The sequence below is a fragment of the Protomyctophum parallelum genome, assembly GCF_964188405.1.
Source record: "Protomyctophum parallelum genome assembly, chromosome: 8".
In the NCBI taxonomy this organism is placed as follows: domain Eukaryota; kingdom Metazoa; phylum Chordata; class Actinopteri; order Myctophiformes; family Myctophidae; genus Protomyctophum; species Protomyctophum parallelum.
The window spans coordinates 48,576,688-48,648,776 of NC_139703.1; the positions used below are offsets into that span (position 1 = coordinate 48,576,688).

At 42.4% G+C, this 72,089-nt stretch overlaps 4 protein-coding genes across 5 annotated transcripts; 2 read left to right on the forward strand and 2 right to left on the reverse strand.

The window, feature by feature from the left end:
- Nucleotides 1-1,673: 1,673 nt before the first annotated feature.
- Nucleotides 1,674-13,139, reverse strand: LOC310863595 (RNA-binding protein 38-like). The gene is made up of 4 exons (XM_083772051.1): nt 12,709-13,139; nt 10,234-10,357; nt 9,533-9,587; nt 1,674-3,691 (listed from the first exon to the last, which is right to left on the reverse strand). The coding sequence occupies exons 1-4, from the start codon at nt 12,922-12,924 to the stop codon at nt 3,367-3,369; spliced, it is 720 nt and encodes a 239-aa protein (XP_083628177.1). The 5' UTR covers nt 12,925-13,139; the 3' UTR covers nt 1,674-3,366.
- Nucleotides 13,140-15,176: 2,037 nt separating this feature from the next.
- rae1 (ribonucleic acid export 1) lies at nt 15,177-24,387 on the reverse strand (the record flags this gene model as incomplete). 2 transcript variants are annotated; one of them, XM_083772042.1, is made up of 13 exons in its annotated part: nt 24,275-24,387; nt 23,240-23,347; nt 22,520-22,624; nt 21,379-21,471; nt 21,179-21,265; nt 20,999-21,085; nt 20,154-20,225; nt 19,901-20,008; nt 19,344-19,450; nt 18,959-19,034; nt 17,356-17,550; nt 17,152-17,237; nt 15,177-15,991 (listed from the first exon to the last, which is right to left on the reverse strand). In XM_083772042.1, coding segments are annotated over exons 2-13 (1,107 nt in total). In that variant the 5' UTR covers nt 23,330-23,347; nt 24,275-24,387. The 2 variants fall into 2 exon arrangements, with proteins under 2 accessions (XP_083628168.1, XP_083628167.1); XM_083772041.1 differs by lacking the exon at nt 15,177-15,991 and having other exon boundaries at nt 17,148-17,237.
- Nucleotides 24,388-40,826: 16,439 nt separating this feature from the next.
- cidec (cell death inducing DFFA like effector c) lies at nt 40,827-46,089 on the forward strand. Its single transcript, XM_083772052.1, has 6 exons — nt 40,827-40,951; nt 41,304-41,378; nt 41,513-41,642; nt 42,554-42,703; nt 43,258-43,448; nt 45,454-46,089. The coding sequence occupies exons 2-6, from the start codon at nt 41,326-41,328 to the stop codon at nt 45,638-45,640; spliced, it is 711 nt and encodes a 236-aa protein (XP_083628178.1). The 5' UTR covers nt 40,827-40,951; nt 41,304-41,325; the 3' UTR covers nt 45,641-46,089.
- A 15,189-nt stretch (nt 46,090-61,278) lies between these two features.
- LOC310863587 (G-protein coupled receptor 22-like) lies at nt 61,279-62,990 on the forward strand (the record flags this gene model as incomplete). The annotated part of the gene is made up of 2 exons (XM_083772038.1): nt 61,279-62,405; nt 62,550-62,990. The coding sequence occupies exons 1-2, from the start codon at nt 61,329-61,331 to the stop codon at nt 62,988-62,990; spliced, it is 1,518 nt and encodes a 505-aa protein (XP_083628164.1). The 5' UTR covers nt 61,279-61,328.
- Nucleotides 62,991-72,089: the final 9,099 nt, after the last annotated feature.

Consider the following 72,089-nt stretch of genomic DNA (forward strand, 5'->3'; position numbering starts at 1 on the left):
AAAGGAGAGATAGATAAATGATACATAGTCCAGAGCTGACTGAGACCTTGTAACGTCCAGTAAACATAGCAAAACACTGCAGGACATCAATTCTCTCAGCACAAGTGTGTTATAAAAACCGTTGACACAAGCCAGTAATGCAAGCTAAAAACGGTTCCATTCTATTAGCCTCCGTCTGCTTCATTTTAACACAGGAACACATGCCAAGCTATCTTAACTATAACAACATTCTATGTTATGCTACATAGCACTTAGAGTACACACATCTATGCACGCACGTACACATACTGTACCTACCACTAACATCTCCTGACATGAAAGAGACACTTTATCTACACACAAACCAATATAGTCTGTTGTACACTATCCCACCCATAGTCCACTGATCAATGCCATCCCGGGGACGTTGAATGCAGGGTTGATGACCCTCCATGACTAGCACCATTAAAAAAACAACTTCTAAGTAGGCTAATTAAATTGTGTTGAATTAAGTTTCATAGAAAACTCAAACACAAAGCATATTAAACTCAAGGTCATAGATGGAAATGTTCTGAGGGAGTAACAGTTACAGCAACATAAGAAGCACTCTAGCAACTAGAGTTGCTACAGAACGTTATGTGACACATTTTATAAACTGGTTGATGTCAAGTGCAAACGTGTGAAGCCGCTACCAGGAATCAAGCTAGCTCAGCTCGTTTGTTACAGTTAGAGCATAAAAATGAAGTGTTGCTTGCTTGCTGGCAGCTCTGGCTGACTGAGCTTTAAGCCACATACTAACAAACGGGTCCCTCCTCTTCTTCCACAACGTTCTCCCCTGCAACAGCGTGTCGGGCTGAGGGAACACCCTGTGCCCCTGGCAGGTGGTGGTGTTGTGGGCTGATAAAGCATGGGCCTCTCGCACCCCTGACTCCCCCCCTCCCCCCTCCCCCCTCAGCCGGCTGAACACAGGCAGGCGGCTTGATAACAAGCATGGAACACACACACACACACACACACACACACACAGCCATGTAGTCCCGCCTGAACCCTCTCACCCTGCAGCGTTTTCCAGAGTCAGAGTCATGGTGGAAAGATTGGTTGTGTTGTAAATATAAAGCCATGTGAGACATAATACACATTATGCAGTAAATAAATGCATTTTCTGTGAAAAGGTTTTGGTTTTAAAGGGGCTAAGGATTTAGGAGAAAAGCTGCACAGACCTGTGAGACACAATACACACAACATGCAATAAACAAATGCACCATTGTGTTTTTTAAAGATAAATGAAAAGCTGAGAAGGGTACCTTTTCTAAAGATGTATTATTTTGTTTGCATTTACCGTCTAATTGAGATAGAGTATATAGACAGCAGGAATCCAAGGGCAGACATGCGAGACAAGACAGGAATCGGACTTTGTTTTTTGTTTGTTTTCTAACTCAGGTCCTCGCGAGTCGCAACTCATGCACGCATGTGTTCAGTAACTACTGGTTGAGCAAGGACCACAATGTGAAAGGAATCAACTAGGAGTTAGATGTAACACTTTCTGCATTATAACCTTTAGCATAACCTTTGACTGTACCGTTAAAAGTATTCAATCAAAGCGATCAGGCACCACAGAATGTTCCCTTCTTTAAATGACCTGATTGCATTACATCACCTCCACAGACTACATCAAGGAACAAGTCTTAACTACATTTCTTTTTAAATACAAATTCTTTATTTACTTTTTTGGTATGGCTTCCTTTTAAGGGACCGAAAAATACATTTCACTGGAGCAGTCCAAAGAACATTTCTACTCCAGCCACTCATACTAGAGGCCTACAAATGAGCATCTAGATACCGAGCACACAGGCAGATCCACAGATACCTATGGTGACATGGTAAAAAAAAAATGAAAATAAACTATACGCAGCTCATGAAATGAATAAGAAACCATGCTCGCAGATCTGTCAAGTATGCCTCTTGCAAGTTATGTGGCTTCAATTCCACAGCTATAAAACATACAGTAAAATCCAGAGTGTTAACTCATAAAAGTGTAAAAAGAATGACCCGTAAGAGTCTCACAACTCTGCGTTAAATTAACACTCTAGATTTAACCAAAAAAAAAAAACTTTTTCTTTTTAACTTAGTATCTCCTATAAATACCTAGACATAAATATTGTAAATGTACTTTTAACTGAAATATTTTAAAAATGCTGTACATGAATGTCCTTTTCAGAGCAATAGTTTGTGACAAATTCTGATTAACAGTTAGAAAAGAGGAAAGAATAGCAAAATAAAAATGGAAAACCTACACTGCCGTTTTTAGCTCAGTGTCCGCTACCTTCCACCATCAATAACCAGCGAACCTGGCCCCATTCGCTCACATACTACACAATGATTATCTATACATCCATTCGGAATCAGATATGGTGTCTCATCTGATTATTATTTTTTTTTATCTGAAACAGTAAGCATCTAAAGCAAGTCCTGTGGGAGTTGGGGTGAGAGGAGCACTGATAAAAATAAGAAAATAAAAAGGTTTTATTAAGGCCTCTTCAATTACAAAAAGAAAAAGAAATATAAAAAAGAAAAAAAGTAGTGCTGACATCACAGTCTCAAAATGTTAACTGTGTGGGGAGGGGTTGTCTTGGGAAGTCTTCCACTGAAACGCTCAATGTTGTCCTTTTATTTGGAATATCAACGATATCCCAATGCGAGTTGTCATTATCATCCCACTGTGTGGAGTTGGATAATGGGGATGAGGAGTAGTTCTCCGTTCCTTCAGTAGATGGGATCCTACATATTACATAGTGTAGATGATGTGAGCAGCGGGCAGAGGCTACCAACTCACCGTCCGGTTCTCCTGCACACCTCTGTCTGTTTTTCAAAGTCCTAAAAGCAGCAGTGCCTTTCGTGTCACCCCCATGCTGGAACGCTTCCGGGGTCATATCCCAAAAAGCTCTCTAATCCCTCTAAACGCAAGTAACAAAAATAAGAAACATAACATTGGTAATAATAGGGTACTTACAAACATTGACAGCAACATTAATACAATAATAATAATAATAATAATAATAATAATAAAATAACAATAAAGTGTCAGCTTCTGGAAGCCCTTGGAAGTAACCACATTATTTTAGGCTGTTTAGCTTCCCAACCTGAAACCCCTGACACAGTCCTCAAAAACCCTTCCCATCCTGCCCTCCAACCAACGGGGAAGGGGCTCATCCTGATGGTATAGTGCAATAGTCCAACCCTTTTCCTGAAAGCCCCTGCTGATGGCAGCAGGTTCAACTTGTAGGGCCTTTTTCACCCCATCCTGGGTGCAAGGCTCAATCACCACCACTACTACTACTACTTTTCCCTCCCCATCACTACCAGCACCCTCCCTCCTGCCTCGCTCCCTCACTGCATGCGGTCTGGCTGGACGTGCTGCTGAGGGGCGTAATGGAGGAAGGCTTGGGCCGGGCCAGGCGCAGAGGGGTGAACGGCCGCCGCGGCAGTGGCTGCTGGGCCCGTGGCGGCAGTTGGGCTGGCAGCATAGCTATAGCCCAGGAAGCTGGCTGGGGAGGCGGCGTACGGGTACTGCTGCTCGAAGGCGGCCTGCGCGTACTGGCTGTAGGCCGCGCTGTAGTCCAGGTATGGGCTGCTGGATACGGAGGAGGAGACCTGAGGCATCACCAGGCTGGGCTGGACAAAGGCTTGGGGGTAGACATACTGCTGGGCCAACCTACACACACACACACACACACACACACAAACAAACACACACAAAGATAACAGGTTTTTAGTTTTTGAAATTGCAGAACAAGAGAAAACCTGGATTCCATCTCTTTGACGACGTTCTCACAGGACCAGCATTAATCTTTCTTTGTCTTTGTCGTGAATCTACCGTGTCATAATCACACCCTGCAATACTAAAGTGTAAATAAAAAAAAGAACGGGTTAGGAAGAGAAGTGACTCAACTCTCTCTTGTCAGTTAGAAAAACCTACAAAACCTGTTTGGTACGGCCCCTAGAGAGCAGGGAAGGGGGGGTGATAGAGGCAGCCGTTACTGACAGGTTTTCAAGCTCAGGCACCATCCAAGTGTTTTAACAGCTGCTACTCTTCAGTCGCTGAGCTCAAGCACACACACGAGAAAAGGGAAGTGTGTGGCTGTGTGCTAAAGGCGGCCGAGAATGTTTAGAATTGTAGTTCACATTTGGTGAATTAAATCTCATACGTACTATAGCCGTCAAAGCCTAATGATGATGATGGAGCCAGCAGTGATGAGGGGAGCTTATCGGGGCGAGGTGTCGGTCTCTGCTGGGCCTCACGGCCAGCCTCTCAGATTAGAGCTATGGGGGTCTGGGGACTGTAATTTCTCTCCTCCCTTCTGTCTTCACTTTGTCCACTCCATCCATGGAGTTAAGTGTGTGTGTGTGTGTGTGTGTGTGTGTGTGTGGGGGTCTATTTTTACCCAGGACGTCGAGTACCTCTCCTGGGATTGTTGCTCTGAGGGAGGGATGGTGGTGGCAGAGAGCAGGGGACCCAATTCCATATAAAGGATGATGTAAGTTTTATTGCTTTGAGCGGCTTTACCCTTGGTACTACAGCTGGGGGAAAACACCCACAGAGACAGAATCCTGTTCACTGCAAACAACAACAGCAGCAGTAGTAGTAGTACACACACACACACACACACAGAGAAATCATCACAAATGTCACCCTGAATCACGCTATAGAGCTGCATCTCAGTACAGAGGGAAAACAATATAACATTGCTCTCTCAGGGTAGGTTTTCACCATTATATCACCAGTCTGTCATATTAGTGGGCAGGAAAGCAAAGGAGGATATTTGTAATTGACATGTAATGAGAGGCAGTTATTAAAGGGAAACTTTTTTTACCTGAATCACATTGTTCTATTGCAAGCAGGGTGACATGTGAAAATATGAGGGTATACTTCCCAGTGCATTCTGTGTCTCAAGAACTTAAAGGACCACTTCACCACTTTTCAACCTATCTTCATATAATAGGTCCTCACTAATAATCATGATAAAATGGCACGATTTCTTTCTACTCAGTCTGTGTCTCATAGGAGGGCTGTGGGCAGTTTAGAAACCGTCTTCCAGTGACATCATCATTAGTCAGATTATTTTTTAAACAATATTTCTTTTACAAAAATGTTTATATTTTCATTATCGTGAGAACGATGGCTTCCTTTTTCGCATTGCAACTTTTCAGGACTAGAAAGCCTTTTTATTAGCTTGTATTCTCCATCGATGATGTCACTGGAAGACGGTTTCTGAACTGCCCACAGCCCTCCTATGAGACACAGACCGAGTAGAAAAGAATTGCGCCATTTTTTCATGATTATTAGTGAGGACTTATTATATGAAGATAGTTTGAAAAGTGGTCCTTTAATCCCAAAAGTAACCGGAAGAATTAAGACATTATAGGACGATGGGATTCAGGTTAAAAATAAGCAATGTTGCCCTTTAAGTCAACACAGCAAAAGGTGGAAGCATGCAAGGACAGGGATGCCAGCACAAAAATACTCCCGTCCACCCCACCCTGACACACTTCAACTTCAGCCAGCAGCACCCACAGTCACCACTGCAAACCCAAAACCATGCCATAATAGGGAAGAGTTACCACCACAATCAGTATAAGCTCTTCCCTTCATATCACACACGAAAGATAAAAGTCACTTCAATCCATCACAGCACACTGCACTCTCAAGCCATGACTAGCACCTTGGAGAGGGGGGGGGGGGGCACACAAATTCTGCAAACCCTCCTCTGGGTCTGGACTAAGCACCAAACATGTCCTGCACTGCGGGCATCTTCCATCCCCCGTGGACGGTGGACTGGTCAGCTGGTAGCACAGAGTAACCAAGACAGGAAGGAGTTGATAGGAGAATAGTGATTATTACTAGTTAGCAATGACACAAAAGGTCACTGGTATCAATCAGTCAATACAGGGGTGTGATGCAAGACACAGGAATAAGATTAGAATAATAACTAAAAAGACTGAATGGTTAGACAAAAAAAAAAAAAAAAAAAAAATCTCCCATTAGTGATTGCAAGGGAGTCGCATTAAACATCCAGGGGAAATAAATTATGACAAGTGCATACACACACTTTTTGTAGCAGTTCAGAATAAAATAATGATGCAGAGTGAATCCCAGACAAAACAGTCCGGTTTTTCAGCATGGAGTGGAATATTTAAATCATACATATTTCACTCAAAACAAGGGGGCATACAGCCGTGTTAAAGAGGCCTTCTGTAGTTTGCAGAGATAGGAAATATACATATACAGTACATATGATTGAAAGGAACAGCACTACAGTCTACATACTACTACTCTGACTCCAACTAGTAAGCAAATTAACGCAACCCCCACCCACATACACAATCTACACTTTGGCCTTGCACTGCTACCAAGCTACTAACAAAGAAGCATTCACTCTCACACACAGCTTTCAAAGATGACCATACATGAGTGCTGTGAGGCACATCTAGCCTACATTCACATACATGTATAATGAGCTGGCTTTCTCTGTGCTGTTAGCAGTGTGTGTGTGTGTGTGTGTGTGTGTGTGTGTGTGTGTGTGTGTGTGTGTGTGTGTGTGTGTGCGCGCGCGCGTGCGCGTGTGTGTGCGCGCGCGTGTGTGTCCGTGTCCACAGGCAGCTTTACTTGACCTCGGCTTTAGATGAAGTGACCCAACATGCAATAGAGAAGTGCATGGCACAAAATCAGACCAACAGAACAGAAATAGAATGGATAGAAGATATCATGCTACTATTTTAAATACAGACAAAATGGATGTATGTACTGTCAAATACATCAAAACGAGAAATGGCTCCTAGCTAGAAAAGAGAATGGGGAACGACATTGACAAGGGTGACTTGCTGGGTCAACTAAGGATCTCTGACAGTGCAGTGGTAGCGCTGGACTGTGCGACAGTGGCGGTGGGGAGAATGTTGTGGAGGATGACCAAAAGATCAAGAGTGTTGGCTGTCAACATGTCAAAAGACTGCCATTCCAGCTGGACTCAAACCACAGACATTATGATGATGTGGTCAACACAGTCTGATCTGGTTAGCTACCAGCACATACTTATGCATCATCAATGTTGATGTGCATTTGTGGCTGTGACATTTGTGGTTGTATGATGAGCTAATCCGAGGAATCTGCACGGTTATCGCACCCTGAAGGCAAATATTGCTAGAAGATCATATAAATACCTCTCAGTGCGCTACGTCTCACTGAAACACAAAAGCAAAGCGTGATAGAGAGGTGCTAGCAAAGAGCCAAGAGATTAGGAAAAGAACAATGCTTGCACAAGAGCTCAATATTCTCTACTTCCGCTGCAGGAATTTTTACATTTGTGGAGATTGTTTGAAAAACCTCTCCTTTGCTAGGATTGTTATAATGAACACTTTATTTGACACCTGTATGTCTCCTGAGAACCATTGCTTCATTAAGCACGTTAATGCTTCTACAGGAGCTGCCCCCCCCACCTGAATCCACCCTCCTCCTCCTTGTGTCACAGAGGTGTCAGTTTTCAGTGGCTCTGTCTAAATCTCTCTCTGACACCCCGGTTAGAACAAAACACTGCTGGGAGAGGACTTAAAGAAAACACAGCTCCTTCCTCCATCGGCTCCAGGAAAAAAAAGAACAGTGTCCTGTGCTGCGGATCCTTCCTCCTCTATGCCCCAAGTTTCCCTGTCTGCCTGCCGACAGCTGCTGTGACAGCTGCTGTATTGAGAAAAGTGTTGAAGAGACTGAAAGATGAATGCTAATTTTAAGAGACATAGGCGTTCTACATTCTCCTCTATCAACACAAGTGCCACCTAGCATTGGTGACGCCTTCAAGCCCTCACGGTTCACAACTTCTACGGACCATAGCTATGCTTTCCCCTCGCTCTCTCTCACCATTGAGCACAGAGCAGAACAAACTAGACAGGACACATTGCTCCATCACTGATCGACACCCCACTGTACAAAACCTCCCCCCTCTCCCCCTTACGTACACCACATGTCGCAGGGGTTTCTGGCGGGAGTGGGGTTTGATAGAAAGGCCATTTGTGTGCTTTATGTCTTCGTGAGGGCTGTGTCTGTCAACCAGCATAGAGGAACCTCAGAGGCAGGCAGACAGGTGCTGTGTCTCTCTCTGGGGCGGTGGTCATGGGAGATTAAGGGGTGTAAAAGGCTGTAATAAGAGCCAGCACCTGTCAGACACATGCCACCGAGCGGCACACTGCTGCTGCAGCCTTCAAACCCTCGGGGCTCTGGCGCCATCCCTTGTTACTATGGCAACGAGAGCATGGGCACGGAGGGACTTCCTGGTGCCCTCTTAAACTCTTGGAACATAAATGGATAAGCCCCCCAGCAGGTCTGGAGAGAGATGAACCATGTATCCTTTCTTTTTTTTTTTTTTTTAAGATATTTTTTTGCGGCTTACGCCTTTATTGGTTTTTTAAGGGATAGAAAGTAGGCTGACAGGAAACGGGAGAGAGATGGGGGGATGACATGCGGTAAAGGCCGTGTCGGGTCCGGGAGTCGAACCCGCGGCACACCGCGACTGGATCACCAGTCCGGTGCCCAGACCGTTACGCTACGGCCTGGGCCCATGTATCCTTTCTTGTTGCATATTTTTGATAGATGGCTTGTTGTATTCGATGATGCAGATGTTGAAACTTTTTCCACATACACATACTTTATGCCATTTAAGATATTAAATTGGTTTCTTGAACACAAATGCTAAAAAGATGTTATTTAGATAGCATGACATTTAGACAGATTCTAGGTTTGACAATTACATGGTATCGTAATTCTTTGAAGCACTAAATTGTTTTTCTTTTCCACTACTCACATGACTGGTTTGCCAGTTCATGCCGCTGACTCTGATCTTGCCATCTTCCAAATGCCCAAATTGTGAATGTCATGATTCATCCGACTCTATGGTCTCCCCAAATACGCATTTATAATTTGTTACCGAGGACCAGGTCCACAGGAACAAAATTATAAATGATTATCCTGAACCTCTCATCCCAACCCCCGCCCACCCCACTGAGGTTGATCTGAGTTTGTTTTGCTTTGGACCTTTACCATAAGGGGATGACGTCAGAGAATACGGGTAGACTGTAGCCTAGTTTATAGTACTGCTGCTTGCCAAAGCATAAATTAGACTCCTCTCTCTCCTGTGGTGACATGGCCATTAACTGCTCAGCAGACCATGTAAGTCTGAGACACATCTCCATCCAAGCAACTTCTACAATACTTCCATTTGTGGGCAGCCCTTTTGCCAGTACAGCACAGGTAAAAAACAAAAGTCTGTATACTCATTCACCTCAGGAATGTCCTATCTAACTTATCTTATTACCGCAGATATGTTAACAATTGCCCAACCCCTGCAATGCTCAAATGTGTTAATAGAGTACTTGTGGAGTTTCACATAGATGTGAAATTGACGTGCACTTTCCAACGGCCTTGTTTGTCAAGAGAAAAGACAGCCCAGTGGCTCTACAGAGGGTAGTACAACTGAACACAACAAGGGAGTGCCTACTCCCACTCGCTTACCCATACTGCCTCTGGATGAGTGCTGGGTGAATGGGCTGTACTCCGATAGATATGCCTGGAAGACAGAGGAAGCCAGCAGTCAGACACACATTTGCATTTACAGAGGAGGATTGCAGAACAATGCACAGAGGCCACGAACAGAGACTCAACAGAGACCAGGGCTCGTTTCAAACATGACAAAATTACAAGAATGATTATTTTCCTGTGGATTAATTTAAAAAAAATGCACACTAAACAATTGTTTAAAAATGCATAATGAGAGATGGTAATATTTAACTCATTCAGGACAGGAATCCCTTTTGGTGTTTTAAGCATTATGTTATACTTTAGCTATTGAAAAATAGCAGATCTACAAGCTCCCATTCAGGACGGGAATCCCTTTGTGTTTTAAGCATTATGTTATACTTTAGCTATTGAAATATAGCAGATCTACAAGCTCATAGCGCTGCTGTGAGCTTGTGCCGTGCTACGAGCTTGGAGACACTTTTGAATATATATTCTAACGATTTGAACTCAAATCTTTGCTTCTGAGGGGTCCTTGGAACAACATATTTTCAGATGGGGCCTGTTACATATACTTTTTGGGGTCCTTGACATGAAATATTGAGCACCACTGATATAGAAACATAGGTATTTCAGAAAACGGTCATGATTTAAAAGACATTTTTTAAATTCAGGCCTGAATATGTTTTTTTCCACACCTGTTTGCATGCTGCGAGGCTTGGCGCCGAGGTAGGCCAGGTTGACATTGGCTTTCCTCCCATCGATGATGGGGTTGGGGTCCTTGCAGGCCCTCTCCGCTGCCCCTCGGTCTGTCATTGTCACCTGGAAGAAAGCGAGACGTGCTCATCAGCATATATAAGAAAATAAACATTTCCTCTCAAATCAAGACTGGCTGAGGAAGAAGCGCCAACAAGAGAATAGCACCATGCTGTGGCTAGGGTCACCTTGACCCCCTAGGCACAAGAACAAAACGCTTTGAAAATGACAACAGCCTCCATTTGTATGTCATCATAAAAGACCCCCCCCCCCCGCCTAGAGGTTTTCCTCTCCGTTTTTTCATAAAAGAGGAAACTACAAACAAAGAACAATGATTAGCCGTTGGAAATGACCCAAGCTCAAATCAGTCAGACAGCCACTTGACAGCTCAGCAATGGACATACAGACCTGCTGAAATATGGATCTGAGAAGAATAACTGGGGGCTTATCCAATTAGGGAAAAGATATTAAGAAGAGTGTTAGGTTAGGTCACCCACCCCCACTTCTCTCTCCTCCTGGCATTAGATAATCCCTTGCCCTATTCTGCCAACTCAGTGGGTTCAGACACCTTCATATGTGTAACGTCAGTTACGTCACTAACGTGCAAAGCTGGCAGCCATGTCTTGCATTGTTTCCGAGGCAGCTTACCACTTCATGTTGGGAGGAATGAGACCACAATGTGTTGTGTGAACAACACGGAAGAAAAGGATACCAAGGGAGGTCAAGAACTGTGTTGACTGCCGAGGGGGTGGTTTACTAATCCATACTGTCTTCTTTTTTATAAGCAACCACCCTGGCTCTGGAGCACCCCCCATTCAATCAACCACTTCCACTGCCTGAAGGGAGCACTCCGGCAACAGGATTAACAGGTTGCCCTGTGGGTTATTTAGCAATGGAAAAAAGTGGTACTATCTGCTTCTAGACAGGCTGTACTGCACACGTTGCAGAGCACCTCAGTATGAGTATGTGAATTAGTCTCTCCAGGCCCACATTGCTGCAAGCCTGTCCAACCTGAAACGCCAGGCCCACTCAGCAGCCGTTGACACCAACTAGATTCACGAGACAGTTTTTCTTGGGAGTTGGGGAGCTTATGTGTAAACACAGAGGGCAATTGTCTTTCATTTCTCTAGTTGGGATGTAAACACATAACAATTTTCCATTCCATCTTTGGCCTGCCCCCGGGCTGATCTGATGCATCTCTCCAACGTTCTAGTAAATATTTGCATTTCTTGTTACGCTTCTGTTCTTTGTGTCAGAGAGTATGACAGTTCTTTATCTGTCTCAAAGAAATGTCATCTCTCAGTGGAGAGAGAGTATACAAGACATCAAGCAGTTCCTTCATCAATTAGGAGCAGCCATGGCCAAGAATCAAGTTATGGTCAATGCTGTGACCTCCACAGCATTGCCTCTAGATCAGATGACAACATGTAGGTCACAGACGTGCTCCTCTCAATTATCATTTTCTATCCAACCACTTAACCAGACCTTCCAAAGACACTACTCTGTTTGCCCTGTTGAGTCTGGGACAGTCCTCACTATTGAGAGAAACTGAGTCAAAGGGAAACTGTCTGACCATCTGACGGGGTGGTGTGGTGAGGTGTTACCAGCAGGCAGGGTGCAAAATAAACTACTGCTCTAATAGCACGTGTAGCCAATTACATGTTTTAGGACTAGGTAGAACCGACGTCATTCAAAAAATCAGTTATTTGTTGCTTGGAATGGCAGACTGAAAGTGAGCAAGGTCGACCGACCACCGTTTAAAAAAAAAAAAAAATCACCATCACAACCATATAAAGCAGTGGACTGAGGTCTACATGCACGCGCGCACACCTCCAAAATGATAAGCCGTATAGGCCTACTGTTCAGTCACAGGCCAGTGTGGATGGAGCGCTTTAGGGGGTTTGGGGGGGGGGGACTGGAGGGGGGGCATAGACATATGTCGAGATATAATCTTCTTAGTCTTAGTTGTCCATCAACCCGTGATCCCTCATCCTCATCCTCATTAAGCTAAAATAACAGCCAGTACGGCAAAAGACCGTGCGGCTGTGAGTTTACTGCAATATTAGACTAGAGTCTAGACCTCGATGGAGGATTTATTTAAATTCTACAAGTATCTGAATGATGATTAGCACAAAATCGCAACTTGTAGGTGTAGTGTCCACACATGCTGCCCCCCCCCCCCCCCCCACCCCACCAAAAAAATCGCCACATTTTGATACAAACTGATATTTTGATACATTACTGCGCCTTCAAGACAAGTTGACAAACATACAGGCGACACCAAAGTTGTGACAGAGGGACAGAGGAGAGGAGCAGAGAGCACGCGCCCCGCTCCGTCTCAATCTTATGACAGACATTAGTGGGAATCATGGTGACTTCTTTTTTTTCCTTCTCTTTCTCCCCCTGCTGCTACTTACAAAGCCATATCCTCTGGATTTCCCGGTCTGTCTGTCCGTTATCACCACAGCCTCGTCTATGTCCCCGAAGGCTTCGAAGTATTTTCTCAAGGAGGCGTCGTTCGTGTGGTAAGGCAAGCCACCCACGAATATCTTGGTGTAGGTGGTGTCTTTTTGAATGCCCGTAGTAGGATGCATGACTTCTAGGGCTCCGTTCATGAACTGGTGTAGAAGCATTGGTCACCCCGGGGAACGCAACACAAAACCAGTTGCTTTTTTTTTTTTTTTAAGAAATTAACCCACTCAACTTCCCCAGCATCAATAAATAAGGCACCAAGATAGCGCAGTACAGTACGGCGTGCGTTCTTGTTTCGTGTCGTTTTGTCCTTCTTCTGCGTTGCAGTCCTTAAAAGTTGTGGCAACCTGATGACATCTCTAGCTACGCATCACCGCTGCTCTTCAAATAGCACTGTCACGTCAAAACCAGTTGCCTCTGTGAGAAATGTTCCGGGAAGTTTTTATACTCCAGCACTTTGACCACGCCCACTGCCGACTCTTGGCCAATCAACACGGGATCTGGGTGACAACTGGGAGCTTAAGCCCCTCCCCTGCCCCCGCCTACCAGCCGTTCTCGTGCACCTGCTTTTGTCCTTTACGACACAAAGAAAAGCTTCTGCTGTTGTATCATAGAAAGCGCGCCTCAGCTCAGGCACGTTACATTGCACTGCAATAAAGAAGTTATTGTCTCACCAGTTAGTCTGCTACGGTGACTAATTAATCAATAGGAAAATAATTACGGTAAACCATTTAAAAAAGTATATATTTCCGTCACTGCATATGAACCGTTTTGGCTGGATAAACCAGCTAAAATATTACTGCGAGTCTGCGAGGCAAACATGGATTTGAGTCTTATTAAAAAAAAATATATATATATATATATATATATATATCTGTCAATCTGTGGCCCCTTTTCCACTGGTTGGTTCCAAATGGGAACCGGTTCAGTTCTTTTTGGTTAGTCACATGAGCCAGAGCTCCAAAATTGGAACATTAATTATGAATTGAGTGGGCAAAACCATACCTATATTAGATTGTTAATAACAATCTAATATAACATATTACATTTTTAAATACGCAAATGAGGCATTATGTAGGAAAATATGCAAAATAGAAAATATGAAAAAGCTACTATACTGTGGAAGGGTTATCATGTATTAATTTACTTAAACAATTGAATATAGGTGTACTTTTTCCCACCAATTTTGGAGCTCTGCCTCATGGACTAAGAACCAAAAAGAACTGAACCGGTTCCCATTGGGAACCAACCGGTGGAAAGGGGGTCTGTAAGTGTGATGGTGACTTGAACAGAATTAAAGCACGGACTATTCGATATAACTTTTACGTATTGTTGCTTATAGGCCGCCTTCAACTGTGATCATGTCATAAAAAAATACTATTATTTGCTTTAGCATTCATGAACCGCAGAGAAGGCAAATAACTCAAACACGACATGATCCTCCTTAGCAACATATTGCCCTAACAGTAAAGTTTCACAACATTGTCAAATAACATCAGTCTCTCAGGACCCAAAGCATAGAACATTCTAGTCCAAATAAATTAAGTGATTTAAAGATTGTGTCAACCTTGCTTCTAACCAGATACATCAAGCCAGAGTCATTTATGTTCTGTTGGAACCAGGACACTAGTATATTTTGGTACAGCACTTGAACTTAACTCTATTTTCATCAATGATTAAAAGGGTTAAAGCAGAATCTTACCAAAAAATATTGATACATGCCCTGGTTGTAAAGTAAAAGAACCCACACTGTCTGGGTTGCTAGCTCCAACAGAGAACTAACCACACCTTCCCACCCAGTTCTCACCCTCAGTTCCTTGGAGTTCCACTGCTAAGTACCCATGGGGCCAGGCTAACAGTGAGGTGACACCCTAATGACCTCAATAAAAAAGGGTTTTAATTCTCACTTTCCTCTGTATGAGCTGGTTCACTTCTCACAGTGACTTATTCATACCCTCCTGATAAACTCTCCAATCCCAAACTCTTTCCCTGTCACCCATACCTGCATGAAGAATTCAACTGCCCTGCTTTGATCCTGTCTGTCTACCCCCTGACCACCTCTAACAGGTTGCTAGCACTAGTAGCAGGCCCAGGGTCACTACTCCTGAGAAAATGCGCCATCTGCTGGGGACTAGGCTGAAAACACACAAAAGAACAGGGTCATCATCATGGTTGCTGTTCAAGGTTTATCCATTTCATCCCATGATGAATTTAATGTACAGGAGAGGCCCACATGACTGAAGAAATGTACAGCAGTGATATGAGACCCTGGTCCATTAAACATAAGGGCATGCACAACACAGGTTCCCCAAGTAAATTCCCAATGAACACTGAAAGTACATATAACCACAAAGCTTTCCTTATTATTAACCCACAGACTCCCTCAAGTTGGAACCAACGTGTAAAGACCTAAGAGATTATGTTATTATTTATTTCACATATCCATTTTAGTATTGGAACCACAGAGTAACAGCAATCAGAGAATGTAAAGTCTTTGGAAAGCTGTAGAAAAAAAGAGCTGAACACGATAAAAAAATCAAAATAAAACATCCATATTCATGACAAAATAAGCACCCCACACCCCTTTACACGATGACGTCTGAGACAAATGTGACCAGATTTGACTGAGAGACTGCCATCACGCACATTCCAGCTTTTCACCAGAGGAGAAAAACTTATAATTTTTTATTTTTTTCCAAAATGAGTTAATAGCACAGGCAGACTCTTCACATACTAGAGCATGTCTTAAATAAGTGTCAAAACTGAAATTGACATGTAAATATGAAAAACATGCTTAAATATGTATAGCTATTGTAATGTTAGAGACCACAGAAGTGAACCTTTCAAGCCTGTTTTCTCAACTCGCTGTTTTCTGCAAGACATTACTCTATAAGCCATATCTCCAAAACTGGTGGGTCAAACTGAACAACCAATATGTCAATTTGAAGCGATGATTCCCTGCTTTGATATGAAATGAAAAAACAAAAATTCAAAAAAATCCAATGGCAGTCTCCCAGTCAAATTTGGTCACAAATGGTCATGCAGCCGTCATCAACGCGGGGTTGGGTAGGCCCCTCTGATTGGTCAATGCATGGAACACAGCGTCACGGCATTGGTCCAGGTGTTTGACAAAAGGAGGGAGTCTCTGTCTTGAGCATTTTTTACACACACTAAAGCAGCAGGTCTTCCATGTTTCCCTCACAGGAGATGCAACTCGGCATGGTGAATCTAGAAGACAGGAGGGAGCAGTCGGTCACAAAGAGCAGCTTCAAAGTTGTTTTGTTAAAAATAGCAGATCTACAAGCTCATATCGCGCCACCGAGTGGCGCGATACGAGCTTGTAGGTCTGCTATTTTTTAAAAATCGAAGAACGACTGACATAGAAACACGGCTTTATCAGAAAACTGTCAGGATGTTGGAGACGTTTATAGAATCTGATCTCAGGTCAGAATGGGTTAATAAAACAAAATAGTGTTCCTTCAATTATAGCCTAATATTTGCTCTAGTCTACCGTGTATTCATTCTCCATGAAATTGATCACGAAGCCAATGTGTAAAGTGCAACGTGGAGAAGGGTACATTATTCCACGGTTTATGGCAATGCCCAGAGATCATGAAGTTTTGGAAAGAAGTACTTGGTATATTACTGTGTATCTTGGGTATATTTCCTAATTAACTAAGTTAATTGTAAAAAGAAGAGTATGATTACTTACTCTCTTCTACAGGATAAACATTACAATTGCACTCTTTTGGAAAAACCCAGACAAACCAGACATCAAGCAATGGTACAAAGAATTGTCAAATTGTCTTGCACAAAATGTTTTACTTTAGCCATTAATTAATCTGATGACTTTCAAGAAATATGGGGACAGTCCATGCGTTTTATGAACAGCGATCCATTAGGTGACCTGTATTAGATAATCCACAGTAATGTGGGGAGGAAAATGGGGACCATAAATCTGTTTTTTTGATTGTTGAGTCTGTTTTTTGTTTTGTTTTTTTCTGGACATTTTATTAACAAGAGAGTTATAACTCTAATGTTTTATATAATTGAAAAATAATGTAAATAAATATATTGTTTAAAAAAAAATGATCAAAGTGCATAAAAGCCTACATGTATTGAGGAATGCACAGCAAATCCACTTCACAAATTCTGTCATGTATTGTCCAAAGCAAACAACCATATTACAGAAAAACCTGTATTCTACAGGCGCACATACAGTACTGTAGTGTAGAGCTTGTAATGTTCACACAGGCAGATGCAAAGATACAGTCTACCATTCATTGTCAAAGGAAGCCAGCGACATGAAGCTATAAAGCTGCTGTAAAAGATACAAAGCTACACATTGAAGTCTCCAGGTTCAGGGACAACAACTGCCCTTCTCTCACCATTTCTTGTTCCGAGGCTTGAGCTCCTCGGCAGCGTTCCGAAGGAATATGTAGTTCTTCTTCTGGGGGTTGTAGTACTCATGCCCCTGGAGAATAGAATAGATCAGAGTAGAATATAGAGTAGACTTCCATCAACTACAACCTAAATATGTAGTGAATAGTGAAATATGAGTCCTTTGTATATCATTATATCATAACTCTTACCTTGGACCAGTCATAGCTGGAGGCATAGGCGAATATGTTTCCGTTGCTGTTGAAACAGCAAGCGGTAATAGGCTGGTCTAGCTGCTCGGATGTCTTCAGCTTGGTGCGGGCGTCTTTGTCCCAAAAGCTGAAGCGTCCGTCAGAGCCCACAGTGGCCAGCGTACCGTGGACAGGGTGGAAGGATATGGCATTTACCTGCCGAAGTGATAAGAATGAGGGCAGAAAATGTTAAAATACAATGAAATAGTAAAGTGCAAGTTGCTTTAACATACTGAATGTTCTGACAAAACAATGTATAATAGGCTCATTCTAGGCTACATGACCACATATAATTTGTATTGTTAATTGTTATATGTGATTCAGAAGCGCGCGCGCACACACACTCCCTACTGACACGTTCCCACTGATTACTGTACATACAAAGTCAATTCAAAGACGCGACTTGGCACAACGTTGCATCAAGTAACGCGAATGAGCCGATGCGAACTTATATTTGCTGCCTCCAGCTGGAAAATCCTGTTTGTTTAGCCCTCACTGACGGAGAACCAGCAACACAGGAAAAGACAACACACAAGTCCAAAATGTGCAGCTTTAAATTGACTTGTAAGACATTAACCAGTTTTCTCTGAGAAAACATCTGTCTCTTCTGAAAATGCAATAAGCATAAAAGTGTGGAATGTTCAAACACCTATGTACGTTTACTGTCCAAGTGTTATGTAGCCTCATTTAATTTCAGCTCATCAGCTAAAAGTACAGTAAAAGTACACATCAACTAAATAACTGCCAAACAATATTCTGCTGAATCATGTAGTTAACATCAACTTTTTGCTTATCTTTAAATTCATATTAGATAAGTAATTGATAAATTATTCTACACTGTTCCTTTCAGTGTAACACACCAACCTTACAGAGATTGATTCCACTACAGTATACACAGTAAATGCACCTGTTAATTCTGATATTCATATTTCAAAAGAACACATAAATTCGATTTAGTAAGTACATAGTAACAAATACAATGATCAAAAATAGGTATGTCAATGATGTAAATATTAAGTTTTAAATCACATCTAATTTCAGTCACTTTTCCTCAAATAAATTTATAACCAGCGGGGTCAGAATAATAATAATAATAATAATAATAAAACTTTATTTGTATAGCACCTTTCATGACATCAAATGCAGCTCAAAGTGCTTTACAGAACAATGGAGAATAAACATTCTAAAACATTAAACATTAAAAAACAAGCAGTAATGCAATACAGTGAGGACATGAATAACAAAAAATATAAGATCACTTAAAGGCAATGTTGTAGAAGTGGGTCTTGAGCTGAGCTTTAAAAATGTCTACAGAGGCTGCCTGACGAAGGTACAGTGGGAGCTTGTTCCATGCCGATGGCCCGTAGAAGCAAAAAGCTGCTTCCCCGTATTTTTTAGTTGCCATTTTTTTAGGCAAAGCGAGCAGGCCAGCAGTGGAAGACCTTAGCGGGCGGTTTGGGACATATTTAGGCAAGCAGTCATGTAGGTAGGAAGGTGCGAGACCATTGAGGGCTTTATAGACAAGTAAAATAAAAAAAATAAAATGAAAGTAAGTGCCACTTACAGCATAGATGTCCTGTGGGGTGGCTGTGTTGGTTCCGTTAGACCTGTGGCACTTGAAGGTGAAGTTGTCCTTGGCTCTGTTAAGAGTTGAAAGACATGTGCATGTGAAAGACATTTGTATCTATACAAATATCATGTGATCAAATGACTACACACTGTAAACAGTAAACAGTTGAACACTGTAAACAGTTGAAAGACATGTGCATGTGAAAGACATTTGTATCTATACAAATATCATGTGATCAAATGACTACACACTGTAAACAGTAAAAATTCTCAGTGATAATTTACCAATGTTAAGAGGACAAATGGAACAGTGTAAACATTAACAAAGAAAAAATCCATTATATATATTTTTTAGAAATGGATCACAAGTCGGCACTTACGGGTTGGGAGGGCTTATATAATGGATGGCCACTCGACCCTCAATGCTTCCCAGGGCAAAGCCTGTGGGCTTGTTCTGCTTGTCCTTGAAGATGGCTACGCATCGGTGCTGCAGGATGGACGCACACAGTACACGGGTCAAAGGCCTTTCATGCATAAACAGCAGCTGTCTTAAGGATTGCCTTTGTGCTTGGCATGGCTTCAAGGACAACGAATGAATCAGGCTTTATACCAATCTGACCTGAGATCAGATTCATACAAGGTTTCCACCGGACACACACTGGTCTGACTAACCCATTCTGACCTGAGATCAGATTCTAAAAATGTCAGTCGCTCTTCGATTTTTAAAAAATAGCAGACCTACAAGCTCGTAGCGCGCCACTCGGTGGCGCGCTATGAGCTTGTAGATCTGATATTTTTAAATAGCTAAAGCATAACATGACGCTGACACCAAAATGGGTGCCCGGTCAGAATGGGTTATACCAATATAAGGATAACAGGCTGGACAACATACAGAGAAACGCAAAGAGTACAAGACAACAAAAAAAATACTGTTCACCTGATGCTTGAGAGGAGAGTCTATTCTGCGAAACTCTGAGGGCTGGTTCTCTAGCTGGTAGACAATCAGTCCTCTCTCGGCTGTAGCCACCACTGCCATGGGGTACACCTAGAAATGAAAAATTAAATGACACTCGACAACTTGCCAGGATCATGTTAAGCTTAATTATACTTTCTAAACCACATCCCTCACCCAAAACAAGTGCATTTTAGCTCAAAATAAAAACATACCACATATTGTATGCATGTCTTACCACATCTGCACAGTAGCTTCTCTCTGGCATTGGCAAAGACATCATGGGGTTGGGAGAGCGGGTGTCCCAGAACTGAACAAGGAAACACAGATCACTCATGACCCTGAAGACCCAATAGGTTTGGTAAAATGATGCATTTATATAGCGCCTTTATCCAAGGCGCTTTACATAGATTAGCATTATGTGCATTACATTCACCCATTCACACACAAATTCATACACCGATGGTGGCGGAAACCATGCAAGGCACCAACCAGCACATCAGGAGCAATTACGGGTGCATCTAAGCAGCAGGACACATCAGCCAAAATATAGGAATGAGCCACTGGAGCATCACAGACAATTAAATCTATTTATTTTATTCATTTATCAATCAATACATCTGGAGGAGTGACGGTCAACCGTTGTAACACTAACGGTTAATGGTGAACCAACCAAATGCTTAGTACACAAGACACTACATTATATTATAGTTAGGTAACGGTTATTGTGGATTTGGATTTACAAAGCCTTTACAGATGCAGAAACACACAGACAGATAATACAGTGTTCCCTCCTTGTATGCAGAGTAATAACTAGCCCATTCTGACCGGGCACCCATTTTGGTGTTGGCATCATGTTATGCTTTATCTATTGAAAAATAGCAGATCTACAAGCTCATATCGCGCCACCGAGTGGCGCGATACGAGCTTGTAGGTCTGCTATTTTTGAAAAATCGAAGAACGACTGACATTTTTTAGAATCTGATCTGAGGTCAGAATGGATTCATCAGACCAGTGTGTGTCCAGTGGAAACCTCGTATGAATCTGATCTCAGGTCAGAATGGGCTAGACAGAAGCTTGTACCTTCAGTGTTTTGTCCCAGCTGCCAGTCATGATACAGCTGTAGTTTGGGGCTTTGATCCAGTGGATTGATTTGATTGGGCCATCATGCTAAAAATGAGAAAGACAGATAAACTGCTTCATAATAATTCAAGTTGAATACTTGCACAGTCACTTATTTTGAGCTTCCAACTAAACTCTAACCTGTGCAATCTGCATGGCCTGGTTGCTGTTCAGGTCCCACATCTTGGCTGTCTTGTCACAGGAAGCTGTGAAAACTTTACTCCCATCCTGCTCAAACAGAACATAACATAACATTGAGACTGCATACAGTGCAATGGATGGCTCATTCGTTTCTTTGATGCTATGATGACAGATGATATTAAACGACAATGAAGTCTCACATCGCTCCAACAGACGTCTAGCACTGGCCCAGTGTGCATCTGCTGTGCCTTGGGGACGGTCTGTCCATTGTCCTGCACCTCCCAGCATCGCACCTAAGGTAAGATGATATACAGTACTAGTAAAAAAAAAAAATCACACTTGGTAAATGGTGCATTTATATAGCGCCTTTATCCAAGGCGCTTTACATAGATTGTGCATTACATTCACCCATTCACACACACACATTCATACACTGATTGCGGCGGAAGCCATGCAAGGTACCAACCAGCACATCGGGAGCAATTTGGGGTTCAGTGTCTTGCACAAGGACACTTCGACATGTGGACAGGAGGAAGCGGGATTCGAACCGCCGACCCATGGATCATTGGACGACCTGCTCTACCTCTTGAGCCACAGTTGCCCCACTTGTGTGAAGTGAGGGGCACCTGGTAATGTTTGTTTAAAGTGCCGTAAACAAACATTAAAAGTCCATAGACTTGGTCAAAAAAGTGGCTTACAAATGTTACACCAACTATAAATGAAATGGATTGATTTAATTTATAGTATATTTATTATGGAGAGAATTACATTCAGCTTCAGAGGTCAAGTTGAAGTCTTCACAGATAACTGGTTTAGATGGATTGATTGATTGATTGAAATATTTATTAACAGTTTGCAGAATTACAGTACATTTCAAGCACACACTCAATACAAAGACTGTTAACTGTGAGTGGACGACCCAAATAAGCATTACTCATGTCTCTACCATAAGACCTGATTTTGTTTAAATTCAGTTAAATCTGTTTAAATCTGTTTAACCTGTAGAAGCAGATGCACCCGTTTGAGGTACTTCTGGAATATGATCATCAATAGAGAAGAGAGGCAGATATCTCCCCTTGTGTGTATTGTACGTATATTGTCTTGTTTTGTTTCGGTTGTATGTATTGTCAATTGTCATAGTCGTTTCGTTTACATGTATGTTTGATTAAAATTTAAAAAAAAAACTAAATTGACTTGGCTCAGTTGGCTGCCACATGACGTCACGTTTAGTTCTCCAACCATACGACGTAATTTCAAAAGCCAGATGTCGGAGGGGCTAGCACCCCTCAAAAATTTGTCTGTCAGCAGTTATCATCAATGTGTTCAGCTCATTGCACTCACATCATTGGCCCATGACCCCCCAATGAGGAAGTTTCCTGGCATGGTGGGAGGGCTGAAAGCCAGGCAGCTGATGCTGTCATCTGGTGGAGAAGTCACTTCAACATCCTGCAGCACAAAACAAAACAAAGTCAGAAACATAAATGAGAACTGCAAGCTAAGCACACTGCTGTTTTGATTGATTGAATACTTTATCCCATTCTGACCTGAGATCAGATTCTAAAAATGTCTATTACATCCTGACAGTTTCATTATTAACCCATTCTGACCTCAGATCAGATTCTAAAAGTGTCTTTGATTTTCCAAAAATAGCAGACCTACAAGCTCGTATCGCGCCACTCGGTGGCGCGATATGAGCTTGTAGATCTGCTATTTTTCAATAGCTTAAAGCATAACATGATGCTAACACCAAAATGGGTGCCCGGTCAGAATGGGTTATTAGATAGACATGCAAATAGCACAAGTACAGTCGTACCCTTGGTCTAATGTACTTTACCTTTTAGACTCTAAAAGGATAACCCAAAAAAGTCCTGACTGAGGACTCCATGTATTCAATTCATCATCATAGCATAAAAATAACGCCAAAATACAATATCAACAACAAATCATGTTGTTTTTGTTCATTTCTACAATGGGTGACTGTGGTGATGGAGGCAGGTCTACATTTTGGTGAAGTGCGAGCCATTTTGGAGTATATCACAAATTCACAATCACATAACTTACCTTCATAGGATTATGGCTGTCTGTCGTCGTGCTTCCAAAGACACCGGTTCCTCCTGTTCCGAACCCAGTACTTGCCCCAAATAAACTCATGTTGGACCAACCAGTAACCTAAAGCAAGGGAAGACACTTATAAAAACCACATCTGCTGGGTAAAAGTGGTGGCCATGATGTACACATTACTAAGTTGAGGTAGACATTGTTTGTTCCATCTGTCTTGTCAGGTTGTTAAAGAAAGGCTCAATACAGAATTTGTTCACATGTTAAAAGTGTTACATTTGATTTGAGGATGTAAAGTTTAAACATTCTAGCCACAATCTGTTGATGAATCGAGCAATCAATTATAGACAATAAAACAAAATCACTGATTCTGGCTATAGCCCCTTTTTCATTAAACTAAAAGCTGATTACTGTCATCTAGGGTAGGGTCAACTCAGTTAGGTAACCTAGCTCAGATATTAGGTCAGGAATCTTAAGATAAAAGCTATAGGGTATGGTTATTAATTGTTGAATGCAGGACTCTCACAATGATTTGCTTAGGTTCTGTCACACCATAATAACTAGCCCCTCTCGGAACCCTACATAAAGCTTTTCTGAAATTTTGATGAGTTTATGGGTCTAACAAATGTCAGAAACTTCAGTAGCATTGGGTTCTGCTTGGAGGGCTACATAATAACATGCTTTCACTGACTGGACTGAGAGTTATGGCCTGTGATTGTGGCTGTCAACAAGCTAGCATTGTTGTAAGCAAATAAAGCCGCAACACTCACTGTACACACTGTACACCAAACTAACGTTGGCTATTTTAACGATGAACTAGTCTGGAATGGCACATGGACCCTCACATCACAATTTCACAACCAGTGCTGCTGGATTTGTGTGCTTATTTGTCTTCTCTACAACCCACGGAATGGCTGCGGTGCTCAGTCACATTCGATTGGTTTACTTGTACAGGCAGGTTATCACAAAACGCTCGTTATTATGCAGCGCTGGACATCATTGTATACACAGCATAATAATTAGATGCGATATACATACCCCAAAATGTGTGCGTAAATCTCAGTAACCTCAATAGTAAACAGATAAATAAATAGCACAATTATCCGGCGCGACAAACCTGCACCTGCAGCGCATGCGTCCTATAATCTGTCGCGGATGGATGACGTTTCGTTGCTCATTTAGATGAAATAATACAAATGACCACAAGGAGGCAGTGCATGCATGACTGAGGACTGCAATCTGTTTTTTTTGTATTGATTGATTGAAATATTTATTAACAGTTTGCAGAATTTACAGTACATTTCAAGCACAAACTCAATACAAAGACTGTTAACTGTGAGTGGACGACCCAATTAAGCATTACACTTGTTTACAACAGGGTCCACATTGTTCAATTCATCAAAACATTTAGAGACATACAAATAGACATTTCTATGTAGCTAAAGAACAGAACAGGAATTCATCATATAGGAAGCAAAAAGGGAAAAGATACATATACAGTGAGGGGAAATATCTGTACCTAGACATATTGCAGATGTAAACAGAGACCTTTCAAACACCGCTTTTAATATTTAAATAGCATTGAGGAAAAAAATGCTGCTATTTGTCCCAAAGTGACTGCGTGTGTGTGTGTGTGTGTGTGTGTGTGTGTGTGTGTGTGTGTGTGTGTGTGTGTGTGTGTGTGTGTGTGTGTGTGTGTGTGTGTGTGTGTGTGGCATTCAAAGCAACCAAAGGTATGGCTCCCCCATATCTTACAAGTATGATTGAACCCTACAAACCCTCCCGCGCACTCAGATCAGCCAACGCAGGGAAGCTGGAAGTACCCTCACTAAAAACGCCGGGACAACGCTCCACACGTCCCAAACTCTTCTCCCTTCTGGCTCCAAAACTGTGGAATGCACTTCCCATTGCAGTCAGAACTGCAGCATCACTCCCAATCTTCCGCCGTAGCCTGAAAACCCACCTTTTCAGACTCCATCATGGCCCTTAGCACTTACCCTAAACCCTTAGATAGCATTTCTGTTGGATTATATAGCATTTGATACAGACTTATAGCATGTTATGTAGACAGCACTGTAATTGTATTGTATGTAGTCATAGCACGCCATAGTACACATATATAGCATAGTAGTAAAGATGTATAGTTTATATGTATAGTGTATGTATAGTTTCACTATATAAATATTCCACTGTTACTTTCTTAGCTTACGCATGTTTCATGATAAATGCTTTTTATGTGATGTATTCCCATGCTTTGTTCTTGCTTAAATGTAAATCGCTCTGGATTAAGAGCGTCTGCTAAATGCCTAAATTGTAATTGTAATTGTAAATTGTAAATTGTAAATTGTGTGTGTGTGTGTGTGTGTGCGCGCGCGCGCGCGCGTGTGTCTATGTGTGTGCGCGAATCTGAATGCGACCTCAATCCGCTGCAGGGATCAATATGGGTCATTGTGTCCTACTCCAAATACTTTAAAGTTAAACAAACAGACAGACATACGCGTGGCCAGTCGTTGGATATGCTCCTGACTGAGGAGGATTCTAAAAACGACTTATAAATACTTCACTGTGCAACGGTCCTATGCTGGAAAATAGCAGATATGCAAACTCACAGCACATCTCATTCAAGACACTGAACTTGCAGATCTGCCATTTTTGCCATCCAAATGCATTATATGGTTAAATGGGCCCTAAGAGATGCAGAAATTAACTAGAAAAAGTGCCCTTCTGGGCACAGGTCTCCACCAGGAGGATAGGAGAGTGTGTGATGTTTGGCAAAATGTTTAGGAGTAATATAAACATGTTGGTTTGGGTGTGTGTGTGTGTGTGTGTGTGTGTGTGTGTGTGTGTGTGTGTGTGTGTGTGTGTGTGTGTGTGTGTGTGTGTGTGTGTGTGTGTGTGTGTGTGTGTGTGTGTGTGTGTGTGTGTGACGTGTGTGTGTGTGTGTGTGTGTGTGTGTGTGTGTGTGTGTGTGTGTGTGTGTGTGTGTGTGTGTGTGTGTGTGTGTGTGTGTGAGACGCAACTTGAGTTGAGTTTGAGTTTGAATCTTTATTTCGGTCATTTTTACAAAAACAGATAAACAAAAATAGGTTTAAGCAATTTAAATTGCTTAATTTATATTACATTAATTAGTCAACACAGTGACTAGTTCTGACCGAAAAGGTATGGGCTGAAGCATAAAGCTTATTTTGCCCACCTTGCCCACCTTGCCCAACTTGGCCTGTTGTAGCGCCACCATGAGGCTGATTTGAAAACTGTCAAGTGGCATTTCTTCCTCAGCCTATAGACCGATTCCGTACCGGTTTCATGGTCGCAGCCTACGTATTTCCTGTAGGCGGACTCGACGTAGCTGCGGGGGTAAAACCCTCACCAGGCGCACCTCTTCCACTACAGTGAACGGCAGAGTGACTGATGTTAGTTTGCCTCAAACTTTACTCCTTTACCTGCTTTTTTACTAACACTAACATTACAAAGATGCCCAGAACATCGAGATGAACCTGTGTAGTTTATGGCTGCTCCAACAGTATAGTGGCAACATAACAAATAAAATAAAACGGAATGTCTAATATCCACCGCGATATGGCTGAGACCAGAGCCATTGAGTAATGGTTGAGACAAAGCAGTGAAGAATCCTGCAAGATACATAATTTCAGTCTTACCCAATACCCAATCTTTCTGTTTTATGAACACAAGGCTGCTGTATTTTATACCTCATACTAAGCATTTAAAGTATGAGGTATAAAGTACAGCAGCCTTGTGTTAATAAAACAGAAATATTTGGTATTGGGTAAGACTGGCGTTATGTATCTTTCACTGCTTTGTCTCAACCATTGCTCAATGGCTCTGGTCTCAGCCATCGCGGTGGATATAGACATTCCGTTTTATTTTATTTGTTATGTTGCCACTACTGTTGGAGCAGCCATAAACTACACAGGTTCATCTCGATGTTCTGGGCATCTTTGTAATGTTAGTGTTAGTAAAAAAGCAGGTACAGGAGTAAAGTTTGAGGCAAACTAACATCAGTCACTCTGCCGTTCACTGTAGTGGAAGATGTGCGCCTGGTGAGGGTTTTACCCCCGCAGCTACGTCGAGTCCGCCTACAGGAAATACGTAGGCTGCGACCATGAAACCGGTACGGAATCGGTCTATAGTGGGAATAGGCAGGGAAGCCGTGGATATGCACGGCTTGGGATACACTGCCACGTCTTCCTTCTCAGAATGCATTTCTTTCATGTGGATTCCAAGGGATTCGATTCCTGGGGGTCAACTAGCCGTCTAGCCACCAGTAAATGGTAGAAGGTATATAACAGGTAAAAGTTAAAACTTCTGCTATTTTTTGGGGTATATATTGACGAAATGTGAAGGGTCCCCTGAACAATTAAATAGCCTATACCAGTCTTATCTATAATTAGATAATAGTGACTTGAAATGGTATTGACTTATGGATAGTATTGAAAACACACTTTACTTCCCCGGCCTGCACCTCCTTTTAATTTTAAAATAATCTTTTGTCAATATGTGTTTAATATAATTTGACTTTTCGATTGCAAAAGGTTAAATCTATTTACATTTAACCTCCACATGACCACACCTTGTGGAAAACTTGCCCTTAGTTGTATCCCTTGAATCCATCCTAAAGCATGACCCCCCCGACCCCCTCCCCATGTGTTGAGAACCCCTCACACAGCCTATCACTCCCTCTGCTCTTGTCCAAAAACGAGTCAGTTGTTCTGCATACTGATGGGTTTATTGTGAAGCACACAAACCAACGTCGAACTGGTAAACAACAACAAAATATACACAAATGCTTAGAATAACATGGCATAAACAATACAGCATAAAAGCATGAATGAAATAAAGAAAATACAGTCAAATAACATGCAAACAGTATTCAACATACCTTACTGGCTGCTCTACAAGCATAAGGGAATGAGAAGATCACTAGTGTCCATGCCATGAACACAGCGACACAAACTTAACTTCTGCATCACACTGTCAAATGACAGGTGTGCAACCATGTCTCCCGTCTACCTGACATCAGAAGGCCATATAAAGGGTTCCGCATTAGCCAAACAATGGCACTTCCGGTCCAACTTGGACATGTATTGAATAAGCAAACATGAGCAGCAAATAACTTAAATGCAAAACAAATTAGGAATAATTGCAGCAGTTACACAGCCTAAAAGACTGCTCCATGTGAGTCAGCCCAGCCTGCATCCTTCACTTCAAAACCATTGGTGTCAAACCACTTTTCACCATTAAGTAAAGAAAAAAAACATCCAGCATTGTATAAAGCACTTATATCTAAAGGACAGACTTTACCATATTGTATAGTTGTAGTGCTTGCATTATATTTTCTCGCTTAACCCATTCTGATCGGGGACCCATTTTGGTGTCAGCATCATGTTATGCTTTAGCTATTTAAAAATAGCAGATCTACAAGCTCATATCGCGCCACCGAGTGGCGCGATATGAGCTTGTAGGTCTGCTATTTTTGAAAAATCGAAGAGCGACTGACATTTTTAGAATCTGATCTCAGGTCAGAATGGGTTCATCAGGACCAGTGTGTGTCCAGCGGAAACCTCGTTATGAATCTGATCTCAGGTCAGAATGGGTTTAAAGGACATGCTCAGCCTCATTTGATACGTAGGCTATAGTTATCCTCTGTATGATTTCCCTGTTACCTTTCACTTTCACACGGTACAACTTGTACCGTACAAGTCTCGGTTTCAAGTGAAATGCCAGGATTATTCACATCTGCACTTCACATTGTATACCTACTAATTGTGTTCACATGCTTTCTTTATACTTTAAAATTATTGGTATAGCTAAATCTGTGACTTGCAATTAAAAACTGCACATTTATACCAGTATACGACATACAAATCATGTTCCACGTGCAGCATTTTTTTTTAAATTTGTTTTAAGAAACTGTATACTAGATAGAATAATATATGTAATAATTATAAGAGATCAATTCTCTCTAATTCAAGCACCAGAAGAGACCTATACAAGATTATTGTTCTCTCAGGACATTTTGTTTGACACATCTTATGTATGAGTAAATACAGTATATTATTAACCCTGGGCACAAAACAGGATATACCCAGTTTGAATCATAATTATGATGTGTGAGATCATCACATCACACATTCTTACAATGTCGTCATTCTGTATTCGTGGCAGTGAAAGTGCTGTTGGGGCTCAGGACAATAACGCAGTTCAACTCAATCTATCATCCTACCAATGCTACCTCTTAGGCTTAGGGCAATACTTAGTTACAATAGTTGCTCAATTACATTGGGCATGAATTACCTTCTGTAGTCTAGTAGTTTCTGCCGATTCCTATCTTAAAGGACCACTTCACCACTTTTCAACCTGTCCTCACTAATAATAATGATAAATTGGCACGATTTTTTTCTACTCAGTCTGTGTCTCATAGGAGGGCTGTGGGCAGTTTAGAAACCGTCTTCCAGTGACATCATCATTAGGCAGATTATTTTTGCAACAATGTTTTTTTACAAAAATGTTTAGATTTTCATTATCGTGAGAATGATGGCTTCCATTTTCGCATTGCAACTTTTCAGGACTAGAAAGCCTGCAGTTTTTATTAGCTTGTATTCCCCATCGATGATGTCACTGGAAGACGGTTTCTGAACTGCCCACAGCCCTCCTATGAGACACAGACCGAGTAGAAAATAATTGCGCCATTTTTTCATGATTATTAGTGAGGACCTATTATACTGTATGAAGATAGGTTGAAAAGTGGTGAAGTGGTCCTTTAAGCCCTATTCCTAGATCTTCTGTTCCCTATTTTCATACATTCTTTAAACCATTAGATTTTTTTAATTGTTTGTTTTGTATATATAGGGAATGCCAGGGAGAGACAGGGTTAATATGGTCAATTGTGTATTTTCTGCACATTACACCCTCTCTCACTCATGCAGGGTGCTGACGTAAAAGGGCTGCATGACGTTCATGTGAACCCAGTCAAATGGTTATTCAGAGGTCACTGTTGAGATGGCTTCTCATCCTCGAGGGCCCCCGGGGGCCCAGTACTCAGGTTTATAGGCTGTTTAAGTCATGTTAAAACAGTGGTTATCATTAGTTAGATGAGCACCGTGACTTGATGGGCCAGAGTATAGAAATGACTCAGGAAATGAGGAAACATTTGTCTTGCTCTTTCTTCCTCCTGGGGTTGACAGCCCCTTCCTCCTTGTCCTCTCGTGCTCCTGCTCAAACACAAGCCTTCAGAAATTGAAATTGATATTCACAGACATAATTCTTCATTTGTTTATGTTTATTTAAAAAAAACAACAGCTAAAATAAATAAATTGCACTATAGTATTTAAAATATTGTCAAAGCAGTATAAGACTACAAACACGACAATAATAAATGATTCAACTTATATACCATTGTAATGTGTATGAATTATGAAACAAACAATCTATTAGAAGCACCATCAAAATTATTGAAGTACAGCTCCTAATCATTATTTTCAAATTACTTAAAGTAGCAGCTCCTTATATTTGTCACATTTTAGAATAAAGTGCATCTTTGTCTCTGCCTCATATTGCTTATCATATACCTAATACATAGTATTATTATTATAAATAATAATAATAAATAAATAAAAAACATTATTTGTATAGCACCTTTCATGACATGAAAGGCATAAAATAACATAAAAATAACATCAACATTAAAATAATAGCAGTAATGCAACACAGTGAGGACATGAATATAGCAACAAGGATTTTAAAAGCTCTACTAAAAGCAAGAGTGTAGACGTAGCTGTGCTTTAAAAATGTCTATTGTTAACCATGACGTGTTATGCCATCCTGTATCTATACTGTACAGTATGTGCCTTTTGTTTGTCAGGCTATTAGTGGTTGACTCATATCTGGGGAATAAAATATCAGAAAATATCTCTGTGATCACACAAAACACATATATATTCATCTTCTGATTTGCTAAATCAAAAAAAAAAAGGCATGTTGGCAGGGCTGTGAAGGACATCAGTGTTATGAAACGACCTCACCTGCCTCACAACGCATTTATCTGCATAAGCATATTGATAACCATGACATGATGATTGTCTACTATTGCATCAGAGGGACTGACTGTATATGTACAATATGATATGAGATGCAAAGATTCTTATCATGGTTTCCATAATCTACTAGGGACGTCAGACATAGATCCACTGTCCTACTGCATTTATCTGTGTGTGTGTAATAAACATTTATGTTTAATGCATCACTGTGTGCATATGTTCTCCGTACCTCTCTTTTCGCACCCCTTCCCTCAGGTGAGAGGGAATGCTGACCCTCTTTTCACTCGCATTTTACAGCGTGAAGCTGCTTTGTAAAACGATGAACTGTGATGAATTTGCTATTTATTTATTCAACATGAATTGTAACGTTTTGCATTCTTCTTATTTATTGATCCCCCTCATATGATGTCTGTACTTTTGTATCGTGTTCTGTCTGATTATGTGATGTGAATATGTGTATGTATCGTATGTATGTTTTTAGTGCACTGAAACAAATTCCAATCAACTCTGTTGACATGGCAATAAAGTCTTGAATCTTGAATCTTGAATTGAATCACCTGCGACTCGATGGATCCCCAAAGGTTTAGATGGAGACTTCGAGATTCATTAGAGATTGTCATCTTAAAATCACTACAATCAGAATAGGTTAAATGTTGTAATTAACATCACGTTATTTTTAGACAAAGAATGGAGAGGAAATGAGATGAAATGGCTGTGGGTGGGGGTAGAGATGTAAAAGGAGTGGAGGGAAAGTGTGACGTGAAGGAGGATGTGGGAGAGTCTTGGTCCACAAACAGAGAGAAGTCCAGTTGAGCATCAGGCTGTTTGATACAGTAGTCACTCAACACATAGCAGGAGACCAAAGCTGGAGGACAGAGAAGATCAGAGGACAGCATCACCAAAGACAAAGCCTTGTCCAGCCTTGCTTCACAGCACAAAGAGCTGGTCAAGTTACCAATTACCATCAATCCATACTGCAGGTGACTTACAGTAAGTTCAATTAGCATTGATTTTGTCTCTTAAATCTTTATCAGATGGTGCATGCACCTAGAAAAATAACTGACAATCACTTGTTAGAGATTCCTAAATGGAAGCAAATATTGTCAGGATCACCTGGGCTATAGACATTTAAAACTAAATGATCAATCTGTTAGACAGTTTATTGATACTTTCTTGAAATTGTGGTGATATAGTAGCAGCATGACCTAACTAACTGACATAATATTAAAACTACCAATTTTATTAAAAGAAAATCCTGCATAATACATATCACTAACTGAAATGTAATATCAATGATATTCCCAAGGAAAGAGATTCTAATGTGTAGTAATGTTAAGGTTGTATGCAGCATAATGCATTTTGTGTATGTTTGAACTCTCCTCTTTGAGCCAATGACTAATGTGTCTCCTCAATTGTCCACACCTTGCAGACAGACATCGGATCATGAGAGGCATGTGTGTATGTTTGTGTCTGGCTCTACTCCTGCCTTGGTCTATCGAGGGCCAGAGGGACAGCTCTGCCAAAGACACCAAGAGAGACATATTGGCTGTTGACGTTCTAAATCGGAGAGGTATCGTGAGCTCCTTGTTCCCTCCAGAATATCACCCTCTTCTTCGTCAAGTGCGAGCGCCACGCTTCCCATCCTCCCAGGTCCCAAAGAGAGCTCAGCAGGGCTCACGCTTTGCCCTGTCCCTGGACGTTCCCACCAGCATCCTCAGTGTTCTCATAGACCTGGCCAAGAACCAGGACATAAGGTCCAAGGCAGCAGCCAATGCAGAACTGATGGCACGCATCGGCAAGAGGAAATAATAACTAGGACCTTGGAGGTCGGGGTCCCATGAGGCGATTCACTTTGGGGTAAACCTTTCACGTTGTGGCATTGATAGCGGTTTAGAAAAGAACGCCACACGAGTTCAGAAATGACAAAAAATACATATAAGTGTATCCTTCCTGTCATTAGACTTCAGCTCTGTTTTGTTCTTCCAATTACATAATTTCATACCTCATTCTATAAAGCACTCCACAGATTGCTTCTTGGGGGAAAAAAAAGAGAATTGATTAGAAAGAATGCTACTTAACAGACAATTCATATCACTGAACAAAATGCTAAATATGAAACTATCAAATTCAAATTCTATTTATTGTGTTTATGTTAGTTTTTCATAGAATTCACATGTTATTTATTAAATATAATAATACAATCCGTTTCCTTCTTCAGAGTGTGATTTATTTCATTCTACAGTACACTGATATCAGCCACGCTTATTCATTACAAGCATCAGTGGCCAATAAAGCACAAATGAATGGGCCCAAGTCTAGTCAATGTGCATCACTCACAAGTCACAACAAGGCATATCTCTGATAACGGGACAAAGGAATGGGGAGGAAATTGACCTAAGACAAGAGCAATGCAATAGCACGGATCTCCTCTTTCAGAAATACTGATAAAACTGAAGAAAATATCTGATTGAATGATTTAAGACTCAAAACTGTGCTTTATTCAAATAAATAATACATTTGCTTAATGGTGTTATTACATGATATAAAATGAGATGGCATGAGTCATCTCTCATGCTCCCTGCAGCCAGCATGAAATGTGGAGTTGGCCAACAAAGCAACATGCACATTGGATTTCCATGAAAATGAGTACATTCTATACATTGGTTGGACTGTGGTATATATGGTAAGATAATTAAGATCCATAAAAAGATATCACACACCTGACACCGGAGGTGTTAACCTATAACACCCCACACTGACAACCTCAGGCTGTGTCTGAGCCTGAGGTTCTGACGCACTACGTTTTCAGTGCCACACAAGCAGACCGAAAGCTTTTTATCTACTAATTACCTAAATATTCTGTATTGTGACTGTGCTTTTACTAAAATATTAACTTAGAACACTTGGATATATTTATTTTTATTCAGATTTTCATTACTTTGCACATATTCAGAAATGCAACTGCATGGCAACCCCTCCAAAAAAATTGGTTACCCCTCTGGGGCTGATCTAAAGATTCTATAAGAAGGCATTTACTTCAAGGATTAATGCATTTATCAAGGGTTACTAATTATGATACCTATTATGATTCCTTGCCACTTTCAAAAGCAATGCTGGTTTATGTTTATAATATTACTCCAAAACATTTTGCCAAACATCACACACACTCCTATCCTCCTGGTGGAGACCTGTGCCTAGAAGGGCACTTTTTCTAGTTTACTATGATCTGGCTGCAAACCAATTTCCTGCAAGGGACAATAAAGCTAACCTTGAGCCTTGATATATGGACAGACCTCATCAAACCCTGTAGACTCAAGACACTGCCCCCGCTGCGACCCTTATATTTCCATATATGGAGCTGACCCGTTCTGACATTCCATCTGTTGATCTGACCTTATGAAACCCTGTACACTCAAGACACGCTCCATATATGGCCAGTACAGAATTTATTCCATATGTTGATCTGACCCCCCATGCCCAGCAATCTGAAATTCCTAATCATTTGGTGCTTCTAAACTGATATGGATCTCTTATTGCTGCTATACAAACTATCCTTACACCTGGGAAAAACTGAATCCATCCTCTTCGGATCAAATAGTAAACTCAGCAAGGCAGATGGCTTCTTGGTTAGAGTGGGTGACAATATTATCACACGAAAAGATCAAATTACCTACCTAGGTTCCATCCTGGAGGCTAATCTTTCCGGTGATAAAATGGCCACCAACGTAATCAAAAAAGTCAATCAAAGAACAAGATTCCTTTACAGGATCTCCTCACTGGTCAGCAAAAACACCTTGAAGACCTTAACAGGAGCCCTCGTACAAGGTTTCTTTGACTATGCATCCACCTCTTGGTACCACAGCACCTCAAAGGCCCTTAAAACAAGGCTCCAGACCTCCCAAAACAAACTGGTCAGGCTCCTACTTGGCCTCACCCCCCGAACCCACCTCACCCCTGCCCACTTTGACAGGCAGGGATGGCTTAGGGTCGTCGACAGAGTACAGCATCTTGCAATGGGTCTGGTCCACAAGATTCGATACACCACCAAGATACCCATGTACCTGTCTAAATACTTCCTTAATGTAAACGAAGTCCACACCCACAACACCAGAGGGAGTGCAACAAACCATGTACAACCCAGATTCGGCACAAACAAGGGACTAAATTATTTTCGCTCCTATGCCACCAAAATGTGGAACGCCCTACCAACAGTCATTAAGACATGTGAATCCCTTGACTCCTTCAAAACCGCTCTCAAAGGGCACCTACGGATGGCTGCAATTCGAAACTGGCCTCTGTAAAATCTGAATCCCCCCCACCCCCCCACCCCATTTCCCTCACTGTATATTGTATATTTTCCCAGTGCTTGTATATTTTCCCTTTTTTGCTTCCCATATGATGAATTCCTGTTCTGTTCTTTAGCTACATAGAAATGTCTATTTGTATGTCTCTAAATGGTTGTATGTCTTTAAATGTTTTGATGAATTGAACAATGTGGACCCTGTTGTAAACAAGTGTAATGCTTAATTGGGTCGTCCACTCACAGTTGACAGTCTTTGTATTGAGTTTGTGCTTAAAATGTACTGTAAATTCTACAATTGTTAATAAATATTTCAATCAATCAATCAATGCTTGTTGCTTTTTACAAACCTGCAGCAATCAGAAGGAAGAGGAGGAAGATGAAGTGAAAAGTGATTGATTATGTGATGATAATGATGAAAATGATGAATACTGAATAATTGATATTGATATGACAGTGATGATTATGATTATGTTCATTGATTTCCCTCTGTGTGACATGTTTTATTAAAAAAACCAGTTAGGCGGTTTTTCATTCTGTGAATCTATAGTTGGTGTCTTTGAAGGCTGATAACTGCAACTAAGCTACTACTTGGGAACTGCTATCATGTTGAAATATTATCTAGGGATATAGACCTTAAATCAGGTGATTATAGGGAGAGAGTCAGTGATCAGATTAGTATGGAGATGTTATCAGATGCTTGGTTGTAGTTAGGGCTAATTAGCTATACATTTGTGACTTAGGGAGAACAATCTACAAAATAAATGCTTACCTTCACAAATGTCATGTGTTCATGAAGGTGTTTACTATCACAATTTGTTCCAACCGTAGCCGTCATCATAAATGTGATGAGTCATCACATTTGGAATAGTGGCTATATGGCCATATTTAAGGGGTGTTTTTCGTGCAAAACAAATGCTTGCAATGCAATGGATTCAATAATCATGAAAAACCCTTTCGTTTGACCTGTCACTTGCTACTTAAAGCAGAAAGAAATGTTTTACTGTACATGTTGCCTGCATCTAGGTCTAGGCTATAGGTTGTTAATGGTATAATAACTTCTTTCAACAGCTGTCACAAAGTTTCCCAAGGGAGTTGGGTTGGAACAATTTCAGAGGTCATAGTATAGTAGATACTATAGACAGCTATGCATTTATTTTGCAGATGGGTGGCTATTGGTCTTCCCTCTTTAACGGTGTTGTTTAAACTCTATAGAGAGGGGAGTTGCACCACTCAGTTCACACGGGTGTGATTTTCTTTGATTGTCCGGCTTGCTTGTCATAGGCTAATATGGAAAGTCACCTGACACTGACCTAGTCCTTCCAGCTAGTGACTAGTCTGTTATAAAATGTAAGTCAAATGATATATAGGCCTAATAAGGAGAGAGAAAAAAAGAAAAGAAACATCCAAACAGAAAAAACAAAACAGCTTTTTCCCCCAAGTTTGCGTAACTGAGCGGTGGACGCAGCCGTGAGCTGTTACTTGGAAGGAGTGAGGACAAACAAGACAACAAAACAAACGTGAGTATAGGCCTATAGCCTATTAGTTTGATGCCCGGATTAAGCCTTTCATGACCGAGGAGAGATAATTTGACCGCGCTTTGCATTTGATAAATGCGGCTGTCTATAGGCATATAGGCTGCATGAAAACGTGGAATATTTTCTTCCCATTTTAAATTTCAGCACACTTTTTGACCAGCTTTTATTAATGTTGCTGCAGACAATGTGATCATGACCTAGAAGCAAACCCAGCCAAACTGATGCTCTGCTTCAATGGATTAAAACTTTAATTCCAGGTCGTAGCCTAGACAGTGCAAAACAGTGTGACAGAGTTTGTACCATTTCCACTTCACTCAAGGATTTATACTAATGATAATTGTCTACACTACAGACCTGAGTACCAGAAGCTTACTTTAGTTGCCTATACTTGAGCCTGATATAACTGTATGGCTCACAGTTGTGGTCTACTCGTAGGCCTATCGTATGGGTATGTCTCACAGTCACATTTGTCGCTGCCAGTGCTAGACTAATTATAGTAGCAAGCCATGCACATATGAACCATAATCCGAGTTCCTAGAAATTCATCATTATATATTCATAGATGAGACATATAGTTCAGGGTAAATACCATGGGTCTTTATGATGAGGGTCTACCTGGGTCTTTATTGATTGGAGTTTATTAACAGTTTGCAAAATTACAGTACATTTCAAGTTAGCCCTCCAAGCAGAACCCAATGCTACTGAAGTTTCTGACATTTGTTCGACCCAGTGCATGGGGTCCTGTTGCATCACTACCATGCCACCTGGTACGCGGCCATTCATAAAACATAAACAACATGGATAACGCCTGTCTGCGCTCTTTGACGATTTTTTTTCGTGTGAGGGTTTCTGAATATGTGAAGTATAAGTACCTATACATTGATTGATTGATTGATTGAAATATTTATTAACAGTTTGTAGAATTTACAGTACATTTTAAGCACAAACTCAATACAAAGACTGTCAACTGTGAGTGGACGACCCAATTAAGCATTACACTTGTTTACAACAGGGTCCACATTGTTCAATTCATCAAAAATGCCGCTGCGAATATCTCCTGTGGCGCGGAAGCCGTTAAGTATTTTTAATCTTTGTTTGACCGATTTGGTCGCTTTGATTATTCTCTTCCTTCCTTGTTTATTGACACCTCATTGTACCGCCTATCTGGCTAGCTAGTGGTGCTATAGCTATGACAGAGCAGATCAGAGGCAGGGACGTAGCCGCACAAGCCAACCGCACACCGGGAGGCGGTACAATAAACGGTAAACAAACAAGAAGAAATAAAGCGACCAAATCGGTCAAACAAAAAATACTTAACGGCTTCCGCGCCACAGGAGATATTCGCAGCGGGATGTATAGGTACTTAAAGTTCCCGAATTCAGAATAACTCAAGCAAAAAAAGGCCGTCACACGCCGCAGATAGGATCTTAGAGAGCATGTTTACGTCCTCGTTCCAGAATTCCCATACGAAAATATAGTCATGAACAGGGACCCTACATAAAACTCATCAAAATTTCAGAAAAGCTTTATGTAGGGTTCCGAGAGGGGCTAATTTCAAGTACAACTCAATACAAAAACTGTCAACTGTGAGTGGACGACAGTCGACACCATAAACTGTATTACACTTGTTTACAAGAGGGTCCACCATTTTCAATTCATCATAACATTTAGAGACGTACAAATATACACTTCTATATAGCCAAAAAACAGGAAAAAACATGGTGTGTTGTGCTTTATTTGTAGGAAAAATGTGAAAACATAATTTAAAGTAATTCTTTAAGAATTACTTTAAATCATATATACGACTAATGGCCTATAAGAGAAATGGTCAAGTAGGTGGTATGCTAAATGCCTAAATTGTAATGCTATCCACCTACAGTAAATGGTGTACAGTGATGCCAATACACAATATTATTCTTTGTATTGGGTATAAGTGAGGGAGATAAGACTATAAAAAAAATATGGTGAGGCAGCTTTTTGCTTCTACGGCCCAACAGCCTGGAATAAACTTCCATTCGAGCTCAGACACGCACCCTCTGTAGACATTTTTAAATCTCAACTCCAGACTCACCTCTTCACCCTTGCTTTTAGTTGAGTTTTACTATGCACGTTCCTACCCTGCCCTGACTGATTTGCTGCATGTGGTGTTTCTATTTGTTTTTATTTATTTTATGTTCTTATATTCAATTTTGTTCTCTGCCATTGTTCTATCATTTTAACTACTTGTGTTTTATTGTATTTTATTTTTGTGTCCTGCCCTGTGAAGCACTTTGAGCTGCATTTATGTATGAAAGGTGCTATACAAATAAAGTTTATTATTATTATTATTATTATTATAAGCAGTGCTACTCGTCGTTAAAACTATCTAGATAGGACTGCCACCTTGTGGTTTCCTTCTGGAATGCATACCTTTTAGTTTACACAGCATTTTCTGTTAAAACAGACATGTAAAACATGTAAAAAAATTGCTGCATCTTTTCTAATTTTGAATGTGACTGAGCTCCAGTTGTTTTAACAATATTGATTGCTTATGTTTATATAGTGATTGTATAGGCTATAGTAGCTACTAGACTAAAGATCCAACTAGCTGTGAAATGGTTACTATTGAGAGTGAGGTTTAAAGGACAACTTTAGTTTTTTTTCAACCAAGGTTCATGTTTTAGGTTGTTATTAGAGAAACTAAAAGATGAGTGTTGTTTTCTTTTCATTTGGTGCTTTCTTTCGTTTTAGGGATTTTAGCTGTTTTTGATAGGGGGCGGGGGCATTCGAGCATGGGGCTAAATATGTATTCTTTTACAAAATATTATGGCGATTTATTTTTTTATTATTTACTATAGTCCTACTAAACCCCAGGAAATTACATCTGGCCACAAAAAAAATCACAGGATCTACAGAATGTGAAGGTAGCCTACTGGGGGGAAGCCACACTGTGTGTCATAGGCTCAATATGTCAGTTTGACACATTCAGTAGAACTCGTGAACTTTTGTGGCCAGATGAAATTTCCTGGGGTTTATTAGGACTATAGTAAATAATTAAATAAATCGCTATAAAATGTTGTAAAAAAATACATATTTAGCCCCATGCTCAAATGCCCCCGCCCCCCTGTCAAATACAGCTAAAATCCCTGAAACGAAAGAAAGCAGCAAATGAAAAAAAAAATAACACTCATCTTTTACTTTCTCTAATAACAACCTAAAACATGAATCTTGGTTGAAAAAAAACTAAAGTTGTCCTTTAAGGTGAAATGGTGGTCCAGGTCCATGTGAAACGAAGACAACCCTTTCCTATATGACTCTCTGTATGAGGATAATGACCTGACCCAGGGCTATATTTGGAATGCGTTGTTTAAACACAACACACACATTTTCTCTCTATCACATGCCTATACCTAATCTACCTGAGAAATTAGATATTTTGTAGCTTTGTACAAACCTGAGAAATACCAAACTTTATGTATTCTTCAGCGAGTGAAAAAACTATAAATATTTCTATCACAAGTTATGTCAAATTTTTATCATATACCTTTTGCTTCCACCATGGGGTGAATTCAGAGCTTTCACAGGGGAGGGACTATGGGAGGGCACAGAGAATTGCTCAATGAAGCTGACCGCACGCAGCTGACAGAATACTCTGCACAAAGGTGAAATAACATGTCATGTGGCGCAAGGCACAGGGAGATAAATAGAGCCAACATTAAGGAGTCTAGAGATTAACAAGGATACACTGTCTGTCACTGTGATCTTTCCATAGCGTGATCAATACCAAATTGGGAACTGTGTTTTCAGAGAAGACCGTATCGTAACATCGGGAGAACAACCTCTGGTATGGTTTCAGGATTCTGTCATTGTAAAATGTGTTTATTTATCAAGATATATTCACATTGCTATCATGACACAAATCACTAAAGAAATGTTTATCTTTTTTTATTTTAGTAAAGTAAGATATTAGGCTTCCAGTAGTTCCTGAATGTTGTTGGAACTTGATAAAGGTTTTAAACCTGTGTTGTTATGTCCAGTTTATGTTGACCCTTTGTATACATTTTTATGTGAATGTTCTCAAAAGTCTCTTCCATGTTTTATCTTATTAGTAAAGTTACAGCTCTCTCTGGTGGCAGGTTCAAGTACTGCAGCATAACAAAACCATTGCTAAACAGATGTACCTTTTCAAATCCCAGATCTAGTGCCCTTTGGCAGCAGATGGATTATGCAATGAAGTCCCTCAGCCTCCTAACTCCAACAACCCTCACAAAGTAAGTCTCTCTATCTATCTATCTATCTATCTATCTATCTATCTATCTATCTATCTATCTATCTATCTATCTATCTATCTATCTATCTATCTATCTATCTATCTATATAATTATATATTTTTATTTTTTGCCAGGTGTGTGACATCCAGTGTTTCTGCCATGTCGGGTCGGACTCCTCGCTCAAAGCCCTTCAGGGTCACATGTGCTGACCGTAGTGTGAAGAAGGGCATCATGGCAGATGGGCTGCAAGACCTGATTAACAAGGTAGGCTGTGAGATGGACTGGAGTAAAGGGTGAATTATAGTTGGTTATACAGTTCTACAAGCTCATAAATTGTTGCAAGCTTATAGATCGGCTATTTGTTATTGTGCGACTCTTGCACGCAACAAAGTATACAGCCTGTAACTCTGTGGGGGGGGGGGGAGATTAGAAGGTGTACTGGTACATAATAATGAATGAGTCATGACTGAGATGAAGACTTCTTAACATTCAAGTCTAGGCTGACAGTACAACAGGTCTTAGGTGTTAATGTTAATTTAACTCATTGCAGGTCCATTTTTACATTTGTTAGCTTCATCATCAATTCCTGACATGTAGCATTGTGACTCAAACAGACAAGGGCATGGTTAGATAAAAAGGTGAGTGAGTCAGAGGATGGTGACAGAGCAATGAGACGATATGGTTTGTGTCTAGAATATACTGCAATAATCACAATAGTTCTTCCTGCACCTTGTGATGAATCAAACTGGTGAGCACTGTGGTGAGCAACATGCGCTTCAAATCAGCAGGGCTTTTAGGATGTAAGGGGCTGTGTCCACCAAGATGTTTTTTTTCCGGAGCACAGCGAATTGTTGGGACAATGGGAGCAGCATGTTTTTTGGAACACAAGCGGCATGGTGCTGAGCATTTATTTTGGGATGGCATGTTCACGCGTGTGGTGTTTTTAATTTGCTTGAGCTGAAATGTTTTCAATCCATCTTTTTGAAGCATTTTTAGGCAAACATTTTGATAATTAACAAATGACAATAAATAGCCTCAGTGAACACGGCCCCTAATCATCAGCCTGCTCTGATTTGTATTAATTTAATTCCCAACTAAGCAGAGAGGAACTCTACTTGTTCAGGAATAGCAAGGTTTCCTCTAGTTCCTCTTACTTTCCTGTTCTACCTGCTCAGGTCATGGACTCCCTGCATGTGTCCTGTGTCAGTGCTCTGGTGCTGGATGAGGATGGGACAGGGGTAGATACGGAGGACTTCTTCCAGACCCTGCCTGAGAATGCTGTCCTCATGGTCCTGGAGAAGATGCAAAAATGGACCCCATCTCAGGTAAAACATTTCCAGAGATGCTGAATGGCCTGTGCCTCTTCGCCACTTCGAAACTCCAGTGACGTTCAGGAAGTTGTGGACTAGGCCAGATCACAGCCCATATGGGTATGATCTTTACGTAATTTCCAGGACGTCTTCACCAGTTTAAATAATATAGCTTATTCTGGGCCAGATCTGACTAGTTATGATAGGACTTAAGTTGATCAGACTCTCTCTGATTCAACCAGGGATGTCTGTCTTAGTGGGCAGAATGTATGTTGGTTGAAATCAGCTGATATTCTGGGCCAGATCTGTCTAGTCTTGGCTTGACTTGATCTGTCCCCAATACGTCACTAATTCATCCAGGTCCTGACCGTGTGTGCTGGGATGCAATTACTAACAGAAGATGGGCTCCTGCCCTATGGGCCACATGGCTCGACAAGGTTTACCAAAAATAGTCGATCTTCACACTCACACAATTGTGAAGATGAGTCCACCATAACATATAATCGCACTTGGAATGAGCTGTTGAACATGCAGCATATTCTCCTCTTATTCCATCCTCCCACTCCCAGATCAGTACCCCCAGAGTTCACCAAACTGAGCGCAGGGCGAAGCAAAGAAGAGACTTGGCCAAAGTGACCTTTGATCTGTACAAGAGCAACCCCAAGGACTTCATCGGCTGCCTGAGTATGAAGGCCACCCTGTATGGTGTATACTCTATGACCTACGACCTACACTGCTGTGGTGCCAAAAAGATGCTCAAGTGAGTGAAAGAGTGTGTGTGTGTGTGTGTGTGTGGGGGGGGGGGTGGTCTCTGGGTAGATGTGGGAGATGCTTCCCTGTTTTTCCTATCCGATTTCGCACCGGTGAGGGGAGGGAGGGGCTAGCCCACACTGTGCCTGCCGCAGTCAGCACACAGAAGTCAAGGCAGACGGCTGTGGAACGTGAAGCAGAGGCACAATGTCCAGTTGCTAATTCACAACTACTACTTTGGTGTTGAAACTTCGAATTTCTCTAACTATTATAAACTTTCACGACGGTACAAATAAAATTTATGAAACGGCTAAATTATACTAAATTGGTAAGTAAAATAATATAGCCTTTCCATAGGAATATATTTTTTATATTTTTCCAAGAAGAATACAATACATAAAAATAAATAAATACATAAAATGGTCTATGGTCTAATCCAGGGGTTTTCAACAGATTGTGAACCAGGGACCACCACCCTGACTTAGAATCAACCTGGGGACCACTGTTGTGTTGGGTGGGGATATGGGCTAAGATTAGTGCTTTTGTAAGTTAACACTTGCTATGCATCCCATGTGTATACCTCCCACTGTTTCTCAACCGTTGACTACTACTGGTAAAATGTCCTAATAATAATAATAATGGCTTTATTGTATTGTGTCCGGAACGCGACGGGGGCCTTCTGCACAGCCTGTTTCCACACTTCTGCTAAACTCTGAGTAGATAAAGAAAGATTAAAAATGTCAGTGATCGGTTGTGCAATCTCCAAGGCTGAAATTCTTGGATTGAGACGATCTGGACTTTTTTGGGTCAAGTGTGGACAGGGCACGCAACACATCTGGTACTAGAATAGGAGAGAAGTCAACATCAGAATCAACAGGTGAGCCAGTATTCTCGTGGACGCCTTGCTGAGCAGCTTCCAGCAAGTGTTTTAACTACTCTCCAGAAGCTGGAGAGATTACTCGCAGTATCTACGGTGAGAGATAGATAGTGTTCGGATTTGGATTTTCTAATAAGGGCCTTACATTTGTTTCTCAGCAACCGAAATAAAGTGACCATTGCTTGTTTCGAGTGTGCAACAAGTCACCTAATTCTCTAGAAAACCAGGGATTTACTCTATTCTTGATTCTGATTTTTTTTTTATGCTTGTTAATCAGCCAGAGAAGATGGTCGTGAAAAAAAACGAAAAGCCTCATCCACAGTTGGAATTGAGGAGATACGAAACCAATCGACTGATGCCTAATCATGGAGGAAGTTTTGTTCCGAGAAGTGTTTAACTTCTGACCGGGCACCCATTTTGGTGTTGGCATCATGTTATGCTTTAGCTATTGAAAAATAGCAGATCTACAAGCTCATATCGCGCCACCGAGTGGCGCGATACGAGCTTGTAGGTCTTCTATTTTTGAATAATCGAAGAACGACTGACATTTTTAGAATCTGATCTCAGGTCAGAATGGGTTCATCAGACCAGTGTGTGTCCAGTGGAAAACTCGTATGAATCTGATCTCAGGTCAGAATGGTTTAAGGCACCGCCGGAGGATAGTATAAGGCCATTACCTTTGGGTAGCTTAGTGCTCCTAATACAAGAAATTGCACAATGGTCACTTAGATCATTTGCAAATACACAGACAGCATTTGTTAAGATGATGTCAATTAAAGTGTCACCACCAGTAGCTGGATTATGCCTGGTGGGACAGCGAATGATCTGGACTAGGTTTAGGGTGTCACATTGCTGCTTAAAAAAACTAGCAGCTTTGTCGCTAGCCCAGTCCCAGTTCATATCGCAGAGACATAGAAGTTCGGTGTGGGCACACTTGGATAGCAGGTCTGTTAGATTACCCAAGGCTTCCGATAAAAGCAGACGGAGGTCTGTAGCAGCAGATGATGGTCAAGGGTGAGTTTGCCACCATTATCTGAACTACTAAAAACTCGAATTGTCTGGGAAATGATACTGAGTAAAGTACCTGCACCATATCTTGACACATCTTGCCTTCTGCCCCATCCATACGTGTTTGCAGGGAGTTTCTGCGGTGGACACTGTTCTCCATGCAGACCACAGGCCACATCCTGCTTGGCTCCTCCTGCTACATTGAGCAGCTGTTGGAGGAGGAGCAGCAGCAGGCAGCGAGTAACCTTGGACTACCACAGGAGAGCAGAATCAAACAGCTGCAGAGCATTCTACTAGGTGGCAAGGCTTCCCAGTGACACTGAACTGTGGCTGTGTTTTATACTGAGGAAAACGTGCAAAATAAATGTTCAGTAGATGAATTGGCAGTAGTGGATGCATTTCATTAAGCCAGGGCAGCCTTCTTGAGGTCTCAAATGAACGTGAAATGACCAGCGTTGCTTGGAAAGGCGTCCACTGTATCCTGGACTGCCTCAACAAAACTGTTGCAGAATGATGTTGTGTGTGTGTGTGTGGTGACTGTTTTTCTTTTGTGTGTTGGCCTCTAGCACTGCAGCACCCAGGTGCTTAAAAGACGTATTCAGCACCTTGTGGAGTTGTGCACGCCCCTCTTTCTGGGCTGTTTTAATACTGTTATGGTGTCGTAGACTACTAGACTTGCCATATGAGATATGGGTATAGGGGTATGTGTGTGGGGGGGGCTGTGAAGTGACAGGAGTGCATCTGTTTTCTGGCACAAGTGATGCTGTTGATGTCAATTTACTTGCTCTGTTACATGGATCTCAGAATGCACTTTTGCTGTCCATTATTATTTTCAAATTTGTCCCACAAATGTCAATGAAGAAATAAAATGATCACCTCTATTTGCTGTTTTTGCAGAACATGGAATATCTATTTTAGGAGAACATAAACGCTGCCATCCCTATTTTGAGGACATTTTATTGAAAGTTTGTAAATTGTTTGAAAATCTAAAAAATGGGTAATTTTAAAATGATTCATTTTAAAATGCATGACATGAACTTGAGACAGGCATTGTCCTGCTTGAGTAAAAGATTCATTATAAAATAAACATTTTAAGGTGTTTTTAATGTAAAAAATTGTTATATAGGGAAATTATTATAATGATTAATGAATACATGTGTATGACTGCTTGGACAGTGTAATTGGCACAAGGTGCAGCTGTCTCCTCCACGCGTTCCCAGTCTCTGCTGCTCTGTCAGCTGCAGCCTGGTGATGCCTCAGAGGAGACGAGAGCAGGCGAATGAGATGGCCATAGCATTTAGCAGCTGTAGGGAAGTGAAAGGAGAGGGAAGCAAGCCATGAAGCCATTACAGTGGGTTCCCCAATTAATTTTCCTCAAGGGCCATATTTTGACTAGCGTACCAGGCTGGGGGCCGAGTCTGCACGCGCGAGGTCGAGGTCTTGCCCTGAAAATTCATTTTCAGGGCAAGACACCATTTGAAAAGGATGCCCAGTTTGACATGCATAGGCTACTGACCCCCATTTAATGCCATTTATATCTGGGACCCTTAAAAATAAATTAAAAAAAAAACATTTTTTATTTATTTATTTTGGAAATTCTTTCATGGGCCACAAGGGGACGCTCTGTGGGCCGCAAATGGCCCGCGGGCCGCCTATTGGGGAACCCAAACAGTCAGTGGGTGATGGTTTGCTCTTCGCACTGCAGCACCTCATCAAAGAAGCTTGCTTGGAATTTGAATTGCCATCATTGTGATAGTTTAGAGACACTGTTTTTATGCCTGATTTATAGAGGAAATGTTTTCTTCAGAATCTGTGTCAATTTTAGTTGCTGCACTGCACGGTCACATTTTATGACTTTGTGCAGCACAGTTTGTTTAAAAACCTGCACAATTATGATCTCATGACTTTCCTGCACTGCTCTTTTCTTTTTGTATTTCTATTTTCTATAAATGGCAAAAGGCAAAAGTCTGCCAAAGGCAAAAACAATATATGTATAGGCTGTGTGGTAACAAGTGCATTTCAATGTTGAAATGTTGAGCTGATCATGCCAAGATTTCTAAAGTGAATAATGCAACAGGTTGTCTCTCAATATGCTATAGACATTTTTCTTTACACATTACCACATCAGTTTATTTCCTGTCGCAGTTTATTATGAATACCATGCAGTAGCTGGCGCCTGGCAAGAAATAAACTTGGACCAGTTATTCCCCAGAATGCAATTCCATTGACAATGTTTATTAAGCTACGTATGTATTCAAGTGTATTACATTAAATCCATTAAGTGCGTTATCAGTGCATGGCAGACTAGTGTTAAGCAGGGGCAGGCGGCTACGAATGGGAACTGTTTACTTTATAAGCGCTCACTCCACCAAGAAAACGGACATATTAGGTTGACCTTGAAGTTTGCATGGTTTTGCATACTCTGCTTGGCGATTACGACGATATAGTTGACATCGGAACGACCTACTTCACAGTAAAAAAAAAAGTGTCTCCTTATGTCTTACTCTTCTGTGACTGTTGCGCCTTGCGGCGCGAAATAGTCCTCCACACACAGGCGAGCCGCGAGCGCATCTAGGCTGTGGATCTGACCATGAGGAGACCACATGCGGTGCGTGCGTACAAAGAAACAATGTGCCACTGATCTGATGTAGCTTGTATTGTTTTTGTAGTAGCCTACGTGCGCGTGGTTGGTCCAGATAGAGGAGAGTATGAGCCTGGAGACTGGAGAGGGGGTCCATTCCGGAGACACAGAGATGGATCGGTTCGTCTGCTAACGGAGGTAAGAATTCGGACCCAGTATCTTTAAACATTTGTAGTGATCTGAACGAAATGGATATAGTTTCTCTCAAAGAATGTTGTAACAATTGGCAAGCAGAAAATAAAGATAGTCCTGACTCCTATCCGATATCTCGGCTATATAAACTTTAACGGTAACGCTTGCTTCATGGTTCACATTGTTTTAATCGTTTTATCGTTACACACGTATATAGCCCAACTTATTTCCAATTCCTATAATAGCTATATAGGTAGGCCTATACACTTCTCATTTCTGCTACAGGCTTGTTACCTTTTTAGCCTACCTAATGTGCAAAATGCATTGCAAAATTGCATGCATGGACATTTACAATATGTATTTGATATGTATTTTGGTATATAGCTATGGACTCTGGAGTATAAATAATTGCAGATTGTATGAATCTCTTTGCAATAAATAAATGGTGCTCAATAATGCTTTTTGGTAGGCAATTAAAATAAAGTAATTTGACTATACTTCTAATTAATTAATTACTATACTTTTAATTAAGTAAGTGATTAAGTTATTAAATCACTGCTCTCCATGTCAGCAATATTGATCAACATGGATTGCATAATGTGTTTTTAATAAAACAATATCTGGGAGTATCATGTTTGATACATGCAGGCTTTGAAGCGTTGTGTTTCTCCCACGCGCCTGTGGGATCTCTCGCTGCAACCTTAACCCTCTGACTGCAAACATGTATCTCTGCTATGTATCAATGTGCATACTGTATGTGTGCACATGTACAGTATGTCAGTGGGTACACTTGCACACATACGCGTCAATACTTAAATACAGCATTGGTTCTCAAATGTTTTCATGTTAAGCCCCCGATATTGATATCTATATATGTATTTCCTCAGAGACCCTCCTCATCTTAAAAGATGCACTGTGCCAGGGACAATTAACCTATGAGAGAAAATCAGCGCTGTTAAAATCTTTTTTAAAGTATTCAATATTTTCCACAATTCAAGATTTCTTAAAAAATATAGCCTATAGCCAAAGTATAAAATATGGTTAAAGTGATTAAACTGATAGTTATATTAACAAATTTAGCTTGGGACCCCCAGGGACTGCCTCAAGGACCCCTGGGGTCGCTGGACCCCACCTTAAGAACCACTGATGTACAGTACGTGTTCAAAATCAATAGTGTGAAATATCTGAATGAATTTATTCATTATTATTAGAATGTGCACAACAAGATCCAGACCAGAGTGTTATGGACCCATACAAGTCCTTTCCCTAAACTCTATAACACTGTGTTGGTCCGGGGGGGGGAAATGTGTGGCAATAATCCATCTCTTGCTACAACCAGCAGGACAATTTAATTAATCGTCTTCTAATTTCCACCTGCTGTATAGTTAAGTCTGTGACTATGACTAGACCAAATCAAAAATTGCGGTCTCTTAGATCTTTCCTCATTTTTCATTTTAGTGCTCATGGTGTTCTGATTACAAATTCCATCCCCATTATGGGATTGAAATATTGTAAGTCAAATATTTAACCCATTCTGACCTGAGATCAGATTCATACGAGGTTTCCACTGGGACACACACTGGTCTGATGAACCCATTCTGACCTGAGATCAGATTCATACGAGGTTTCCACTGGACACACGCTGGTCTGATGAACCCATTCTGACCTGAGATCAGATTCATACAAGGTTTCCACTGGACACACGCTGGTCTGATGAACCCATTCTGACCTGAGATCAGATTCATACGAGGTTTCCACTGGGACACACACTGGTCTGATTAACCCATTCTGACCTGAGATCAGATTTAAAAAAAAATCGTTCTTCGATTTTTTTCAAAAATAGCAGACCTACAAGCTCGTATCGCGCCACTCGGTGGCGCGATATGAGCTTGTAGATCTGCTATTTTTCAATAGCTAAAGCACGACATGATGCCAACACCAAAATGGGTGCCCGCTCAGAATGGGTTAAACAAATATTCACAAACGTGGAAGAAATGTGGGAAGTTACTTCCTTGGCCTACTGGCAGCGTGCATAAGAAATCTGCCAATGCTGAGATAGACACAAAGATAGGGACGATCATGAGGTATCATATACTGTAGGTACGGTAAAAGTAAACAGAAATTGTACAAATATACAAAGAGAAATCACATCTGTGTGAAGTGAGGGGCGCTCTTATCATCATACATCATCACATTCTGGCCAATCACAATAGTATTGGCGTCCTCACTTTTCTGTCCTCACTTTTATGTACGTTGCTCAGCCAATGAAATCATCACTATGTGGTGCTCAGCCAATGAAATCATCACTATGTGGTGCTCAGCCAATGAAATCATCACTATGGGGTTCACACAAACACACAAAGCTGTGCATAGGAGGGCGCCCCTCAAAAATGACTCACAATGACCTATAACAATAATCAAAATATATAATGTACTATGGCCAAAATAAAATAGGTCATATTTAATAACTTTCTCCTCAATTATTATTGGAAATAGCCAATCTACAGCCGATCTGGAAATAGTAGAGCTTGTAGATCTGCTATTTCCACTATCTTTTGAAAAATGTATGATAATCTTTCAACATGGAAACGATCATGCCGATTATGCAAAACAATTGCATTCATCTCCAATAATTGTGATTAGGCGATGTTATAATTGTGACAATGTATCAGCTCCTTTAATTGGTACATTGGATGAGGCATTGGACGAGACAAAATGTGTTTCGTCCAATCAATGCCTCATCCAATGTACCAATTAAAGGTACCATTTAATGGTCTTGTGTTCATCAAGAAGAACGCTTAGCAGGTGTCCTGATGTACAACGGTCTGTGTGCAGTGCACCACTGACGGTGGTGTGTCTGTGTATTGTACAACGGTCTGTGTGCAGTGCACCACTGACGGTGGTGTGTCTGTGTATTGTAGAACGGTCTGTGTGCAGTGCTCCACTGACGGTGGTGTGTCTGTGTATTGTAGAGGAGAGAGCACTCTGTGACTTTATGGAAGCGTCAGCCATTCTGTATTGTGTTTCATTATAATTCCCTTGTACTTTTAGTACATTTTTTTCCTTCTTTTGTTTTTACAGTTGGAAGCTGTCAATGCACTTGTCAGTGAAGTGTCTGCTCTTGTGCATTGCTTTGTCACAAGTATATGCAGTGATAAATTGCATTGTCTTGAAAACGTGATGGAAGTGTTGGATTGTTGGATCTGGCCGGGCTGGATCCGCGGAGGTCGAGGGACCGTCCTGGCTGTCATAATTTCATAATAATAAAGTTCATACATTACAGAAGATGATTTGATGGTTTTGCTTATTGGTGTTAAAACGAATAGGCCTACTTTCTGTCCATATGCTAGAGAGGTATAGGAGCCAAAACATGTAACATAACACCACATTGTTGTTTTCAGATGGGAACCTTGTATGTCCACAACTGTTACTTTTTCAGGAAATGAAGAAAACCTGTATACCAATGGATCCAATGTTGTAGTTATTATTTTGTCACAATATCCTGTTAATACTTTACATTGGTTCAATAATAATAGAACCAAAAGACACACTTAAGGACTTTTACAAAGAAATGTAAAATAGCAAAAGAAATAGCCAATCTGCAATGTGAACTTCTTTGCTACTTGTGTGTGACGCTGTAGTAGCGTCACACACAAATATGGAGGTACAGATATGGAGGTACAAGGTTTCTGCCGGACAGACACGATATGCTTTATGTACTTGCAAGGTAAAGGGGAAAACAAGGGTGTGTGTATACTGTACATACTGTACACACAAGGCCAACAGGACACAGGTGAACATGGTGGCAACTGGCAACACAGGACAGGCTGAGAGGAACGAGCAGGTGGGAAAGAATGTGGTTGTGGCTAGAGGAGAGACAGAGGCAGAGACAGGGCGCATCCAGACAGTAGATTCACAGAGATACCAAATGCCGCGAGTGGCAGGAGTCTCTTCTTGGTTTTTAGACAGCTGGTGGATGGAAGATGAAGCTCGCGTGGATGGGGGGCACTCTCTACTACTGTAGATTGGGCATGCTAGCACCTCTGCCTCCTAGTCCATGCAGCTTCTTGGTCTTGTTGATGTTGAGCTCAAGGTTGTTCTTACAGCATAGTGTCAGGGATCTGTCATTTCCCTGAATCTATGCCCATTTTAAAAATTATCTTCCTATAATTGGTCCTCATTATAAGATGGAAACATTTCTGTGTATACTTCTCAAAGGTGGGGTGTAGACAGTTTACTAATGGCCTACCGATGACATTATCAGTGGTAAGATTTTAAACTATTTTTTTTATTGATGCAAGATCATTATTTCAGCATGCTAATTTTCCAGGAAGAGAAAGTCTTGACCTGTGTTCCATCAGGATGATTATTCGTTGGTCTTGAGACGTCTGAATGGCATGTATATGAAGGTATTTGAAATCTTAAATTTTCTTGATGTCAATGCTGTTATCAATGGAGCACATGGGTGAATGAGCCAAGTCTACAATCAGAATCAGAATGTATTTATCTGCACAGATGGAAAAACAACAACCTGTAGAAATAATAAACACTTCTGGAAACAAATAGTCCTTGCATACAAGTGCCATCATCATCTACTCTATAACCACAGTATATCCTCTGAACTGTTTTCATAAAGGCCACATAAAGGGACTTGGTCCTTTCTGCTGGCAGAATGTACAAGATCCTGGTTCACTCCTTACGTTTTGGCTCTTGTTTTTCCTCCCACATTTCTCTTTGATGAAAGAAGAAGAACAAAGTTCCAGGGCCTGGCCAACAGCCTCAGCTGAAGGCCCCACTATCCACAACCATCTGTATATGTTTCCCTTCATCCTGTTCATTCCCCACTCAATCAGTTTTCTGTCCTTGATTCCTTGCCTTACATCTCTCTTGTTCTCTCTCTGTCATATTTCCCTCACTGATCACATTGCCAATGTGATCTGAAATACTTTCTATTGAAAGTTTAATAATATAGAACTAGTCCATACCCGACGATGTATACAGCCAAAAATGCAGATGTTTGGAGGTTTGTGTTATGCTGCACACTCGGTATGCATCGTTAAAGTTTTGGAGAGTGCTTTAATCCTGTTGCTGTACGTGTGGTCATTTACAACCCAAAGTGGAATCGTTGCCACCCACAACCATGTGCAGTTTAAGAGCCAGTATGTTGTGTATTTGTTGTGGGATGAATTACACAGCACAATTACAATTACGGACGGACGGACGGACGGAGTGCAAAACATACTCTCTCTCCCCATGCCTTCAGCCTGGTGGAGACAATTACACAGAAGCATACAGCAGTCCATCCCAGCCCCAATTCCAGATATTGAGTCCACCAATAGTACTTCTCCAAAGATGTTTAGAGCTCGCCCAGAGCCGGGAACGATATCAGAGTCCTGATACATGCATGTGGTAAGGTAATGTCCCCATGTCATATTTGTCCGTCCTATTCAGCAGCCTGTATGACAGTGGCTCATAATTGTTCCAGTGAGGCGTCCCAGAGGGATGGTGCAGGTGCAGATGGGTTTTTCCAGTCCTTAACCAATTCTGAAAGGGTACCCATTTTGGTGTTGGCATCATGTTATGCTTTAGCTATTTAAAAATAGCAGATCTACAAGCTCATATCGCGCCACCGAGTGGCGCGATACGAGCTTGTAGGTCTGCTATTTTTGAAAAATCGAAGAGCGACTGACATTTTTAGAATCTGATCTCAGGTCAGAATGGGTTCATCAGACCAGTGTGTGTCCGGCGGAAACCTCGTATGAATCTGATCTCAGGTCAGAATGGGTTAACCAACAGCCTCCTCCTACCTGACATGATAGCAGTTTCTCCTGCTATCCATCCATTCTCCTGCAAGGTCTTCTTAAAATGGTCAGTCTACCTCATCTTGTTAGTGCGTCTGCGGCTCCTCACCACTCGTTTGTACATTGATTAATTTCAACACCTTGGATATGATCTGAAGAATGCCATGGTGAAAACATGCTAGACTTTGGTGACACACAGCCAGGAGCTCCCTAGTGAACCTGTTGCATTGCAGGGGACTTCATTAGGAAGTCCACTGCACCTGGGTTTCATCACTGACAAATCATCAGGAATGGGGAGCTGGATATCGCTGATGTTTTATCTGAATTTAAAAAGGAATTGGGCTGAGCGCGCCGCCTGCTATGCTTTGCTTCTGCAATGCTTTCATCTCTGTAGACACTGACCAAACACTGAGCTGCTAACTAACTAACCATTGGCAGACACTGGAGAACCTTTGACCTTTCACTTCTACCTTATGAGTGTTACATGGTTTGGTTCTTCACACTTCTTCTTTATGTCATTTTTGTTCCTCAACCTCTAATCAAATGTCAGATTTGATTCACTTTCTTGAACCATGGACTGTAGCAATGTTGCTTTACCGAAGTGCCAATGCAAGATTCTCTAGTAATTGTCCTGCCGCTATATCGCCATTCTCCAGCGGATTGTCTTGGTTATAATGCTGCTGTTATCCATACTGTATACATAAGGCAGCCCTTAGGGATTGACTGAGTGTTTGCTTGGGGGTTGGAGGAAGGAGGAGAGATACTATAGGGGGAGGGGAGTCATCTTTTCTTTTTTTCCTTTCCATTTATCTCCCTGGGGCATCTTGTTTACCTGTAATGCTTCTTTGCCATGGTGCTCTACCTTTCCTATGCCATTCATTCACTCACACATTACATATCCATCATGTCGTTTGACTCACCACTTGTTATGATCAGTACTTTATTTTGATTTTTTACAAACACATAAAACATAAGACCTACAATACAAACACAAGCAACAACAGCAGAGTACATATTCATGGATAGACAATTAAGATAGATAAGATAAACAAATAAAGATTAAAATAAAGGAGAAAAAAAAGGAAAAATCAAATTAAAATGTGAAAATAGTTTACATCATTTACACGACCAAACGCAGCATCATCAACCGTATCATAATGTGTAGTAATACAATAAACAATCAAGAGGGCATTGCCTGACCATGGCTCACACCAAGGGACCTGCAACATGACTGAGGAACACGTCCCACTTCAGATCATATTTATCCAACTGATTATTCATCTTAAAGGATAACCTCTCCAAAGCAGCCACAGTACCGAGCTGAGTGAACCATAGTTACCATACATGTGCTGGAGGTAAAACCTCAGACTTCCATTCCTTAACGACTCACCACTTGTGAGTACTGAGTACTGCATGGTTAGATAAGATGAGTGGTTCTCAAAAGATGTCAGCAGCTTGTCAATGCTTTTGTGTCATGGACTCGCACATGAGACATTGTTCACCATTATTCAAAAATCACACCTGTGTGAAGTGAGGGTCACTCTTATCATCATACACAATCATAAACTTTTGATGTCATCACACTTTTACCTTCAATATGTACTTTGCTCAGCCAATCAAATCATCGCTATGGGGTGATCAGCCCCATATCACAAGTCAATATTTGTCTTCACACAGACCCGGAAAGCTGGGCATAGGAGGGGCTATAGTGCCCATTAAAAATAGCCGATCTAGCTTGTAGCTATCTTTGAATAGCCAAAACATTAAATAGGATTAAACCATTTCCCATTTTGTTGGAGACCCGCTCGAGGACCCCTGGGTTTCCCCAGACCAGACCCCACTGTGATACTCAGACTAACAGACCCCTGGGTTTCCCCAGACCAGACCCCACTGTGAGACTCAGACTAACAGACCCCTGGGTTTCCCCAGACCAGACCCCACTGTGAGACTCAGACTAACAGACCCCTGGGTTTCCCCAGACCAGACCCCACTGTGAGACTCAGACTAACAGACCCCTGGGTTTCCCCAGACCAGACCCCACTGTGAGACTCAGACCCCTGGGTTTCCCCAGACCAGACCCCACTGTGAGACTCAGACCCCTGGGTTTCCCCAGACCAGACCCCACTGTGAGACTCAGACCCCTGGGTTTCCCCAGACCAGACCCCACTGTGAGACTCAGACTAACAGACCCCTGGGTTTCCCCAGACCAGACCCCACTGTGAGACTCAGACTAACAGTGAAAGCACATTGACTTTATTTGTTTATTTAGACGGGACAATGTCATGTCCTGTTATTATCGCCAGGCTGTGATTTTATTTACTGGATGGTTATCCCTTTGTGGTCTTTGGCCTGTCACACGTACAGTAGCACGGTGTCACCAGAGACCTTTGGTGGTCTTTGGCCTGTCACACGTACAGTAGCACGGTGTCACCAGAGACCTTTGGTGGTCTTTGGCCTGTCACACGTACAGTAGCACGGTGTCACCAGAGACCTTTGGTGGTCTTTGGCCTGTCACACGTACAGTAGCACGGTGTCACCAGAGACCTTTGGTGGTCTTTGGCCTGTCACATGTACAGTAGCACGGTGTCACCAGAGACCTCTGGTGGTCTTTGGCCTGTCACACGTACAGTAGCATGGTGTCACCAGAGACCTTTGGTGGTCTTTGGCCTGTCACACGTACAGTAGCACGGTGTCACCAGAGACCTTTGGTGGTCTTTGGCCTGTCACACGTACAGTAGCATGGTGTCACCAGAGACCTTTGGTGGTCTTTGGCCTGTCACATGTACAGTAGCACGGTGTCACCAGAGACCTTTGGTGGTCATTGGCCTGTCACACGTACAGTAGCACGGTGTCACCAGAGACCTTTGGTGGTCTTTGGCCTGTCACACGTACAGTAGCATGGTGTCACCAGAGACCTTTGGTGGTCTTTGGCCTGTCACACGTACAGTAGCATGGTGTCACCAGAGACCTTTGGTGGTCTGTGGCCTGTCACACGTACAGTAGCATGGTGTCACCAGAGACCTTTGGTGGTCTTTGGCCTGTCACACGTACAGTAGCATGGTGTCACCAGAGACCTGTGGTGGTCTTTGGCCTGTCACACGTACAGTAGCATGGTGTCACCAGAGACCTTTGGTGGTCTTTGGCCTGTCACACGTACAGTAGCACGGTGTCACCAGAGACCTTTGGTGGTCTTTGGCCTGTCACACATACAGTAGCACGGTGTCACCAGAGACCTTTGGTGGTCTTTGGCCTGTCACACGTACAGTAGCATGGTGTCACCAGAGACCTTTGGTGGTCTTTGGCCTGTCACACGTACAGTAGCACGGTGTCACCAGAGACCTTTGGTGGTCTTTGGCCTGTCACACGTACAGTAGCACGGTGTCACCAGAGACCTTTGGTGGTCTTTGGCCTGTCACACATAGCATGGTGTCACCAGAGACCTTTGGTGGTCTTTGGCCTGTCACACATAGCATGGTGTCACCAGAGACTTTAGTGTCACACACTTCAGCATCTGTACCCTCATTAATCTAGACTATAGTGCTCCATTGCTATGGCAACAGTCATGGGGAGAAAATGGAGACCATCACTCAACTAAACGCATTCTTCCAGTTCAGTTGCATATTTATAAATAGCTTGTGGTTTGGTGGTCGTTGCCGTTTGTATAACACTATAGACATATCCAATAGTAATTTATTATATTGATATTAGGCCTAATATATTGTATTTACTTTTATCCCATTCTGACCGGGCACCCATTTTGGTGTCAGCATCATGTTATGCTTTAGCTATTTAAAAATAGCAGATCTACAAGCTCATATCGCGCCACCGAGTGGCGCGATACGAGCTTGTAGGTCTGCTATTTTTGAAAAATCAAAAAAAACGACTGACATTTTTAGAATCTGATCTCAGGTCAGAATGGGTTCATCAGACCAGTGTGTGTCCGGCGGAAACCTCGTATGAATCTGATCTCAGGTCAGAATGGGTTAAATAAAACAGTCTAAAGGGAGATCATTTCATTCATACATTTTCAAAATAGCAGATCTACAAGCTCACATTGCGTCAAATTGTGATTGCATTGTGAGCTTGTACGTAGATTGCTGATTTTCAGTATTTGTCATACGATGAAGTACAGTATACTATACTGTAGGGTACAGTGAAATATGCCTTTAAGTTTTTAATGTGGTTGTTAGAGAATCACATTCCCCTCTAGGTTACAGCAGCTTCTTGCTTGTTATCCATGTTTTTTTCTTGCAGTAATTCTACAAATCTGATATTGAACATTATAGGAATAACCGAAAATCAAATCAATTAGGGTTTGAATATACAGTAACACCACTCAATAAAGTCACTATTGTATTCCCCATACAATAAAACCATGACAAATAAACTGTGGTTTGTGTTTAACAGTTTAAAGCATGGGTCTTCAACAGCGGGTCCGGGACCCTTAGGGGGTCCCCAGAGTTACTATAGGGGGGCCGCCATATCTTTGTGTGATAAGAACATTTTTTTAAATGTGTCTTAAGACACAACCTTTGATACGATCTAAATGTCTCAATAGAAGAGCAGAGAGACAAAATACAACCACTCCAATTGTTTAAGTTATATCTAATTAACATACTCTACCATACAGGTTGAATTAACATACTACCATTATTGTAAAGTCAAACCCCACTTCCACTCCAAATGACAGGTAAAGGACTCAACTCCAATCAAGTTTTATTTTTCAACTTTTTGCACAGTTTCAGTTGCAGTTGCTTTTGTTGACTTGATTGGTTGGTTCATCAATAAGGTTGAAAACCTTCGAAAACAAAGAAACAGGTTTTAACAACAATGCAAAACAATAAACATCTTTTCAAAACAAGTTCTCTTTTTAAACATGGTTGATTTTAAACATTAAATATATATATATAAATAATCAAACGTCTTTTAGACAAAGTGGTTTAACTATAGTGTTTTCACACAATGAATGCCAACATGTAAAGTCTTAAAATTAACTTATAAAGTCAACATTTTAACACAGTCTTAAATTAACTCATAAAGTTGACATTTTAACCCAATTATTAAAGTCATTTTCAATTAAACATTTGTGAATTGTAACCTTTAATAAATGATTCAAGTTAAGTAAACATTTAGTATTTTAAATTGAATAAGTGAAGAAAAATATAGCTGAACTTTAAGCTTGTAGATCAGCTCTAATTGAACAAGGCATTTTAAACCTTTAACATGAATTGTCCACATTTTTAGTAGTCTTTCAAATTCTTAAATCATTTTAACATTTCTAACTTGGTCTCATTTTGTAAAGAGATACTTTTAAACATAAATTAAATCCAACTCTCAAGCAAGTTAATGTGTTCCTTCCCCACTTCAGACTGAAGCAGTTGAAGCTACTAAATACACAAATTAGCCTGATTTTAACCACATTAAGAAGAAGTAGAATAAGCAGTTGATACTAAACACACAATTAGCCTGATTTTAACCACATTAAGAAGAAGTAGAATAAGCAGTTGAATAAATATAACAGACCATTGGCGTCTTTGGGGTAGAGCTCCTGGGTAGACCTTCAGCTTGCTTGTTTTTTTTTTTTGTGAGAGTCACCACCACCAGCCTTTAACAGGTGTTCAATCAACCAAATGAGCACCAGCAGCCATCTTGCAGCTGATGCACTCTGGGAGATGTAGTTGTCAGGTGTCTTGTTGAAGATTCATGCTCCACTCATGAGTTTTGACCGCACAATTACAGGTTGGACAAAATGACATTTAATTCATAAAAACATCACACCGTGTGAAGTGAGGGCCGCTCTAATCTTCCTACATCATCATCAAGAATGGTGGTCCCTTATTGGCCAAGGTTTCCCATCGACATACTGTACATATGCCCATTTGATCAGACACATTATGATGTAGATTCTCAGTTCATTGTCAATGGCATTTTTGAGGGGCGCTAGCCCCTCCTATATACAGGTTTAATGTTTGTGTTTAGGTCAATATTTGTTTTAAAAACGCCATTGACAATGAAGAGAAATTAATGTTTGTTTAGTCACTAACACAAACATTAAATCCCATTAACAATAAAGATAATTTAATGTTTGTTTTGACACCGTTTGTTTTACATGTTGTAAGATGATAAGAGCGCCCCTCACTTCACACAGGTGTGATTTTAGTTTGTTAAGACAAACATTAGTTCTCCGTTGTCAATGGCATTCTTTATGTTTGTTCAGAAAACACACATTAAAACTGTATATAGGAGGGGCTAGCGGCCCTCAACTACTCGAACCTTATACCCCTATTCTAGGGGAAGTATTTGCCAAAAATAGAAATATTAAATATTAAAGTATTGAGGGTTTAAGTGGTTAAACAAACAAAAAGTATTAATTGACCCAACACTTATGAGTCTATGAAGCCATCTATGAAAACGTTTCATCTGCAATTCAATACAATATCTTCTTGTCCCTGCTTCATCTCTCTCTCGCATCTGCATCTCCAATTTTGTTCCATGTTGCTAAATATATTACTTTTTGCTGATCCATTGTGACGCCAGCTGATTGCCCATGGGTCTGATTATTACTTAGCTCCATTCAGTATGTGCCCATTCTCCTGAATCCTGGCACATATTAGTGATGGCCTATTGTGCTGGCCTGTGGTTCCGGCAGCCTGTGTGGATGCATGGGCCTGATGGTAATCAGAGATACTGATGCATGGAGACAGACGGTGGGCTGGATTGATGCATAATGCAGCACCTGTTCAATCTGCAACTACATGTATAATATAGTGAAGTGAAGATGCCCAGATTAACCCATTCTGACCTGAGATCAGATTCATACGAGGTTTCCGCCGGACACACACTGGTCTGATTAACCCATTCTGACCTGAGATCAGATTCTAAAAATGTCAGTCGCTCTTCGATTTTTCAAAAATAGCAGACCTACAAGCTCGTATCGCGCCACTCGGTGGCGCGATATGAGCTTGTAGATCTGCTATTTTTCAATAGCTAATGATGCCATGATGCCAACACCAAAATGGGTGCCCGGTCAGAATGGGTTAAAAAGTTATTGGCATAGCACATGTATGCTGATGAGTGTTGTTTTGATGTACATTTAAGCTATATCCTCATGTACATTTTAATTAGATAACTAATCCAAAGTTATGAGCTGTCAAACTCAAGATGTCTGACACTTCCAGAGGGAGAGTGATGTTCTTTGACTCCACTTCTTCCACTGTTCATTTCTCATCTGCCTGCCTTGTGTTGTGTCTCCCTTTCCGCCAGGACTGTCACTACGTTGTTATTGATCCCTGTGTCATGGAGGCTCAGCCTGGTGCACGGCGGGAGCTCATCAACAGCGTGACATCCAACATATATGACAACTGAGAGGTTGCCATGGAAACAGACAGCTACACCTCCGGTCCAGCTACGGGCGACTGGGCCGATGGGACGATGGCTGACCTCGGAGGAACGGGTCTCCTCGGGGAACCGGGCACTGCGGGTGTCTCACCCGGTGGCGCCGCCATGTGGCAGGGTCAGGGTGTGCCGTATTCTCTGGGCTTCCAGGTGTCGCTCACTGCCTTCCTCATGCTGGAGCTTGTGCTGGGCTTCAGCAGCAACTTGACCGTGCTGGTTCTCTACTGGTCCCAGTCCAGCCTAGTGGACTCAGTCAGCAACATGGTGACCGTCAACCTGCATGTGCTGGACGTGGCGGTGTGCCTGCTGTGTCTCCCCCTCACCCTCGTGGTCGTGCTGCTGCCCCCGGGACCCAACCTAGCTCTACTGTGCTGCTGCCACGAGGCCTGCATCACCTTCGCCAGTATCGCCACCGCCGTCAACGTCCTCGTCATCAGCTTCGACCGCTACGACATCTCGGTGCGGCCGGCCAACCGGCTGCTGACGACGCGCCGAGCTGCGCTCCTCCTGACTGCCGTTTGGATCACCTCTGTGGGGGCGTTTTTCATCCCGTTCATTGAGGTGGACTTTTTCAGTGGAGACGAAGAAGGTGAAAATGAAAGCAGGCTGACGACGCGCTACTCTTCGTCGTCCCCTGGGATTAGTGCCACCCTGGTGCCCACCGTGCGTAACCGGACGCTGCTATGTGTGGGTGGGCAAGGCTACCACACAGGACTGGGCATGTACTACCACCTGATTCTGCAGGTGCCGCTCTTCTTCACCACTGCGGCGGTGATGCTCTTCACCTACTCCAGAATACTGAGGGCTCTGAACATCCGGATTGGCTCTCAAATGAAAAAGAGCCAGCGATTCAGGGGCCCCTCCTGCAGAGGGTACCATAAGAGGCAGAGAAGGAAAGCTGCGCCCGGCACGCTAGAGAGTGGCGAGGCAGGAGAGGAGCATTGTACCACCGATGGCTCCAAGCAGCTCAGCCATCCTCCTCTCATTCCATCACCTTCCCCCACTCCAACAGAAGCCACGCCTCCAGCCCTGTCATCCTCCACTCCTTTGGTACCCTCCAACGTGGGTGCTGCCACCCCCATGGTGGCCACTGTGGGGGTCCAGGCCTCCAACGTGGGTGCTGCCACCCCCATGGTGGCCACTGTGGGGGTCCAGGCCTCCAACGTGGGTGCTGCCACCCCCATGGTGGCCACTGTGGGGGTCCAGGCCTCCAACGTGGGTGCTGCCACCCCCATGCTGTCCACTGTGGGGGTCCAGGCCTCCGTGTCTGCCATCATTGCCCTGCGACGAGCTGTGCGGCGCCACCGGGATCGGCGCGAACGCCAGCGCAGGGTTTTCAGGATGTCCCTCCTCATCATCTCCTCATTCCTCGTCTGCTGGGCTCCTTTATCTGTGACCAATGTTCTGATCCTGGGTGTGGGACCCAGCGATGGCCTGGTCAGCCTGCGTCTCTGGTTCCTGGCCCTGGCTTACGGCACCACTGTATCCCACCCCTTGCTCTATGCATTTACTCGTCAGAAGCTGCGCCGTGCCCTTCGTGCCAAGGTGAAGAAGAGGGTGGTGTCCCTGCTACAGGTGGACACATCACCAAGGGGCGCCGTCATTCACAACTCCTGGGTGGACAACAGGAAGGGTGAGCAGCAGGTGCAACTTGAAGCCAGTGAGGCCACTGACCGCTGCCTGGCAGAGGCCCTGTGAGCCACTGACTGACCGCTGCCTGGCAGAGGCCCTGTGAGCCACTGACTGACCGCTGCCTGGCAGAGGCCCTGTGAGCCACTGAGCGCTGCCTGGCAGAGGCCCTGTGAGCCACTGAGCGCTGCCTGGTAGAGGCCCTGTGAGCCACTGAGCGCTGCCTGGCAGAGGCCCTGCTGTGAGCCACTGAGCGCTGCCTGTCAGAGGCCCTGCTGTGAGCCACTGAGCGCTGCCTGGCAGAGGCCCTGTGAGCCACTGACCCGCTGCCTGGCAGAGGCCCTGTGAGCCACTGACCCGCTGCCTGGCAGAGGCCCTGTGAGCCACTGCCTGCTGCCTGGCAGAGGCCCTGTGAGCCACTGACCACTGCCTGGCAGAGGCCCTGTTGTGAGCCACTGACCACTGCCTGGCAGAGGCCCTGTTGTGAGCCACTGACCCGCTGCCTGGCAGAGGCCCTGTGAGCCACTGACCCGCTGCCTGGCAGAGGCCCTGTGAGCCACTGACCACTGCCTGGCAGAGGCCCTGCTGTGAGCCACTGACCCGCTGCCTGGCAGAGGCCCTGTGAGCCACTGACCACTGCCTGGCAGAGGCCCTGTTGTGAGCCACTGACCCGCTGCCTGGCAGAGGCCCTGTGAGCCACTGACCCGCTGCCTGGCAGAGGCCCTGTGAGCCACTGACCACTGCCTGGCAGAGGCCCTGTGAGCCACTGAGCGCTGCCTGGCAGAGGCCCTGTGAGCCACTGACTGACCGCTGCCTGGCAGAGGCCCTGTGAGGCCACTGAGCGCTGCCTGGCAGAGGCCCTGTGAGCCACTGAGCGCTGCCTGGCAGAGGCCCTGTGAGCCACTGACTGAGCGCTGCCTGGCAGAGGCCCTGTGAGCCACTGACTGAGCGCTGCCTGGCAGAGGCCCTGCTGTGAGCCACTGAGCGCTGCCTGCAGAGGCCCTGTGAGCCACTGAGCGCTGCCTGGCAGAGGCCCTGTGAGCCACTGACCGCTGCCTGGCAGAGGCCCTGTGAGTCACTGAGCGCTGCCTGGCAGAGGCCCTGCTGTGAGCCACTGACCGCTGCCTGGCAGAGGCCCTGTGAGCCACTGAGCGCTGCCGGGCAGAGGCCCTGCTGTGAGCCACTGACCGCTGCCTGGCAGAGGCCCTGTGAGCCACTGAGCGCTGCCTGGCAGAGGCCCTGTGAGTCACTGAGTGCTGCCTGGCAGAGGCCCTGCTGTGAGCCACTGAGCGCTGCCTGGCAGAGGCCCTGCTGTGAGCCACTGACCGCTGCCTGGCAGAGGCCCTGTGAGCCACTGAGCGCTGCCTGGCAGAGGCCCTGTGAGCCACTGACCGCTGCCTGGCAGAGGCCCTGTGAGTCACTGAGCGCTGCCTGGCAGAGGCCCTGTGAGCCACTGACCGCTGCCTGGCAGAGGCCCTGTGAGCCACTGAGCGCTGCCTGGCAGAGGCCCTGTGAGCCACTGACTGCTGCCTGGCAGAGGCCCTGTGAGCCACTGACCCGCTGCCTGGCAGAGGCCCTGTGAGCCACTGACCCGCTGCCTGGCAGAGGCCCTGTGAGCCACTGACCCGCTGCCTGGCAGAGGCCCTGTGAGGCACTGAGCGCTGCCTGGCAGAGGCCCTGTGAGTCACTGAGCGCTGCCTGGCAGAGGCCCTGCTGTGAGCCACTGACCACTGCCTGGCAGAGGCCCTGTGAGGCACTGAGCGCTGCCTGGGGCAGAGGCCCTGTGAGCCACTGACTGCTGCCTGGCAGAGGCCCTGTGAGCCAGGCGTAGAGTCTGGACAGCTGTCACAGGTCCATTATGACATTTTCTGGGTGTATGTAAGGTGAGAAATAGCATTTGACCTCTGGTAAATACTTTAATGTTTAATTTAACCAGCAGCTGAACACAGTCACCTTATATTCCCCCTGCAACAGTAAACGCAGAATGCATTGTCGTCGCCTACATGTGTGCGTCGGATATATTGGCTTTTTATGACAAGGAAATAAAGCGGTTGAGCTTTTGCGTACCGTAGTGTACAGTACAGTAGGTAGGCAGGTGTGTAGTGTCAACAATGCCGAAACAAAAATAACCTGGCTTAACCTGGCTGTGAACAGTCTTCACTTAGTTGAAATACTTTGTATTTCTTTTATATTATTTTTAATATAATTTGATTGTACAATAAGAACGTTTTAAATGATAACGATAAGAACGTTATCAATTAAGTCAACCACAACAAATACAATCACAAGTGTAGGCCTACATAACGTCAAGGGCAGAATAATATATGAGTTGTGTACAATGTTACTGATGATCACACACACACTGATAGAAGTGTTTACATACTGTAACTACTCAAATAATGCACCCAGGCAGCTTCTACAGCACACACTGAAATGTGGTGTAAGGGCCGTGTCCACAGAAAGATTGTTTGAGTGGAGGAGCACATTGCATACCATTATGGATGGAGAAAATCATGTCTGTATCGGACGATGTTGGCCTTAACCCATTCTGAACGGGCACCCATTTTGGTGTTGGCATCATGTTATGCTTTAGCTATTGAAAAATAGCAGATCTACAAGCTCATATCGCGCCACCGAGTGGCGCGCTACGAGCTTGTAGGTCTGCTATTTTTGAAAAATCGAAGAGCGACTGACATTTTTAGAATCTGATCTCAGGTCAGAATGGGTTAATCAGACCAGTGTGTGTCCAGTGGAAACCTCGTATGAATCTGATCTCAGGTCAGAATGGGTTAAAATGTAATATCGGTATCGAACCAATATCAAAATAATATTAATTAATGTTAATGTTTAGCCGATATTTTAGTTAGTTTAGTTTGAATGTGAAGCTGAACAAGCCTATTGTGACGATGAAGGCTGCAGATTCAATCAGTGTTTTGTTTTCTGGGAAGCTTTCAAAAGGGTCAACAAGTCTGAATATTTTTTACATAAAAATACTACATTCAAGCTGTTCATGTTGGGATATGGGCCAACATTTAACTTAACGGTGCATCCCGAGTTTTGGAATAAAGAGGCATTGATCTTTTATTTTTGTGTTTATATGCCTTTTTCAGAAAGGCCACAACTTGTTTTTATACAGATATTTGACATGGGTAAATATTGGTTGTCGACCATGACAGCAATGTTGACATTGGTATCGGACAGAAACGACCCATCGGTGCATGCCCAGATACCATAATGTCAAGAGCTTTTCTTACTAATCGTCAAACCTATATGTGCACAAATAGCATAACTGAAATAACAGTAAAATTGGACTTCTCAAGCTTGTGGTAACAATGGTTGTAAATGACCGACGTAAATGCACATCCCCAACACAAATTTGGGCAGGTGCTGAGTGAGGAATAAAATGAAGAAAACCCTCACACAATGAGCGGGCTCCAATGCGACAGATGCTTTTATTGCATGTTTCGAGCACACGGCTCTTCCTCAGAGTGCAACTGGCAAGCAGTACATATAATCATGGTCATACCATGTGGCAGGCTGAAGCAACTCATTTAGAATGCAATTAGAATTATTTGGAAGTTCTAAATGCCCATGTTTAAAACTGGCAGTGAGCTGGCAGTAGCCTATGTTCTGAATCTGTTCTTTGTGTAAAACATATGTGATGTACATGCTGTATATACGGAATATACAAACAATACCTTAGAGGTAGGCTAAGTGTTGTTAATAAATAACTATATCATAATAGTATATTTAAAAATTTTAAGCTGATATTTCAGACTTCGTCAGTTGCACTTCCCAAATTGAAGCAGATAAATGGATACTCTCTCCTGATTGGTTGATAATGTGCAAACCACCTGAAAATGTATTTTCTGTTTAATAAAGAGCTAGAGAGATGGAGACGTTGCTGAAAAAACATTCTATAGCAATGAATACTATCAGAATATAGTGCTCTAACTTTTAACAAATTTGTTTTTGTTTTGACCAAAAATATCACTTCCCCTACCTTTAACATGCTATTAATTGGTTTTGATGTGCTTATAGTATATTGGACATTAACCAACCCTAGCATCCTTAATTCGGGCATGTCATAAATTCATAATAGGCAAATATTGTGCGAAAATAGGCTAACATTCTGTAAAACTCTACAGCTCCAACGCATCATTTTGTGAGCTTGTTAATAGGATTAATGTTTGCTGTTGACTTTGTACAATCTGTTGTTATATTCAGTGCTCCAATGCTATGACAAACCTTTCACACAGATTGAATGTGTTGCTGAATAATCACACATTTTAATATGAATATAACCCCTCCTCCAATTGTTATATTATTTATTCCATAGTGTTGTGAATGTCGCACATTGGAAAAAATAAATTTTATTAAAATGAAATATTAACCGTTTTTGATTTATTATAGTGCCTTTTGCCCCCGGGGCCCGAAGACTTTTACGTAAGTTTTAGCTTTTGTGACAGTGTTTTTGTCCATAATGAATTGGGCCAAAGAAGAAACCTGCTGTGAGTGATGTTGCTGTGGCCCCGTCTGAAATCGCATACTAACATAAACCTACCTGTAGACACAAAATGACTTTATTGAATTAAACTCTAATGTTCAGTACCTTCTCTATATGCATTGAACTGAATTGAAATGGCCTGTATTTTTGCTAATACACTGTACTGATGGAAAACGTGTATAGGATTTGTACTGTCTGTGTAGGAGGCAAATCTCTGCAGTATAGATGAACTAAAGTCATATGTGTGGGTTGTTGCAGCCCTGGAGCAAATGCACTGCTGCAACACTTACAGTACACATCTCCAGTAAAATAAGGCTATATAGACATTCAAACATTAAAATGAAATGAATGATACAGTCAGAGATCTCCATATATGGGCATAAAAGGGACACATACAGCCAGATGGGTACATTAACGGATATTGCATAATTGGTGGGGAATTATGCATTTCTCTGCATGGAGGGTGGAGACCAGTGGCGTGCACAGATAGACACTAGGGGGTGCTAGAGCACCCCCTGCACTTTTGGCAATTTTGCTCTTAAAAAATAAAAATAAAACGTTTTCTTTTTTTTTCTTAATTTGTGGTGTGTGGACCATGCGGTGACATTGATCAAATCTTGATAAAAAACACTTCTACTATATTATTTAGGCCCCCACAATCTAAAGCTATGTTTCTATGTCAGTGGTTCTTCGATTAAAAATAAATAGCAGACCTACAAGCTCGTAGCGCGCCACTCGGTGGCGCGCTATGAGCTTGTAGATCTGCTATTTTTCAATAGCTAAAGCACCAAAATGGGTTCCCGCCCCAAAATGCGCTGCACAAGGTGCCCTTTTTTTCACTTGAGCACCTGCCCCTCTAAATGTCTGTGCACGCCACTGATGGAGACACTACTCAGACAAATTGGATGACCGGATTTTAGACATAAGTCCTAGTCTGAAGACATTATGCTTAACTAGCAGTTAAGGCTGGAACAGTCAAGACGTGGCAGTTCTGATTACTGGTAAGTGAACCAGATGACAGAGAACGAGTTCCAGACAATGGAAAAGAACGAGAGGAAGATTACTGCGAGACCTTTGTAGGCCCAATTAAGTGATGTTTGAGGGGATATACAGCTTGGCCCCACACGTCTCAATAATTGCCATTGGTAAATGGTAAATGGTGCATTTATATAGCGCCTTTATCCAAGGCGCTTTACAGAGATTGTGCATTACATTCACCCATTCACACACACATTCATACACCGATGGCAGCGGAAACCATGCAAGGCACCAACTAGCACATCGGGAGCAATTAGGGGTTCAGTGTCTTGCTCAAGGACACTTCGACATTAACTCTGGGGGACCCGGGTTCGAACTGGCAACCTTACGGTTACCATCAAGGCACTCTACCCCTGAGCCACCGCCACCGCCGCCCATTGACAATGAAAAGAGAAATTAGGTCAAATGCCCACCAAATGTGACGTAAATGTGTGGCAACAAAAACATTAAATGCCATGGACAATGAAGGGGAGGTTTACGTCATATGTAGACAAGCAAATCGGCTAACCAATCACATAAATTCAGTTCATGAGATGTACAGTTTGATGATGTATAATGAAGAGCACTCCTCACTCTCCGTCAGGGATGAGAATAAAAGGTAAGTACTTTATATTACAGCAGATAAACACTATTGTGCCTTTTGTGGAGAGTTTATTTTCTCCGCCAGGCCGGATGGCCGAAAGCTGTCCGTGTGTGCGCGCAACGTTTCAGGCCAATCAGGCCAACGGTACTGGAGATTAGCCAGTGGCGTGCACAGACATTTAGAGGGGTAGGTGCTCAAGTGAAAAAAAGGGCACCTTGTGCAGCGCATTTTGGGGCGGGAACCCATTTTGGTGCTTTAGCTATTGAAAAATAGCAGATCTACAAGCTCATAGCGCGCCACCGAGTGGCGCGCTACGAGCTTGTAGGTCTGCTATTTATTTATTTTAATCGAAGAACCACTGACATAGAAACATATAGCTTTAGATTGTGGGGACCTAAATAATATAGAAGCGTTTATCAAGATTTGATCAATGTCACCATGGTCCACACACTACAAATTAAGAAAAAATTAGCACATTGCCAAAAGGGCAGAGCACCCCCTAGTGTCTGTCTGTGCACGCCACTGAGACTAGCTGTTCACAGACGGACGGTGTGGACAGAGATACACGGTCAGTGGGCAAAGATACACTCGGATCACACTGAGACACAAACTCAGGCGTTACAGACGCTCGACCCGACGCAATGCTTTTACTATCTAATAGAGCTCCGTTACAATCTGACTCATGATTGCAACAAAAGGGAGACACAGGCACAGTTAAAAGTGTATAAAATATATTTATTTAAAAAGGTTAACTAACTCAATCACAAGTATAAGATGTCAGTAATATGAATGATCATCAGTGTGTAAGCAGTGCATGCGTGCGAGTGTATGTGCAGTGGGAATGTAAGATGTAAACCATGGAACACAAACAAACAAACCAGTAGAGGAGAAAAGACTCAGGAGTGAAGGCAGATTGACACTTATATAGGCGTGGGACACACCAGACTCAGGTGTGGTCCAATCTCACTGACGATCCAACTCCACCCTGCCAATCAGCCCTCGCAGCGGCCATGTTAGGCAGGGTAGGAGAGGGTCATCACCCCCCCCATAAAACAGGGACCCTAGGGTCACTGAAAACCAACTAGAATACTAGATCAAATCAAACAAAATCTACCGTTGACATTTTATGACAAAGACAAGACAAGACAGGAAAAAACAAACAAAACATACATACAAAAACAGACAGCTCAGCTCAGACATGCTGTGGAACAAAGGACAGTTATACAGATACCCATTACCTACCTAATAATATAAATAATAATATATACAAATATGGAGAGAAGCACTTTAAGAGAACAGGATTGACCCAGCTAGTATGGGAAGAACACTAGAGATATTTAACAGGTACTTTAGTTCTGAAATGTACTGTGAAAGGACAATTTAAGGACAATGTGAGAGCTGTCAAATTGTCTCTGAGAGTGCACAGGCCAAATCCCATGCCATCCTACAGAGAAACCAAACGGGTACCATACCATAGCCAACCAGTCTCCAAGCTTTCACAGGCCAAATCCCATGCCATCCTACAGAGAAACCAAACGGGTACCATACCATAGCCAACCAGTCTCCAAGCTTTCACAGGCCAAATCCCGTGCCAAGTTCAGAGAAACCAAAACAATGACCACACAATCAAAACATGGACATCACCAAAACGTCAACTATGACGCTAGACCAGACCTCAGGCATTACAGGTGTCCTCCTTTGCTCTCAAGGCCCAGGAGACAAACACCATAAGCACCCAATCCCAAATGACTTCAGACGACACTGAAATCCAAATGTGAGCCTGTTATGGACCTTCGTCTAGGGTGAAGGGACATGACACAATTCGAGAGGAGACAGGGTGAAAAGAACTTCAATTTATTTGTAGCTTGTTCTTTTCTTTCAATAGCAGAGAGTTTACATTTTTCTAGTTCACAACTTCTCACATTTTGGCTTCAAGGTGCTGGTGCTATCTAACAAAACGAATCTAACTGGAAATCAAAAGTTTACCCCTACCTAAAAGCCCTAACAGAACATTAAACAAAATGACAATTCTAATTCCCTAACTAACCAAAATTACAATAAGTTTAACAAAAAGAAAAGACCTGGCACCCCTACATGGAGAAAGGTAGGAACCGGGCTTCTTATTTTAAGCAACAATACATAATTGATTTACAAACTTATGAGCAAATAATAATGACTATATAAACTAGGACTGGGCTAACCAAAACAAAACAGAACTTATGGCATAATGAACAAGAATAAACAAAACAATAAGGCAGGGACAAGAGGGATCAATTCTCTGCTGCTGAAGTGCTGTCGTCCCCTGGTGAAGTCAAGTTCAACTGAGCTTTTATAGAGCAACAGGAAGAGTGCCCAGCCAACAGGAAACTGGTGTTGTCAGGGAGAACCAATAAGGACCAGAGGGGGACAGGTCCAATCAGGGACCTGTCACTCAGAGCCATGTCTGTCAATTCACTTGAGTACTGCAGCAAAAGAAATGCAACTTGTTACATGCCCTAGAACATAATAACAAATACCAAACTTATAATTATTATCCTAATTTAGTAGCCACTATAAATAATAATTATACTTAAACAAATAACAAATAATCAAAAGGACCGTGGTCCGTAACAGAGCCCAATGAACTGCACCTCGATTACATGAAGTCTTTGACCATTTGACATGTTCTAAGATACTCCCTGGGAAACCCTCAACTCCTGAGAGCCCTCCACACCAACAATACTTTCAGAACAACTCCATTTACCGGTCCAAACTACGTGAGCCAATGCAAAAAACAAACAAAACAAGATAAAACAAAAGGGAAGTTCAGGTTCTTAATTCACCATAAGCAAAACGTCCTCCCCATACCAATACAGGTACTGTAGCAATCATTGCAAAAATGCTCCCTCCCTGGTGAATACAAGGATAAAGACTCAAAGACAGAGACAGAGCTTTCCCCCACCTAGATAACACCCTAGTCTTCATGTGTCCTACTGGCAGGTACAGGTATTTATGCACTTGAGCCCGATGGGTAGATTGGGCAACCATAAAATGGCAACCC

Bases quoted from the DNA above. Each gene is read 5' to 3' on its own strand.
- LOC310863595 (XM_083772051.1), bottom strand. From the start codon at position 12,924: ATGCTTCTACACCAGTTCATGAACGGAGCCCTAGAAGTCATGCATCCT. The intron at 10,358-12,708 runs GTAAGTAGCAGC...GCTTTCTTCCAG, and splicing joins AATCCAGAGGATATGGCTTT to GTGACAATGACAGACCGAGG. The intron at 9,588-10,233 runs GTGTGGAAAAAA...TCTGTCTTCCAG, and splicing joins GCCTCGCAGCATGCAAACAG to GCATATCTATCGGAGTACAG.
- cidec (XM_083772052.1), top strand. From the start codon at position 41,326: ATGGATTATGCAATGAAGTCCCTCAGCCTCCTAACTCCAACAACCCTC. The intron at 41,379-41,512 runs GTAAGTCTCTCT...ATTTTTTGCCAG, and splicing joins ACTCCAACAACCCTCACAAA to GTGTGTGACATCCAGTGTTT. The intron at 41,643-42,553 runs GTAGGCTGTGAG...CTACCTGCTCAG, and splicing joins TGCAAGACCTGATTAACAAG to GTCATGGACTCCCTGCATGT.